General features: G+C 42.7%; 2 protein-coding genes across 2 annotated transcripts; one reads left to right on the forward strand and one right to left on the reverse strand.

The window, feature by feature from the left end:
- Positions 1 to 1,294: 1,294 nt before the first annotated feature.
- On the forward strand, positions 1,295 to 4,190 carry LOC117491026 (tubulin beta-1 chain). Its single transcript, XM_034140843.1, has 4 exons — positions 1,295 to 1,446; positions 2,561 to 2,669; positions 2,778 to 2,888; positions 2,979 to 4,190. The coding sequence occupies exons 1-4, from the start codon at positions 1,390 to 1,392 to the stop codon at positions 4,037 to 4,039; spliced, it is 1,338 nt and encodes a 445-aa protein (XP_033996734.1). The 5' UTR covers positions 1,295 to 1,389; the 3' UTR covers positions 4,040 to 4,190.
- Positions 4,191 to 11,876: 7,686 nt separating this feature from the next.
- On the reverse strand, positions 11,877 to 40,439 carry b4galt6 (UDP-Gal:betaGlcNAc beta 1,4- galactosyltransferase, polypeptide 6). The gene is made up of 9 exons (XM_034140844.1): positions 39,676 to 40,439; positions 36,048 to 36,164; positions 34,904 to 35,017; positions 34,015 to 34,139; positions 33,743 to 33,859; positions 33,466 to 33,653; positions 33,176 to 33,298; positions 19,732 to 19,833; positions 11,877 to 16,582 (listed from the first exon to the last, which is right to left on the reverse strand). The coding sequence occupies exons 1-9, from the start codon at positions 39,788 to 39,790 to the stop codon at positions 16,435 to 16,437; spliced, it is 1,149 nt and encodes a 382-aa protein (XP_033996735.1). The 5' UTR covers positions 39,791 to 40,439; the 3' UTR covers positions 11,877 to 16,434.
- Between the last annotated feature and the right edge of the window lie 25,404 nt (positions 40,440 to 65,843).

The following is a 65,843-nucleotide window of genomic DNA, read 5'->3' on the forward strand; positions in this document are numbered from 1 at the left end:
CTGCTGAATACACATGCTTGACAGAGATGCTGTATGCGAAACCAATGTGAGTTTGGAAAATTGCACAGTATAAATCTATTTTAGTATACCTCAACAATGTAATTATGATCAGTGGAAATGGCCATGACATGGGCCCTTTAATTTTGCTCTCAAAGTAGGGCTGTGCGATTATGGCAAAAATCATAATCACGATTATTTGGGTCAATAATTGATATCACGATTATTAAATACGATTATTCATTGACTTTGAAAAAATCCATTTATTGAACTTTAAAACAAATACAAATAATAATTTGAACAGTATATTTTTAACTGTTGATTACCCTGAACGTATAATTCAACTGAAAAACCAATACAAAAATAAATAAAATAAATTATACATTTAAATAAATAATATCAAAATAATAAATACCAATAAACAAGATCAACAAATATTTTGGAGCGCACTTCCACAAGCTACTAAACATATATAAATATGATAAATACAAATAAATGAGACCAAAATTAATTAGATCAAATATGTTGCAGTGCACTGTCACAACCTAGCAAAGCAAAATAATTGTTTTTTTCGATTATGTTGTTTTCGTAATTGTGGCAGGCCAAAATCGTAATTGCGATTAAAATACGATTAATTGCACAGCCCGATCTCAAAGTGCACCAGATTGATGCTTTTAACTTCAATATTTAAAAAAAAATCTTCCCGGGGGAGCATGCCCTGGGGGCATGATAATAATCAAAATTATCCCCTAAATCTTCAAAATCGAATTAAAATAAATATAGGGAAGTAAAAAGATGTTGACTCTTAAATGTAGTTGAGCAGAAGTGATAATGAGCAATACAATGAAAATACCCCCAAAAAGTACAAATATCAAAAAGTACTTAAGATACAATAGTTGATTACATATACTCAGTTACTTTCTATAATGACCTCAGTTCGATATTATATTATTTTTGGTATATGAAACCGTTTTTGAAAAACTTCGACACGTTTATATCAACGCCGTGAATCGATATTTGCGCATGTGTGCATAACCGATCTGATTTCTGGTACATCCATGGTAGTAGTGAGTGACTGTGACAATGCCATCGTCTGCAGGTTACACGTTTATATTATACATCCATGGATTACACGTTATTCACACGTTTGAGGTGAATGTGATTGACAGGTGGATCCGACCAATCGCGGAGACGCATTGGTAGCTTTGATTGGTTTACATTTCGGTCTGTTAATGACACGTTCGTAATCAGCCAATAGATATTCGAGTTGAGGAGAGAATGGGCGGGCCTAGTTGTTGTATAAATCCGAGGTAGGAGCCGATGAGCTGCACATTCACATAGAGAAAGGCGCAGTCGTACATTGAGACTTTTACCCCACATCGAGAAAGAAAAATGAGGGAAATTGTGCATCTTCAAGCCGGCCAGTGCGGCAACCAGATCGGTGCTAAGGTAAGTCCAGTTGTATTCGCCCTGAGTGAGTAATTTTCATTCAGAAATATCGTGTTCTCTCCTCTGGGAGCCGGTGCTTTGTGCTCTTTCGGGGCTCCATAATGGGGTGAAAAGTTAGGACGATTCGAAGGGCCTGTGGCTGACAGGGGCCCAAACAATTTTAGAACATTAAGAAAAAAATGTTACCAATGTGATATCTTTTCATGGGGCCCAAAATCCCTGGCGGCGCGCCATGACCACGCCCTTGCAACATCAAATTGGGCCTGCTTGTGAAAATTGCAATTAGATTTTTAGCAAACACTTACAATTGTCAAGGGTTACCGTTATAATTACAATTGTTCGTTCAGCAGCGGTTACTGTAGGCCTACATCAAATGGAGCGTACTTGTGAACATTGCAATTAAATGTTTAATAGAACGAATCAAGGGCGGTAAAATTTCAGCTTTTTGACTAATAATATGATTTTCGCCATTTGATAAACAATGTTTTGACACAAATATTGATTCTGTCCGTCCGCTTGTTGCTTGCAAACACCGCTTTATCACTATTGTTCCTTCGGCAGCCGTTACTGCAATGCGTAAAAAGGAGGTGAGTGTCGTTGAAAAAGAGAAAAGCACTACAAACGAGTAACTTTGTATTAAAACTACAATGACGTTGATAGTTAAAACGTTATTTTCTTTTCTTTTTCTTTTTTACAACAGGTACGTCTAAATCAGGCTTACTGGGTTATGCCATACCGAGCTGCGCCGTGCTTTTGCATGAAGCAGGCTTGGTGGTACAGTGTCGAGTGGAATTTTTCCAATTCATATTTTGAGTTGCAGCCAATAAGGGATTAGGGCGCGCGTGTCGAAGTCGGCACAGGCGGGACAAATAGGTTAATCCCCGACAATTTATCAACGTTTAGAACAGGCTGATAAATACACAGGTAACTGTAAATAAAATGGACGAATCAGAAACCGGTTTATTGCCAAGTGGGTTAACACATACGAGGAATTTGTCTTGATGTTATGGTGCATACATATACATGCATGAAAATAAAACAAACATTGGAACTGGGTGTTGAAAGTCATTTTGGTTGGAAGAAATAGCTAACTGTATTTGTTTGTGTCCTATAGTTTTGGGAGGTGATCAGTGATGAACACGGTATTGACCCAACTGGTACATACCACGGTGACAGTGACCTGCAGCTGGACAGGATCAATGTCTACTACAATGAGGCCTCGGGTAAGTTCTAAACAGCCATGCTTTCTTATTGGCTATTATGTAAAAAAACACACGTGAAAGAATCTTAATTTTAGCCATGTTCCCTTACTTCTAACCTGTGGTGTCTAGGTGGTAAATATGTGCCCCGTGCTGTGCTGGTTGATCTTGAGCCAGGCACCATGGACTCAGTAAGGTCTGGACCTTTTGGCCAGATCTTCAGACCAGACAACTTTGTGTTTGGTAAGTGATATTTATTAGGATTGTTCAGAGCATGGCAACTGATTGTTCACACGGAATGCAGCATCTTCATTTATTATTCTTATCTTGCAGGCCAGAGTGGTGCTGGCAACAACTGGGCCAAAGGTCACTACACAGAGGGTGCAGAGCTGGTGGACTCTGTCCTGGATGTTGTGAGGAAGGAGGCAGAGAGCTGTGACTGCCTTCAGGGCTTCCAGCTTACACACTCCCTGGGTGGTGGTACGGGCTCTGGTATGGGAACCCTGATGATCAGCAAGATCCGTGAAGAGTACCCTGACCGCATCATGAACACTTTCAGCGTGGTGCCTTCCCCCAAAGTATCAGACACTGTTGTTGAGCCCTACAACGCCACACTATCAGTCCACCAGCTTGTAGAAAACACAGATGAGACCTTCTGCATTGACAACGAGGCCCTGTATGACATCTGTTTCCGCACACTCAAGCTCACAACCCCCTCTTATGGTGACCTGAATCACTTGGTCTCTGCAACCATGAGCGGGGTCACCACATGCCTCAGGTTCCCTGGACAGCTCAACGCTGACCTGCGTAAGCTTGCTGTAAACATGGTGCCATTCCCCCGTCTGCACTTCTTCATGCCAGGCTTCGCCCCCCTCACAAGCAGAGGCAGCCAGCAGTACAGATCCCTTACTGTGCCCGAGCTCACCCAGCAAATGTTTGACTCCAAGAACATGATGGCTGCCTGCGATCCACGTCACGGCCGCTACCTGACAGTGGCTGCCATCTTCCGTGGCCGCATGTCAATGAAGGAGGTTGACGAGCAGATGCTGAACGTGCAGAACAAGAACAGCAGCTACTTCGTTGAATGGATCCCCAACAACGTGAAGACCGCTGTCTGCGACATTCCTCCCCGTGGCCTCAAGATGGCTGCTACCTTTATTGGAAACAGCACTGCCATCCAGGAGCTGTTCAAGCGCATCTCTGAGCAGTTCACAGCTATGTTCAGGAGGAAGGCCTTCCTCCACTGGTACACCGGTGAGGGTATGGATGAGATGGAGTTCACTGAGGCTGAGAGCAACATGAATGACTTGGTGTCAGAGTACCAGCAGTACCAGGATGCCACTGCTGAGGAGGAGGGAGAGTTTGAAGAGGAGGGGGAAGAAGTTCTGGCCTAAAATCCCTTTTCAAAAATCTAAATGTAAGATTTGAAGTTCTTGCCACATTCAGTGTTCTGTCTGATAATGTTGGCTTAAAATGGAATGTTGTCTCAGTGTTCTGTCTGCCTTTATGTTTGAATAAAATGTAATGTTCCAAGATCTTTCAGTGTTCTGGCTGCTGTTCCAGTTAATATATTAATCTGCAAGTGTAGCTGCTTACCATTTTCTCCCGAAATTAACAAATGCACTCAAATGTAGGTTCAAAGATATCAACTGACATGAGCTCATTTTTGTTGTCACAAATATGTTTAATAAAGGAAATACACAAGCAGAACATGACATGAGAATGATGCCGGATCACATGCTGCAGCATAAACAATGGTTTCCTCGTGACCATTCCAAAGGCTGAAATTATCCTTGCACAACGTATCATAGTTGTCAGTAGTCAAGTGAATAATACAGATTTCTATAGTTAATTACTGATCCAACACGTTTCGACACACTTTTAAAAGATATATGAAGTCATTTACATATTGCAGGCAGCTCACTCCTGCAGTTAGTGGCAAAGGTCACTAGATGGCAGTGTTGGCTAAGTAGTTTGATGCTGAGGGCCAGCGCCAGCAGAGTCCAGCCGCATCCTTTCTTCACCTGGCCCACCAAGCCCTGCTTGTCTCCAAAGCGTGATATAAAACCATTCTGTCAGAAGCAAAAGAGTAGATGAAAGTTTACAATTAAAAGTTTAAATTTCACTACAATCTTTACTGTGATATTTAGATTTCCTGTTCAAAGGATACACCATTAGGATCCCATCAAAAACAGTATTTAGGGAGGATTTGCTTCATGGAGTAAGAGAGCATTCACATAACGTTCAGCGTTGCCGTTGGGCGTGAACTTATTTGGATCAGTGGTTCTGTAAAAGTGCAAATGGTGGCTCATTACAAACCACACACAGTCCAACCATCGAACACTATGGAAGTACAGTGGAGGAAATAAGTATTTGATCCCTTGCAGATTTTGTAAGTTTGCCCACTTACAAATAAATTAACAGTCTATCATTTAAATGGTAGGTTTATTTTAACAGCGAGAGTAAGAATATCAAAAAGAAAATCCAGAAATTGACATTATATAAAAGATACAAATTGATTTGCATTTAACTGTGGGAAATAAGTATTTGATGCCCTTGCAAAACATGTCTTAGTACTTTGTGGAGAAACCCTTGTTGGACAGCACAGAGGTCAGACGCTTCTTGTAGTTGGTCACCAGGTCTGTGAACATCTCGGGAAGGATTTTTGTCCACTCCTCTGAAGATCCTCTCCAAACCCTGAAGGTTTTGAGGCTGATGCTTGGCATCTGGAAGCTTCAGCTCCCTCCACAGACTTTCTATGGGATTAAGGTCCGGAGACTGGCAGGCCACTCCATCACCTAAATGTGCTTCTTCTTTAGCCACTCCTGTGTTGCCTTGGCCGTATGTTAAGGTTTATTGTCCTGCTGGAAGACCCGTCCATGACCCATTTGCAGTGTCCTGGCTGGGGGAAGGAGGTTATTGGCCAAGATGTTCACGGTACATGGCCCCGTGCATCCTCTCCTCGATGCAGTGAAGTCGTCCTGTCCCCTTAGCAGAGAAACACCCCCAAAGCATATTGTTTCCACCTCCATGCCTGACGGTGGGGATGGTGTTCTTGGGGTTATAGTCAGCATCTCTCTTCTTTCAAACACGGCTTGTCGGGTTGATACCAAAGATCTTGATTTTGGTCTCATCTGACCACATGACCTTCTCCCAAGCCTTCTCTGAGTCATTCAGATGTTCATTGTCAAACTTCAGACGGGCCTTTCATGTTCTTCTTGAGCAGGGGACCTTGCGGGCGCTGCAGGATTTGATTCATTATGGTGTAGTGTGTTACCAATAGTTTTCTTGTTGACTGTGGTCCCAGCTGACTTGAGATCATTAACAAGTTCCTCCTGTGTAGTTCTTGGCTGATACCTCACCTTTCTCATGATCATCAATACCCCACAGGGCCAGATCTTGTGTGGGGCTCCAGACAGAGGGCGATTGATGCTCATTTTCTTTTTCTTCCATTTCTGAATAATCGCACCAACAGTTATCTCCATCTCACCAAGCTGCTTTCTGATGGCCTTGTAGCCGATCCCAGCCTTGTGCAGGTCTAAATGATGTCCCTGAGGTCCTCAGACAGCTCTTTAGTCTGGCCCATGGTCGAGAGGTTGGAATCTGATTTATTGATTCTGTTGACCGGTGTCTTTTATACAGGTAACAACGTTGATATTAGCAGTACTTTTTTAAAGGAAGAGAACTTATGTAACCGGTCTGTGGGAGCCAGAATTCTTGTTGGTTGCAAGGGGATCAAATACTTATTTCCCACAGTTAAATGCAAATCAATTTTGATCTTTTATATAATGTCAATTTCTGGATTTTCTTTTTGATATTATATAAAATAAACCTACCATTACAATGATAGACTGTTCATTTCTTTGTAAGTGGGTAAAGTTACAAAATCGGCAAGGGATCAAATACTTATTTCCTCCACTGTATGTCTTTTTTCACATAAGGGTGTGCCTGTAGAAATTGGGATGTTTTTGTGTGCTAAATTAGTTGCACGTTTATCCATACAGTTACGATAAAGATGCCCAGTTCACCGCCCTTTAAATGAAAACCTTACTTGTCACAAGCATGTAGGATCGTACAATTTAAAGACTCTGTCTTACAAATAGAACAATAGAGTTTAAAAGAAGTAGGTTTTTGAGTCTGATAAAATACTCTACCAAGTAGCGTTTTAGGGAGATTCAGTGTTTTGGAGCTTGGTCAACACTATGCACTAAAAGGATATCCCTGCCTTGATTGAAAGTTAACCATTAAATATGTCTATCACATGTTCCTGATATAAATAGAGGTTCAATACTTAATCATTGCAGTGATCCTTAAAGGAATACTTACGATTGTCTGAAGTGGATGCCTGTCAAGCCACCACTGCATGGAAGCTATGTGATGGGAACAGGTGCAGCGAAATGTAGTTGAGCCACCAAAACAACTTGGTATGGATGGAGGCAGTGGTAGACCAGCGATATAGAAAAGTACCAGAAATGTAGTGTACCCGCAAATGGATATGATACGTTTTGCTGCTGCCCCCATCAACAGCAGTATGTAAGTACCTCATACAACCCTACAAGACGTTAAAAGAGTATGCTTGTTTGATCTTACCCATCCTCCGCCATCTCCTATCTCAGGGCAGACGTCTCTCTCCAAATACGCCCCCACACACTCCTGCAGCTGAGGCAGGACCACCACCATGTCCCTTTCATGGCAATGTAGAGCCATCTGGCCAGCCAGCACATACACTGACAGCACTGCGCTCCTGGCCCGCTACCTGCGCCTCCCCCAAGGCACCGGGGCGAAGAAGTGCTCGTCCAGGAAGCTCAAGAGCGTGGGGCAGGCTGTGTTCTCCGTCTCATCCTGGAAGACTCGAGGCCAGCGCCTGAAGAAGGTGGGGAAGTGGGTGAGGAGCTCGTCTCCAGCGTGGTGCAGAGCTCTGGTGCAAGATGTTGGGAGGACCCATGGTGCCATCTGGCCCCCCTGTGGTTACAGTGTGTAGTCATGTTTTAAAGTTTATCTTATCTTATTTTACCTAGTTAAACATTTTTTATTTATATAATCTTACGAATCACTCCCCTTTTAGACTGTATTTTTATTTTACTGTCCTATAGTATAAATTGAAATTGTGCCAGAACGTTATTAATGATTTTTTATAGCTATAATAATTATAAAGGTGAGCCTTGGAAATACTTGTTCACATAAATGGTGACCAAAATGTTTTAGAACCACTGAGATAACTTAGACTAAAGTGAACCATCGAAACCCTCAGAGTCCTTTACCTCACTGAGCTGTAGTTATCTGAGCCTCTCAGTCTGACAGGAGAGGACTCTCCTCCACCTTCCTGTAGAAACAGTTTCTCATATCCATTAGCATAGCTAGCTAGCACCAGAAGCTGGGGATACTTAGCCTAATAACTTGTGATCAGGAAGCTCCATTTACTCGACTGGCAGTTTTTTTAAAGACACAGCAGATTTACAGTTGTGTTTTCAGGAAAGACAGACAATGTGGGAAACGTTTACCTAGGACTGCAGCTATTGAGAATTTTACTAATTGATTATTCCATTCATTCATTTTACCATTATTAAACTAAAACCTTATTGGTTTTAATTTTTAGAAAAATCTAAATTTGTATTCCTTTATTTGCATACAGTCATATCATTTGACTTTAGTGTACTCATATTTCCAATGTGCGAATCAAAGTTATATGTCTGTGGTGAGACTGTTTGTGAATACTCGTAATGTGAAGCCCACACCCAGCAACTGTCCTCAAGTCGCCTATTTCCCCACTGTATTATGCTGTCCACACTGTATGCTATTTTACTGTAAACTATGACTCTTTGAAATGATTTTTATATTTCATACTTAATTGAAATAAATAGTTAAGAAATGGTTTTAGATTTAAATATGATTTCTACATAATACATAATACCAGTATAAAGTATTGCGTGATGAAAGTATCAGAAAGTGTCATAGTATTTTGAAAAATATTACATCTAGTATGTTGACAATTTCAGAAAACCTTTATGGTATAATATGTCAAGATGAATGGTGAAAAAACCTGACATTGCATATAAAATAAAAATGCAATACCAATATGCAATATAATATGTCGAAGTAATGCAATAAAAATATATAGTTTAGTATGTCGAAAATCTCTGAAAAACAACCTATGTTGTATAGTATGTTGAAAAAATCCAAAAGTAAGTTGTATTATAGTATGTCGATTTAAAAAAACAAAACGTCATAGTATTATTATGTCAAAAATATGCAAAAAAACCCACATAGGATAGTAGCCTACATCGAAAATAACAGAAAAAACGACAAAGTTCAGTACATCAACAATATGCACAAAAAAAACTTGGTTGGCGAAAAAACGACAGTTGAAAATATGAAAAGAAGACAGAATAGTATTTCGACATAAAACAGAAAAAACGACATGGTATAGTATGTCTAAATATAGTATGTTAAAAAAGGTCATAGTACAGTATGTCGAATAGATCATAAAAAACTGTGTGGTGGCTTGAAAATATCAAGTAAAAGGTCATAGTAAAACATTTTTTATTATAAACTTAACACAAAAAGTTAGGCAATTTGTGTTTGGTAGGTGATTTGACTATGTTGTAACAATGCTTCTTGGCAATACATCTTATACTGTTGGAAAGCCTGTTTTCTTACCTTTCAAATGGTGTCACATTTGTGAGGAACAAGCATTTGTGGGATGAGCAGCAGAACTGAGTATGTGGGGTGCGCCCATGAAAAATGTGACAAATCTCCTCTGTCAATGCCAAACAGCAGCCACTCTCTGGTCTCGTACGGCTGCCAGGTGGCCTGCCATGACTGGAACCTCAACATGTGGAGGAACATTATGTTCAGAGCACTGGAACCTCAACATGTGGAGGAACATTATGTTCAGAGCACTGGAACCTCAACATGTGGAGGAACATTATGTTCAGAGCACTGGAACCTCAACATGTGGAGGAACATTATGTTCAGCAATGAGTCCAGATTCTGCCTACAGCACATGGATGGTAGGGTCACAGTGTGGAGAAGACGCAGAGAAGGCTTTGCTCATTGCTGCACCGACAGAGTAGGAGTGGAGAGGATGGCCTGCCTGCAGTCTTGACCTCAACCCCATTGAACCCCATTTTGGGATCAGCTTGGGCGAGCTGTCCGTGCCAGAGTGACCAACACAACCACGTTGGCTGACTTGGGACAAATGAAGAATGGGATGCCATCCCACAGCAGAGTTTGAGCAGGCAGGTGACAGCATGAGGAGGAGAGGCTGTTGTGGCTGTGTTTGGTTCTTCCACACGTACAAATACCCCAAAATAGACAAGTAAACAGAGGTGGGAGAAGTACTCAGATCCTGTACTTAAGTAAAAGTAGAAGTTTCAGAGTGTAGGAATACTCTGTTACAGTAAAAGTCCTGCATTCAAAAGGTTACTCAAGTAAAAGTACAAAAGGATTGGCATCAAAACATACTTAAAGTACCAAAAGTAGAAGTAGTCGTTATGCAGATTGGACCATTTCAGAATACTATATATGATATGTTTTATAATGATTGATCATGAAAGTGTTCTCAAAGCTGGTAAAGGTGCAGCTAGTTTGAATGACTTTGTATACTGCAGGGTAGCTTGTGAATTTACTCCAGGTGGAACTAAAGTCTGATTTAACACTTGATTATATTTCACATCATTCATCCACATCTGTAAAGTAACTAAAGGTATTGTTAGAGCCAGTATTTTTGATTTGATAAGAAAGGCCACCTAATTGTGATGTCTGTAGTCAACGCACTATAAAGGACTACAATTCCCACGACGCCTGCGCTAAAGCCACAGTGATGGGCAACCTGTTGAGAGACGCCGTCGAGGAACAGTTTTTAACCGTACTACACGTACACATACACATCGTACAAGTACCCTTTAAGTTATGAAGTTATATAAGCATTATTAAGAAAGAAAGAATACCTAAGTTGTTTATTATTTTATTTGAGTTTTTGCTCATTTCTTTTGAATATTGTAAAGGCCTATTTTCTTTGTTGCATGTGCAAAAGTTTGTTATTTTATTTTGAGCAAACACATCGCAACATCATCTAAACCATCGGAGGCCAAGCAACTCTTCAAACTGTGAGTCATTTAAAGGAAAGAAACGAGTTAGAACTGTCTGTTTAAGGCAGGGGTGTCAAACTAAATTTCATTGCGGGCCACATTCGCATAAAGGTTGCACTCAAAGGGCCGGTTGTAACTATATAAATATATAATATATATATAAAATAATGTATTATATTACATTATTGCCTCTGAATTGGATTATTATCGGATAGGATAATAACTTAGTAATTAACTACGTCTGAAAGCAGAAGTCCAGGGCAAATAATTGCAAGTCTCTTCAGTGTGCATGTCACAAAACAAGATGCATTGTGGGACATGTAGTTTATGGGCAACCTGCTTCTGTAAATCGGCATGTAACCGTATAATAAACGTATTATATTCTTTGCAAGCTCTTGCGGGGCCACATAAAATGAAGTCACGGGCCGGATTTGGCCCCCGGGCCTTGAGTTTGACACCCCTGGTTTAAGGCGTCTAGTGGCTTGATAGAAAGACAAGGAAGGAAGCCACGACAGGTATTAATCAAATGTAGTGGAGTAAAAGTACACCATTTACCTCTGAATTGTATAGTGCAGTAGAAGTATAAGGTAGCATTACATGGAAATACTCAAGTAAAGTACAAGTATCAAACATGTTTACTTAAAGGTGGGGTATGTCATTTATTTCAGTTATATTCCATGGAATGCTCTTAACATCCCGATAGCAATGAATATATTAAATGCTTTGACAATAAATACATAAAAAAATGTCATCTGTGGAAGCCGTAGCGCTGTAAAAAGCACGACCAATCATTTTAGCCGGCCCGGGTAAAATAACTGGATGGCCTACCTGCCTGTCAGCCTTCCATCTGTGCACAAACTTATCTCGTGCCCTCATTGGTCATGTGCGCGTTCGTGTGTGTTGGAGGGGGGGCTCTGTAAGGAAGTGGCAGATTTTTTCCGGTTGTGTATTTTCAAATTCTAGCGCACTCGAGCTGGTTTCTCCAAAATTACCTACCCCACCTTTAAGTACAGTACTTGAGTAAATATACTTCATACCACTGCAAGTAAATGTCATTTTTACATTACACCCCTGCTTTTAACACATGTAACATCATGGAAGCCTGGGATTATCACGTGAAAAGAAAGACAAATATCAGGTCTGTTTTCCAGAATATGGCAATGAAGTGTTTAATATGTCTTTTTTTTTGACAAAGAAAAAAACTTTACAAAGTAACAATTCAACACTAGACTCAAACTATTTGTATACTGTCTGTTACCAAAGACTGCAGAAATCTGACAATGGGGCGAACTTCAACATGTTAAGAAGTTCAGCGGTTTGGGGGGGGGTGCTACATTATCATGTTAACAGGCTCCCAAAGTATTCGGGAGGGGGTTGGGGCAATTACTACAGTTTCAGTTGTTTTTCCAACCATATGATTAAGTTTGAGGGTTCAATAAAGACAAAGCAGCAGTTTGACAAAACATTTCTCAGCACAAGGTCAACTTGAAATGTTCCGGGGCTTTCAGCCTCACCTTATGGTCTTCTTAGTTACTCAGAGCAAGGCTAATACTGGAATTAGAAGGAAATACTGATATCTATACAATAACTCATCGACCAATATTCATTTTACACCAACATTATGGATCCCTTACATTTAGGTGACCAAATATGTAAAGAGTTTGACATGTTACAGTTAAACACCTGTCAGCACTTTCTAAATGATATAGAGAAATTCAACATTTCCTTTAAAATGTGTATATGAATCTCCTGTTATTAAGAATTCCAAATGTCAGGAATACATTTTGATTTTGCACATTTGGTGATATACAGTTGGGAAAGAAATACTGCAGAAGGATATTTGATGAATTCCAAAGATCCAATGTTTGGCCAATTCCTTTAAACATATGTTGATATTTCAAGAACACATTTGCTTGTTCCTGGTTTGCAGCCTCAAACAGAACACCAACATCAGATGATCATATGATATGAGCGATCTCCATTTGCAGATGGAGGCAACTGAAATGTGGACACTTTTTGATAAATATTTTATAGAGAACCTTGAATAATTGCAACCTGGATATGTGCAAGTAGGATATTTTGCAGCGCTATCTGGTGGACAAGGAGTGCAACAGCAGCCCTGTGTCCTAATGACTTTAAGATTATGCCTTTCTAGATTCACATTGTTCTCCATCTACCAGCCAATACTGATGTGTGAGTCAAAGAAAAACACATTTTGATACAATGTCATACTGCTGAAAGTAATGGCAAACATTGGTTTAAACCAGATTATTGAGCAGAGGAGTCAGCACCGTTGACATGTGACAACATCATGCTATTCAGTAAAGCGAAGCCGCTGTGTACCTGCTGTCAGCATGCGCATGGAAACTAGATGGGATCTACATCATTTTTGTCCACATACGTATTTGTAGGCAAGGCCATGCAGATTGAAGGCTAGAAAAGGTTTCAGGTGCAGTGGGTGGATTGGCCTCAGCATGTTGTGCCTTGATGACAAAGGACACGCTCATGTTCATTCTGCTGGAGAACAGGAAGTGAGATGAACCCTGCAGCTGCAGCTCGGTGCATGTGGCCCAAAGCTTTAGTTGAACACGTCCCACTGGCAGTCACAGTGGATTATTACACATCACATCCTATGACTCAACAGATTTCACACTCTTGATTTGATATGATTCAAATAAAAAGGGACAAAACATGTGTAATCTCAGAATGTAAAGTGAAAAGGAAAGAAAAAAAGGCACAAAGAAATACTGCAAAATGGAATACGGCTGTCTCGTGGTGAACACAGCATCTGCACGGTATACATACTTTTAGACAGTCATGTGATAAAAAGGGCTGCGGACACTTTTCAGAGCCAGGATAAACAGACTATTCAGTAAACTGATGTCACACAAATTATTTCCATGTCAGAAATTGTCATCTGGACCAGTTTTGGATTGCAGATCCATGAGGAGAATGGAACGCAGCGTGATGTAAAGCTACATGCTCACATTTACTCTTTGTGATGTAAAACACAGGTAGCCTGTGTACTTATCTACTGTCGCTTCTGGTGTTAAAGAGACCAAGAGCCATGAATATAATGTGTTCTCCATGATCTTCCTGCCATATTTAGAATGGCTAGTGACCATTAAGAGGGACTATACCTTCCCTCATGCAAGAGTGTGGTACTAAGATACGAAAGGAAAAGCACTCCTTTAGCACCACTTTAGACCGACGCTGACTGAGCGCTCTTCTGTAGTCCTGTCCACCTGCAATCAATACTATGGCCACAAATTGTTTACTGAGGTTCAACTGCGTCTGGTAACATGTAAAAGCTGCTGTGACCATCGCTGCTGCAAGGGCTTCTGGGAGATGGGTAGGATGCATGTGAAGTCACCATGGCTTAAATAATACCTTTCTCACAATTCCTTGCGTTGTTTGTGTAGAGGGTGGAAACGAAATGTTTGAAAACTATAAAAAGGGAACGAGAAACATTACTCTGGCCATTTCATACCTGGCACAACAGCCAAACAGTAAACTTAGTTCCTTCTTTTCATCCTTAACTAATCTGCTGATTATTTGCTCCATTCATTTATTTTATGTTTGACCTACAACAATTTAATTTAATTTCTATAACATCTAAAATATGCTTGTCCACAGTCCAGAACCATAAGATATTGAATTTAATATAATAATAATAATAATAATAATAAACAATTATATTTGAGAGAGTGGACTGTTTAAAAAGTGACTTAATCAAATTGATTTTGGTAAATAAGTTGTGATTAACTTTCTGCCAATCAAAAATGTATGTTGTCTTTATCAAATCTATCTCGGGACAAAAGCAATTAAGTTGCTTCTGGAGCTTCACATGATCTTCATCAGCAGCCATATTTAAAAATGTCCCAACAGATACATAAAGCACACAGCTAATGTTCATAATGTGTTTTTAATACTAATGGTTTGCTTTGTAGACGTGGCGGGGTCGCTGCAGCTATCTTTGCTCACTAAAGCTCTAAATCAGTCTCACAGTTAAATGCAGGACTGAGGGTGTTACAAACACCCGATGGCACAATAAGCGAGGCATCATAAAGAACATCAAACAGTCCCATGGGACAGGAAATGGCCAGAATTGTGTTTACACACCTCAGGACAAAATCCAAACATACAACTACTCATAGTCAAAACTTTAAGATGTGGAGAAGAATCTAACAGTGAACATCTGGGCAAAAATAATCTGCCGACTCCTTTTCTCTGCGTCTCCATAGTGCTCAAAGCTTTAAGAAGTTAAACTTTTCACAGCGTGTGCCATTCAAGAACAGCAGGAGGTTCAGCGGCGGCGCTGACTCTGAGGTTCTCTCATTCTGGCCCCTCTGCCTGACACCAGCATCCCGCCCACCCATGCTTCAGCATGGTACAGTACAGTGACAAGCTTTATCACATGGTCCAGCACTAAATCACTAAAGTACAAATCATAAAAAAAAGTCTAAAAAATAAGAACAAATCCGAGACAAAAAATATACACTCACATGAAACCAGGAAGTACCGTAAAGCACGTTGTGTGTCAGGACACACTCGTGCTGTTTGATGGACCCGGCCTCCAGTCTTTATTCACACAGTGCACCTCAAAGGAAAAAAAGCTCAACAAAGGCAAAATTAAGAATATACACATCTCTAACTGATGAAATAATTTATGTTTGAAAAGAACAAAATCTGGTAAACAAAATAAATGAAGGCATGCAAAAGGTATAAGGTCAAATCTTAAGATTTGGATACTTTTTTTTTTTTTTAAAGCCAAACATCCTATATTGTTAGAAGATCTTCCTGTTTGGAAGAAACCACTCACTCCTATTAAATCCTTAGAACAAAGGTAGCTGCCAAAATAAAATTCAAACCCACTGGAATATCACTGTTATATGCCCGAGCATTTAAAAGCCCATATTTACATATTTGTGTTCTGTGTTCGAGCTTCTAGAGGCCGATATTTACATACATGTTCATGCGGATTCAGCAGCAGTGCAGCAAAACAAACAGCGAACACTAGAGTGAGACAGACAGGAGTGCTTCTTCGAGCATCCTGAATTAGAGAAAATAAATACCACGTATCAAAATAAAAAAAATGTACATCACAAACATTAATGTCGACCTCGATCAGATCCCTCCTTTAAAAAAGGAAAACTGCGGCCGAAACAAAACGATATGTAGAAAAACAAAAGATAGTAGAAAGTGAGACGTAACTTGTCTGTTGGCTTGTAAGGTGACGGTGATCATGAGAAGTGAAGCAGTGCGGAGCAGAGGGAGCTGTGGGTCTGCCACAGTAAGGCTGTGCACTCAACACCGAGCTGAGATGCTGCTGCTCCCTCCAACGTACCAACTCATGTCCACTCCAGGAGAGAAGCCGGCACGGACACAGAGAAGACATGCAGCGACTCACCCATCACACACACACACGGACACAGGCACACACACTTACACACTGGCACAAACAATCAACAGTTCACTTTGAGAGACTTGCCACTGCCTCTTCGTTTTCTCCTCTTTTTTTGTCGATTTGGATCTTCATTTTTTTTTCGCTCACTAAGTTTTCTTGGCAGCATTACATGATGCGCCTCTTCATCCCTCCCGGGTCCGAGCCCCCTCCTCCCCTCCGCTGCTGAGCAGGAGGCCAGGCCGGAGGGGAGCTGGAGTGTGGTGGGGGGGAGCTGGGGGTTGGTTGGGGCAGGTCAGTAGTCTGAGATGGGGGCGAGCTCGGGGTCCAGGTCCACTGTGATGTTCTTGTAGAGGCTGCTGAGGGAGAAGTGGGGGCTGTAGTGGAGGTTGTTGAGGCCGTCCAGGTGTTGCCGCTCTTTGGAATACCTAAGCAGTTTATACCTACAGACAGACACACACACAGATCTCAATATGCATCCTGTCATGCATCTCCTGCTGCTTCCATCTGCAGACTATATGTGCAACACACAAGGTGTACATTAACAACTAAACCATGCCATGTAGCCTTCGGACTGACACTATGTACCCTTTGGTGTTTTCTGCCATTAGCTACAAGGCAAGGCAAGGCAAGTTTATTTATATAGCACTTTTCTGTACGCGACAATTCAAAGTGCTTTACAAAACAAATTAAAAGACTTTTTATGAATAAATACAGTAAAAACACATTATATAATGGCATTTTACAACAGGCATTACAAAGCAAAGATAATAAAATAATAAAAATAAACACCACAGGTATACAATACATGTTTAAAAGGCATACTGTAGTTCGAATATGAGCAGCTCAATTAAAAGCAGCGGCAAAGAGATATGTTTTTAGTCTCGATTTAAAAATGGTAAGCGTTTCTGCGGACGTGCATGATTTGGGTAGTTTGTTCCAGAGTGTCGGGGGGTATAATAGCTAAATGCTGCCTCTCCATGTTTTGTTGTTACTCTCGGAACCGATAGCAGACCCGTCCCAGAAGACCTGAGGCACCTTGATGGCTCGTAATTGTGTTAAACAATATAGTTCAACAATATACTTTGGTCCTAAACCATGTAATGATTTAAAAACTAGCAATAGTACTTTAAAATCAATTCTTTGGCCGACTGGAAGCCAATGTAAAGATTTCAGAACCGGACTGATGTGATCCACTCTTTTAGTGTTAGTGAGGACACGTGCAGCAGCGTTCTGAATCAGCTGCAGCTTTCTGATGGATTTTTTTGTCAGCCCTGTGAATACACTATTGCAGTAGTCGAGTCTACTGAAAATAAAAGCATCGACAAGCTTTTCTAAGTCCTGTTGTGACATTAGTTTTTTAATCCTCGATATATTCTTTAGGTGATAGTATGCAGTCCTAATGACTGTTGTAATGTGGCTGTTGAAATTCAGGTCTGAGTCCATCACTACACCTAGATTTCTGGTTTTATTAGTGGTTTTGTAGTCTGCCGACTGAAGCTCTGCGATTACTTTTAATCGGTCCTTCTTTGCTCCAAAAACAATGATCTCAGTTTGTTCAGTTGGAGAAAGTTCTGAGTCATCCAGTCAGTGATGTGCTCAATGCACTTGCTCAGTGTTCTAATCGGAGAATAGTCTCCAGGTGTGATTTTAAAATAAATCTGGGTGTCGTCTGCATAGATGTGATAGCTTAGATCGCTCTTTTTAATAATTTCAGCCAGAGGTAGCATATAAATATTAAAAAGCAAAGGTCCTAAGATGGAGCCTTGAGGAACCCCGCATGACATATTTGTCAAAGTTGATGTGTAGTTGCCTATTGAGACAACGTTTTTTCTGTCCTTTAAGTAGGTACTAAACCAATTTAGAGCTGTTCCTGAAACTCTCACCCAGTTTTCTAGACGGTCTAGCAATATGTTGTGGTCAACAGTGTCAAATACAGTTGGCCAAGTAGCTGCAGCTTTCATACAGAGGTAAACATTTGGAATATCTCAATTGTATATTTTATGAAACAGAATGGGAAAATATTCTGTTCTCTCTTTTTCTTAGATTTTCAGGAAATTAATAAATCAAATTCCATGTTTTTCCATGATGTGGCATCTCCATTACTAAAAAGTTATTTTCTTAAAAAAAGATGTTATTGTAATTTTTTGTCTAACTCAAAATGGACAGAACAGTGCACTGGTTGGGAACTAGTTTATTCTGTGGATGAATACACATTTCAGGGCTCGACATTATAAATGGCCCGCTGGCCCGGAAGCACTATTTAGACACGCCGGCCAGCATAACGTACTTTCCACTTACCCGCTCGGGCCACTAAAAATATTGCTTTAAAAAAAAAAATGGTCCTGTGGTATTGGTATTTTGACTAGCAATTTTGTTAAATTGTTTCGTTTATTAACGCTACAACATAGCGTTTCGTGAGGCGGTTGTCGTTGTTGGGTGAAAAGCAAACAGCTGTTTGCTGCAGAGCGCAAATAGACTTTCTCGCCACTTAACCATTCGCCAAAATGTTTTTAATACCAGCGGTAACCGGCCAAGCGCCAAAGTAATGTAGTTTGTGCATAAATTACTATTGCAACAATTGTGTTCATTTCCTTCAGTCGATTTTTTGGATGAATGCTCTTGGGCCAGTGGTTACAATGGTGGGGCCAGTGATGATAATACAATTCCACTGGCCCTTCCTTAATGTCTAACCCTGCATTTGGTGCTCTATTTGTGGCTGCAGGACTGACCTTCAATCCCACAAACAAAGTATGTAGGGATTATGTGTGTGCGTGTGTGTTCATGTTGATTAAGGAACATGTCAGACCGAGCAACAGGGACGCACTGATGAGTTTGATTACCCTGTATGCCAGGGCAAGTTTGCCTTCACTAACTGTACGGAGGCTCAGTCATTGGTACATGTTTATCTATAAAGCCATGTTGGGTAAACTACCAACTTATATATGCTCTTTGATCTCACAGAGAGAGGCAAGTAGCTATTGCCTGAGATCCCAGGATGTTTATTTTTATTTAACCTTTATTTAACCAGATGAAAGCATTGAGATAAAATCTCATTTTCAATGCTGACCTGGCCAAGTCAGTGTTTGTATTACATGTGCCAAGTGCTAGGACTGTTTTAGGTAGAAAAGCTTTTATGTGCGCTGCTCCTCTAGCTTGGAACACTATGCAATTTCTTTTTAAACTGAGCATTTTGGTTTCCCTGCATAATTTTAATGCTCGGATAGATGAAATGTTATTTGATACCTGTCATTGTGAATAGGTTGTAATTTGTACCCCTGTAATTATGTTGTATGATGTCCTTTTTGTTTTCTGTTGTTTTTCTGTGTAACCAATGTGCTGCAGGTCTCCCTTGAAAAAGAGATCGTTGATCTCAATGGGATTTTACCTAGTTAAATAAAGGCTACAAACAAACAAATATCAAGCTTTTAAATGATTTCATGCCAATAAGAAAAAGGGAAAAAAGGAATATCACAAGCCTAATTTTAGGTAGGCTTACAGTACGGAACTATACAAAGCTCATTTGCTTTAAACTAAGTATCCATTCATTCATTTAAAGTCAATTTGAGACTGAGACATAAATCTGTCTTACCTCCCGAGAAACTGCACCTCTCCTCTGTGGTGGTGATGAATGGACTTGTACTTGCCGATGTCTCCCTCTGGTCGTGTCACATTCAGTCCAGCATAGTGAACCCTGAGGAGAAACAACGCTGAATTACTGTACAGCAATAAACCAACATTTAGTTATTTGCTATATTTCAATATAGTGATAGAACAAATGTGAAACCAATGTATTGGTCTGTCTCTTGAAACTGACCATGGAGCTCATAATGTTCTTTCTTTTCTGACGTACAAAGAAAATGGCAGTAATATCATTGTTTAGAGCCTCCGGGCCGTATACGGACCGCGAGACCATTTAGTACGGCCATCGAGGTAATTTATAAACACACGCAAAAAAGAAAAAAATTTAAGAAATCTAGACCGCAAAAGAATTAAACAAGCGAGTGCCTGTTTATCCTGGCCAAGGTCAGGGTCCTTGAACACAACACGAGCCTAACGTGTCATCACGTGGTATATGTCTCATCTGACAGGGGTGTAGTGCTGAGTTGCAGCTTTTTGAACTGAACCCGGCCTCGCCTATACTCTGCGCAGTCGTGTATTGTCCGCCAAAGTGCAATAAGGATTTTATAAATGACTTTTCTGACTTTCTGTCCGGGATCATGGTGAAATATGATCGTGTTTTGATATCCGGAGACTTCAATGTCCATGTGTGTTGCGAGTCCAAACCTCTGGTTAGGGACTTTTTAAATCTCCTTGATTCTTTTGGTCTCGTTCAGTCCGTGGCTGGCCCAACACACGAAAAAGGACACACTTTGGACTTAGTGTTATCGTTTGGACTGTATCTGTGGATGAAATATGTGCAGCAACGCGTATCTCAGACCATTTACCGGTTCTGTTTACAACCTCGATCCCTTCCGCAGGAGTCGAATCACGTGCCCCTGCGCGTCGTCTGCGTTCGATTAACCCCTTGACTGCCTCACAGTTTTCTGATGTTTTTAATGCTTCTCCTATCTGTAAATTAGAGGTGAACTGTGTTTTTAGTGCTGATGAGCTTATCTCCATGTTTGACTCGACATGTACACTAATACTGGATTCTGTTGCTCCTTTTACGCTTAGACGCACCAAAGTTCTCTCAGAGCCGTGGCTCAATGACTGTACTCGCGCTCTTAGAAGCACCTGCAGGCGTGCAGAGAGAAAATGGAAAAAGGATAAACTCCATGTCTCCTTAGAAATCCTTCGTGCTTGCCTTTCTGACTACCAGACGGCAGTCAAAGCAGCCAAAACAGAGCACATTTCTCTGCTAATCTCCAAAAACAGCCATAAACCTCAAGTTCTTTTTAATGTCCTCAACTCGATCATTAATCCCTGTGATGTTCCTCCAATTGTGCCATCGACTACTCTCTGTGATAAGTTTCTTACATTTTTTATTGAAAAAGTATCTGCTCTTAGGCTAGCCCACACTAGTGCTACCCCAGATCCTACTCCTTTTCTGTGCCCTGCTGTCCTCGACCACTTTGAGCCTGTATCCCTCTCTTCTCTCTCGAATGTAGTCAAGCACCTGCGGCCGACAAACTGCACCTCAGACAGCATTCCCTCTCGCCTTCTCAGAGATGTTTTAGGATCAGTTGGTGCAAGTATTTTATTACTTATAAATACCTCTCTTAGCTCAGGATGTGTCCCAGCTGCCTTCAAACATGCCGTGGTTAAGCCACTACTTAAAAAGAAAAATCTCGACCCTTCCATTCTCGCAAATTTTAGGCCCATCTCCCAGCTACCTTTTTTATCAAAAGCCCTGGAGCGAGTAGTCTACGCCCAGCTGCAGTCTTTTTTAACCACGCATGGAATCCATGAAAAGTTTCAGTCTGGCTTCAAACCCATGCACAGCACTGAAACAGCCCTTTTAAGAGTTTTTAATGATCTGCTCCTAGCCGCCGACTCAGGTAGCCCAGCTGTCTTGGTGCTGTTAGACCTGACAGCTGCCTTCGACACTGTGGACCATAGCATCCTGTTGTCACGGCTTGAACAGTCCGCTGGCATCACAGGCTCTGCCCTTGCATGGTTCAGGTCCTACCTGACAGACCGTAGCTTCTCAGTGCAGCTAGGTGCCTTCTCCTCAGCCATAGCCCCTCTTACCTGTGGGGTTCCCCAAGGCTCGATTTTGGGCCCCATCCTTTTTCTACTGTACATACTGCCCCTAGGTTCAATTCTCACAAAACACAACATCCCCTTCCACTGCTACGCCGACGATGTACAGATCTATCTGCCACTCAATTCAAATGTTAACTCATTACAGCTATTGATGGACTGCTTAGCAGAGATCAAATCCTGGCTGAGCCAAAATTTCCTCAACCTCAATGAGAGCAAGACTGAGGTTATCTCTTTTGGACCCCAACCTCTAGCCTCCCAGGTTGATATTCTGGGCTCCCTCAAAAATAATATCCTCCCCTCTGTCACGAACCTTGGAGTGACCTTCAATAGCGCTTTTAAATTCGATAAGCAGGTCAGCAGCGTAGTCAAAACCTGCTTTTTTTTTTAAATACGACTATTGGCCAAGACTAAGTCGTTTTTATCATTTGAGGACCTGGAAAGGGTTATTAATGCTTTTGTTACCTCGAGGTTGGACTACTGCAACGCTCTGTACGTGGGTATGGACCAGGCGTCAATTAAACGCCTGCAGCTAGTCCAGAACGCAGCTGCACGTCTACTCACTGGCCACAAAAAGCGTGACCACATCACCCCAATTCTGGCCTCACTGCACTGGCTTCCAATTCGGTTCCGAATTGATTTTAAACTCCTTTTATTTGTTTTTAAAGCACTAAATGGGCTGGCTCCGGCCTATATAGCTGAACTCCTCCAGCGCTACACCCCAACAAGAGCTTTAAGGTCTGCTGACCAGCTGTTGCTGATAGTGCCCAAGACCAGGCTCAAAACCCGAGGGCACCGAGCCTTCGCAGCAGCTGGCCCGAGACTCTGGAACACTCTGCCCCTCCATGTGAGGTCGGCCCAGACCCTAGGGGTTTTTAAATCTACTCTTAAGACACACTTCTTCTCCCTGGCCTTCTAGTTAGAGCGGAGCACGACTCCTGACTTTTCCCTGTGTTTTCTTTTTAAATATCTGTTGTAATTTATTGTGCTTATAGAAATGTGTTTTTATGTGATTGTAGTTATTACATGTACAGCACTTTGGCCCGACCAAAAATCGCTTTTAAATGTGCTCTATAAATAAACCTTGATTTGATTTGATTTGATGGAGAGCACCAGAACGCCGCTCCGGCACTTCAAAAATGGCAGTACCCATAAGGAGCCGTACACATGCCGCAGTTTTTGCGTGGCTGTGTCTTTAGTTGAAAGCCCAGTGGCGATCTGTTCATCTGTCATACTGATCATACAGTCAATAACTTTGTTGTTATTAGCATCTGGTTAGCTAGCTATGCTAACGAATATAAGAAGCTTTTTCTACAACCAGTGAGGTAAAGGCACATCTTTATATGATCATTATAGTTATAAAAAAATAAGAGAATAAAGTAAACAGGTATAAAATACTATATGACAGCAAAATAAAGTTGTTATTAATAAACAAGAATACAGTTTAACCTGTTAAGCCCCGAGCCTGTTTTCCAGGTCTCAGGCTCGAAAATGACATTCCCAGAACAAATGACCATAACTTCACTTCTAAAAAGGGGTAAATTAATAATCTTTTTTCTTAAAGCAATGATAAACCCTAAATAAAAGAATGTAGAAGAGTCAGAATCAATATAGATTTTTTTTTATTTTAAAGTAAATTCAGATTGAAAAAAAAACATTACTTATAGTGAAAACCACCCTTGAATGATGGGATAGTAGACTAAAAGCTTTAGGAATCCAAACTATAACATATAATAAGTACCCTGTATCAAGATTGATGCAAAACAAGTGAAATGTGGCCTTTTTAGAGAGATTTAGCAAAAAAAAAAACACTTCTGGGGTCATTTGGGTCGATTTGACCTATCTCTGGCCCCCCTTGGTCGATTTTGATGATTGACATCTCTTTTTAACCGTTAGAGCCAATGGAATCGAGGGGAAGTTCCACATACACACACACGTTACCAAATAAGGAGTGAGAGTGACGCGTAGCCAGAATACCCTAAACAGGAAGCTGTCATACACTCTGGAAGCTATCATTAGCAGCTAATATGAAAAAGAAATTGACATAAAAATGGAATTATGGATTATCAATAATTTTTTCAAAGTGACAGACACATTGGATTAACCTATGGATTAACCTTCAGCCGAGTTTTTCTCGTTTAAATGCTATTGAACACAACTTTTGATCAGAATAACAGCAAAAGGTGAGCATATCTCAGTTTTTTGCTACCTAAAGCTACGTCGTGTGTTCTCTGCTTTTGCTTCCCCTGTCGCGAGTTCTGATGATACTTATATTTCTAGAATCTGTGGAATCTCAGCTTGCTAGCAAAGCTTGTTTGTGCAGATCCGATAAGTATATCGATCGATTTATACCTAGAGTTCTGTGCTAAGTGCGTTAGCATTTCTTCGCTCAGGGCTCATTTAGACCAGTGTTAATTTCGTCAACGAAAACTATGACGAAAAATGTTCGTCAACAACATTTTTTACATGACTAAGACGAGACGATGACTTTCTTGATAACGAAAACTATGACGAAATGTAAATTTAGTTTTCGTTGACGAGACGAGACGAAGGTGTTAAGGGTGGACTATCGGACATTAAAAATGCAGGATATTATTTTCCCCCAATTGTCCGTCTTGTCTTTCAAAATGCATCCCTGTCATTGGTTGAATTATTTGGGATTCTGGGAATCTGCACACGTCACTCACCCCCACCCCAGCTGCAGCAGGTGGTGATGATGTCCAAACAGTGAGAAAATAACAAGATGACGGATTCAGCGACAGTGCTTTTAGTTTTTGGTCGGAAAAAAAGACTAGATATATGGACACACTTTATTTATAATTCGGTAGAAAGTAAAACACACTGCACTGTTACTGCGGGAGAAGGAGAGACGCCATGTGGCTTCAAATTAGTTGGGAAGAATACGACCAACCTGAAGAGGCACTTGAAGGTGCACCATCCTGCTATTTATGCCACGGTAAGTTAGCTAACTGTAACGTTACATGATAAGTCGTAACTAACTCGTAAGTGGTAACGCTAACTAAGCATATCAATTTGCTAACGTTAAGTCTATGTTACTGGGCAGTCGGCATTGGCAACTAGTGGCATATGTTATCCATGTTGGCTTAGTCTTTCTTGCAAACAAGTTTTCAGTTTCCGGTAGCAAATTAATGAACCTGGCTTCCAGGCTAATATTGGCTGGGCTTGCATTGCAATAACTATCTAGTCACTGCAATTGTGTTTTTTTTTTAAGATGACGCAGCAATTTATTTGGAAAATATTTGTGTATGGTTTCTTATCTCTAAGGCCAGGTAGGCATATATAATAGGCTAGTTGTATTGTATTATCACATAATTAGAATCTTCAAAATCTAAACTTGATATTATTGATATACTATATTTTAATGATAATACTATTACCAAAGGCATATTTTAAAGGGATTAGCCTACATTTAATTAATTGGAATTAATCTGTAGGCCTTGTAGGTCTGTATAGGGAGTAATTATGCAATCTTATTTTTCCTCACCTAGATCCCAGAGACGAGTACTCAAAAACAGCAACCTGGTGCAAAGAATCAGAGGAAACAGTCAACTATCCCAGCAGCGTTCTCCTCCTCAGGACCAAAATACAAAGCAGACTCGCTGGAACAAGGCACTAAAGAAAAGGTAATTGCCCAGTGGATTTGACGCACCGGTCTACCTGCCCGTACAGTTGAGGATGAGGATTTCATCCTTATGATGGAGACCTTCGATAAGAGGCTGAACATACCCAAAAAAACCAAAATAAACAACTTAGTTGACAAGCTTTACATTGACGAAAAAACAAATATTCAAAGAAAGACTCGCCACAGAAATTGGGCTGGACATATGGACAAAAAAAGGATTTACAGCATCATTCCTGGCAATTAGTGCATGTTACTTTTGCACTCAGAAGAATAAAGGGAAGCACATATTGTTGAGACGTGACCAGTTCTCCCACCCACACACTGCAGAGTCTATAAAGACTTGTGTGGAACGATGCACAGAGGACTGGGGAATACCAAAACACAAAATTCTGACAGTCATAACTGATAACGGAAGCAACATGGTTGCAGCATTCAAAAATGTTTTACATGATGAGCCCAGCAGCTCTGAGGAAGAATCCCAGGAGAGTGATGAGGAAGACTGTGAGGTTGTCGAAGACCGAAGGTACATTCTTTTAGTTTGTAGCTGTTAATATTTTCAGTATTTTCAGTAGCAGGCTCAATGACATAGATCATGTCATTGAGCTGTGCTTGGTTATATTCTCTTTTAGCATTTAAGATTAGATATTACTTTATTTACCCAGAAGGAAATTATTTTGCAGCAGTTGTGGTAAAAAGTAAGATAGTGCAAATATATAGACTTCAAGTATAAACTAAATATTAGAGTATAAAAGATCAACAGTAACTTGGTACAAAACCAAATGTACAGCCAGAAATGTGACAGGTTAACGGTATGGATCATAATAAGTATAGATGTAAAGATGTGTGTTAATACGTTGTATATTGTATTGCATTGTGTTGCTCATGGCAATTACATTTCCTAGAGGATTAATAAAGTATTTGTCTTTTTCTCTGTGTTTGTCTATCTAGGTACGGAGCCATAGAGAGGACCCCCTGCGTTGTACATACACTGCAACTCGTGGTGAACATGATCCAGAAAGATGTAAGTGTCAAACCACTCCTTGACAGAATAAGAGTACTTGTCCGGCTCTTCCGCAAGTCGTCTGTGGCAATTCAGCGACTGCTAAAGCCATGTGGACTCACTCTGGTCAAAGACTGCCCTACTAGATGGTCCAGCACATACCTGATGATATCACGCCTTCTCCAAGTGAAGGACTCCCTTGTTCAGGTAGCTGATGGAATGGGCTGGGACTGTCTACTGCCAAGTGAGTGGCAGAAGCTCACTGCTCTCAGATATCTGCTCCTCCCCTTTGCTGAGCACACCCAGATGCTCCAGAGTGACACAATGTCCTTATCCCTGGTGTTGCCCGCCCTCCTGGACCTGAATGCTCACCTCTCTGAGTTCCCCGAGGCCCAGGGTTCTTGCTACAGGGACCTAGCTTCCCTGTCACAGAGGATGAAGGAAAACATGGGCCAACGCTTCAGCTGCTTTCTTGATCCCAGTGATACAAAATTCTCACCCCTCATTGCTGCAGCATGCTTCCTCGACCCAACAGTCTCACCCGAAGCACTCATTGAAAATGAGCATGACGACGTACAAATTCAGGAGCTTCTGAGAAAAGCAGAAGATTACATTGCTCAGATGGTGTCACCAGTAATACGGGAGGAGGAGACTGATGACCACTGGTACCACTACCAGAGACAAAGCGGCCGAGATTTAGATTCCTGTCAAAAGCAAGTGCAAGCCGACCATCTAGATCTAGCCTCTCAAAGCCCTGTGTCAGGCAGGAAATGCTGAAATTCAAGGAGCAGCTGTCACAGCCCATGGACAAAGAGACTGCTCTTGACTTTTGGGCTGCACAGGGTTCTGTTTATCAGAGCCTAAAACCTCTTGCCTTAGATCTTCTGGCAATGCCAGCATCTCAAGCATTTGCTGAGCGAGTTTTTAGTATCACAGGTGACCTCACTCGTGGCCGTCGAAATAGAGCAAGAGTCATTTTAGAGAGAAGTGCTTTCCTCAAACTGAATAGAGATCAGTAGGCTAAAAGGTTGTTAATGCTACTACGGATGTCTGTACTTTGTCTGTTACTTGATATGAGAGTGCACTACAGAGGTGGTTCCCTCTGATTGTTTATAAGGCCAAGTTTAATCTTATTCTATAGGTATGTATGCACTTTCAACATTTTTATTTTATTTGTAGGTACAGAAACATATCATGTTAAGGTGAGGGATAGTTTTATACAACAATTTATACAAGTTACTGCTTTGCACTGCATCTTGTGAGTGATGACCCTCTGTTGACAAGTTACTGACACACTATTGATAAATGTAGAGAGTCTACAATGGACTAAGGTTTGAGTCACTGAGCTAACTCAAGTCTGTAATTTTCGTGTTCCAAAACTTCAGGTGTCATGTCATTGTTCATCATTTATTGCTCTGTTTTGGGCATACGTGTCTTCACTTTTATTTGAGGTTTCGGAAAATAAATATAAGGCTAAAAAAAATAATGTTTTGGTTCTTGACTTGGAGTAAAGAACATTCCACTATGTTACCAGTACCACTTGTATCTATGTGTATGCACTATCCTTACCTTAGAGGATCAGCAAGGGCAACACAGCAGTATTGCATCAATGTGAGAGTCTAGGCTAGAGATATCCAACTAACTAAGTAAAGTGTTAAGAGAGTGAAATGTTGCTTTACAAATGTCAACACTTGATACTGTCACCTTCATTCCAATTTCAGATACCTGTATTTGCCTAACTGAATTGGTTTAAAGAGAGAAAACATTTTGACTAAAATGTAATTTTTCATCGACTAAAACTGGACTAAAACGTTTTGAGTTTTCGTCGACTAAAACTAGACTAAAACTATGAAGGATAGAAATGACTAAAATGTGACTAAAACTAATAACCATTTTGGTCTAAAGACTAAGACTAACTCAAAAATAGCTAAACTAACTCAAAATTAACACCGATTTAGACGCTTCTTGTGAGACTTGTGTTTTGTTTCGGTAAAATGGTTCATATCGTCAGTTAGCTTATGGCGCGTTTCCACTACAGCCTGCAGCCCGGTTTAAGAGGGCTGTGACGTCAGCGGCCCGTCTTTGGTTGCGTTTCCACTTGGCCTAGTACCGGCCGGCGGGTCCTAATTCACAGTTTTTCTGGCCTCATAAAATCGTGGGGCCAGGGCCAGAGGCAACGAGGCTGAGTCGGGCTGAGTATGCTAAACTAGAGAGAGCGTCGCTGGCAAGGGGGCAACAACTACAACAAGATGGACATATTTGACCGTGATTTAATTGTAATACACGTTTCAAAATGATGCCGAAGTAACAACATACTGATACCGGTTAGTAAAAACCATGAATTAATGCTTTGTCAAGTCTGCAGACAGACGGCAGGGGAAAAACCTTTTAAAATGCTTGTTTTCTAAATGGAGATTGGCTAAGCTAACGCAGTATATGCCCCGACCGTCCACACTCACAACAACGGCGTATACAGACATAAATAAAGCAGCGACTGTATTCACCATGACACAGGCAGTCTGTGGTTTGTACTTGTTTAACTTTTGTCTAGTTTCTGAACATATATGAGGAGCTGTGAGCTCTGAGTGCTAACAGCTAACGGCTGTGTTGTTTTTCTGGGGTCCTCTGAAGATCACGTCACGGCTCCGCCTACACTGCGTTACTATAGATACTGCCCCAGTTCCTAAACTGTAATGGAAATGCGCCATAAAGTGAGCCAGTCCTAACGAGGCCCAGCCATACCGAGCGGGGCCGAGCGGGGCCGTGTAGTGGAAACGCGACATTAGTTTCTTCCCGTTAAGTGAGTATGACACATTAATAATAATAATAATGCATCACATTTTTTATTAGAGCGCTTTTGCAGGTGCTCAAAGCGCTTTACAATTACACATTACACATATTAGACATGTAAGAGTCATTACTGTGGACATTACCCACAGGAGCAAATTCGGGTGAAGTGTCTTGCCCAAGGACGCAACGGCCTGACGCAACGGCCTGACGCAACGGCCTGACGCAGTGGCGGCCGAGGCGGGTTTTGAACTGGAGTTCACCAACGCCCCTTGATCTGATGATCAACGCTCTAACCCACTGCACCAAAATCGCCCCATTCATAGTTTATTTAATTTTAAGAAGCCCTGAGACAGTTTCGTGAAAAAAAAGCCCGATAAACCCCATAGTCCCCGCCGGCAGGGGCTACGGGGCTTATCGGGCTTTTTTTTTCACGGTTAAAAGGGGAGTGATTTGTAAAATATCCATAAAGAAAAATAAAATCTGCTTACAGTTCTGTTTCAAATGGGTGTTGAGAGATGTATCCATAGATCTCTTCATTTTGCTCTCAAAGTGCACCAGATTGATGCTTTTAACTTCAACATTGAGAGGAAAAAGGTTCCCCACCCCTGGTTTAGAGAGTCACCACTCTAGCACTTCCTGTTCTGCTGTCTGGAAGTCAATATGCTCTTTGAAAAGGTTTTTGGTTAGTTGCCTGAAATTAGATCTGTGGTTAACACAATGGTAAGAGATTTTCAAGTTTGGTTCTACGATATAAAATATGTCATTAACCCTTTGGAGTCCTGGGCTAATTTGGCCGTTTTCGCATACTTTTGATTTGTCTTACTAAACCCCATTAAGAAATGTTTGGCATGTCAATGTTTGGTATCTTTTTTTTAAGGACAACCTCACCTATATAACCTGATAGTTATTTTTTTCATTTTGAGATACTATATGAACATTTTGGACGGATTTTGAAAATGATATTATTTTTTATATAGGTAACACAAACATGCACAACGAAACAATTTGAAAGCTGGAAATATATACATGGGATGTCACTATGATAATGTGAAAGTTTGATTGAGGTAGCATGAACCTATATACACATTTTATGAACAAATAACAGGTGTATCCATAGGCGTTTTTTTCCTAATTTCTCAAGTTCTGTCAACAGTGACACAGTAGGCACAACAAAACATTTAAAAGCTTAAATAATGTACATTGGATTTCATTCTGATAAGGCAAAAGTGTTATTATAAATATAATACAAATATATATATATATATATATATATATATACACATTATGTACAAAAATCAGTTTTTTCTGTCTTTATCTGTGCCACGAGGGCAACATCACAGGCTCCTCCTCCTCCATGTCAAAAAACAAGCTTATAGCTTGACTCACGTTCAGAGTTCTCTTCATCATAGTTGAATCTTCAAAACTCTAAATCTATCTAACTATATCTAAATTCTCAATGTTTGTCTGTCACTTTACTTCAATCGCCGTCTCTCTTCGTCTCCCGCCGCCCGTCTTCGTATATCTTCGTCTCTCTCCATTCCCTGCCGTCTCTCTTTGGTTCCCGCCGTCCCTCTTCGTCTCGTTACGTATCACTCTGTTTACCTGATTACCTCACCTCCTCCCTGGTAAATACATCCTGTTGAGCAGGATCTACAGTTTCCAGTATTTTCCGTTTTGTAAAATGATAAAATACGGCGAAGATATTAAAATATGTGCTTCCATTTTTCATACTTTTGAAATATAGTTGTATTAACTTTATGTCATCGTATCTCCGTGTTTACTGGGTCTTTTTGCATGAAACAAAGACTGGCATATAGTTTCAAGCCAGTACTTTCGACAGAAACACACGGCAATGTTGTGCGGACTGTTGTTTTTATGCGGCACCGGCTTGAACAGGTCATGTGATCTGATCACGCCGGCGTGACGGTCGACTCCAAAGGGTTAAAGACCCTGATGGTGAATGTCGGAAGTTTCATGAAAAGAGCGGTTGATAACAAGTGATTATATGAGACTACTAAACGTGTACTCCTTACACACCAAACTGACACCAAAGAACACCAAAGAACACCAAAGAACACGTCCCGACGGAACGTCGCCTCACGTGTCCTGCGTTTTGGCCATGTTTCGCACTGGAACACACCGCAAAGACTTCAGCCGACGGCCAAGTTGCACGTACGAACTGCGCATGCGTGATTGGCAATAAATCTCCTTACCAGCAGGTGTCGGTAGTGTGTATTCGTCATTCAAAAGAGGCAACCGGAAGACAGACTGTGTGATATATACAAACAACAAATAGCGTGTGCGTTCCATTTTCACTCTACAGCGAGAAGCTCATGGGGCTTTCCCGAACCTGTGTCGAGAGCTGGAGTTAAATTAAATCTCAGATTTGCCTTCTTAGTTTGTTTGGGTCCCTCACTTCCGTTTCGCTTCTCATGCACTGATTCGCTAAGCTGAACAGCCAATCAACATGTCGAATCGGCGGCGGAAGGTGTCGGCACGGCAGAAAAGACACAACGGTGCAGTACACACCAAGACACACCAATCTGAGTAGGGAGACACGACGCTCACTTCCGGGTCAACCTACAAAAACACATCATTACTGCACCATTCTATGGGGCAATGGTATATGAGAACAGTGGTAATGACCACAACCATAGCACATCCAACAATATCAGACCAGGACATAAAACTACTCAGTATCAGACATTACTGAAGTGGTAAAAACATCAAAATTCAAACTGGAAGGTTTGGGGAGCAGATGAATATCATAGCAGCAGCTCCAACCCCTCTCAGCTGTCAGAAGTCCCAGCTGAACTCTCAGCAGGATTACTGGGAAGAGAGACACTTGATAAACACAGGTCCAGGTCTTTTACCACAAAGACATTCATGCTGCCTATATGGGTGAATAAATTACAACTGGTATCTAAAAAGGTATCATCTACTCCTCTGGAGATATCTACACAAGGTTAACTATGGTACTGTGCAGATACCTTCAGTAGTAACCATGGACACCACAGGGAGCCTTTGTCAGGGTCTGCTGTTGTACTTTCAAAAGAAAAGAAGAACACCAGAAGTGTATCATAAAGTGAACCACATTTCTGCTATGGTCCTGCACCAAAGATGCTGCACACACACTGCTGCAAACATCTTTCTCCTAATATTATTTAGAAAAGAGAGGATTGATGAAGCTGCATCACAAGACTTCCAATTGTCTCAACCATGGCAAAACAGCTTACAGCTCTTTTCTTGGCTTAAGGTTGATTAATGCTTAAAATGGCAACCATAATTACGGAGTAAATACGTTACCTTTAAAGTATTTTCTCGGAAACATGGTGCCACTTTCTAAGGCAAGAGAACATATTCAGCTCATTTTCAGGTTCATATTTGTATTTTGGGGGGAAGATCCTTTGCAGATCATTTCGTTTGATAAATGTAGATGGAAGATGCTAAAACAATTAGCCTCTTGGTCCGCAAGGTATTTGTCATCCTACGACGATGGTTGCCTGTGTGTGTAATGTGAGCGATACCGAGTTTCGATTATCTATCAAACCTCTGGACGGAAAGACTTAACATCTAAGCTTTCCTGAGGACCGAGGGGAGTGTTTTAGTGCCACGCATCATGTCATAATAGATTTGTGGTTCCAACAAAAACTGTATGCTTGGCCGGACTTTGGTTAGCGCATCAAAATCCACACTAACGGACTTAAGGTAGGTCTCTGCATGCTGTATGTTTTCTGTCTCAATACACCCCTTATTACAGATCACCGTTGTGTTTCTCTTTATGTGAAAAGCACAGAAGAGAAAAGCAGTCCGATGACAAAACAAGAACACAAGCACTGCTGTGTAACTAAATTAAGGGGTCTGATTACTTTGTAAAAACCTTGTTTGTAGACTAACCTGTTCCACAAGTCGTCATCCTCTCCTCCCCAGCCCCAGAATGCATTGGGAAAGCCATTAATCTTCCGAAACTGCTCCACAGTGAGTCCACTGACACCACCAAAGAACTCGCTATATGGAAGACTGGAAACAAAAACAAACAAAGTGTTAAAATCAACATGATCTGGATAGTTCATAGCCTGTCCAAACACTTTAAAATCTATTGGTCATTGCCACCGAAGGAAATCAATACTTAACTTAAGCAGGACAAACAGTTTATGTTCTTAAAAGATATCTGATGACACACTCACATGTACATGTATTTGTCCAGCTTGGCAGCAAAGTGGCGTGGCATCTGACCGCAGCCGTAGTAGTTTCGGTCATTCTCGGGGATGTGGTCGACGTCATGGAAGATCAAGCAGTCCCAGTCCAAGTCCTTCATGGCCTCCAGGAATCCCACGTTAAACAGCATGGCTCTGTTGAAGGGCTGGCTGCCACTCTACAAGCCATGAGTTGAGTACACGTTAATAAAGCTGTCTTGTAATGCACAACGTGTTCACACAGCAGCATGCAGTGCGGGCCACACACCTGTTCGATGACGTAGAAGGCAAACTGCAGCCGCTGTCTCTGCAGCATGGGGATAAGATGTTGGAAGAGGATGGGGAGATGCTCATGACGGTTTCTAAACGGAATCAGGATGGCCACCTAAAAGGCAAATATTAGAGTAAGAAATAAGAGCCAACCTTCGACTAAATTCATCTGCTTTCTTGTTGTTTTTCCCCTAGAGGAATTCATTTGCATCACTGCTTTAAAAAAAGTTTGAAGGATATATATTATTTATACACTTCTAAAATGCCTACCTTCCAGCGAGGTCTGCAGTCTTTTGGTTTCCAGTGGCCTCCAAACTCAATGTCAAAATACTTGGAGGACCTCAGTTCTATCTCCTCCATGGGGATCTCTGTCATGTTTACTTCAATAAGGCCCTCTGTGGAGAGAGTTGTGTGTGTGTGTGTGTGTGTGTGTGTGTGTGGGGGGGGTACATAAATCAGCTTCACATTAAAACAAATAAGAACTTTCTACAGAGTAAAACATAGGGCTTTGTTTTTCTCTCGTTCCTGTGCTACTTAGCTCATTGGTCTGACCGCTATTAGCTAATTCTCATTTCTTTTATATTTGTGTTGTATTTTAACAGAACAATTAAGCAGCAAAGCTTGAAGTGCAGTAGATTTTAAATTATGGCTTTCCTGAAACGACATGTTAGAGCCCGTCTTTCGATTTGTAAAAAAGGTCAAATATTGTCACCGAATCGTGACCTCAGTAGTCATGGAAGTATAAAAGACTACATTTCCCACGGCGCAAGCCTCTTAAGAGACACAGAGATAGGCAACCTGTGCGAAAGACACAGTTGAGAAACAGTTTTATACCGTTTAGTAATATTATCCTACACAAAGTAAAGGAAGAAAGACGATCTAAGTTGTTTATTATTTTATGGGAGTTTTGCCTCTTTTGTTTTGATTTGTTTGACTATTTTAAAAGGCCAATTTTCTTTGTTGAACATGTGAAAAGTTTATCATTTTCTTTTGACTACATGCAGGTCGCAAAATATCAATCGGAAGTCAAACAAGTCAAAACAAATAAATGAAAGATAACGCATTAAAACTGTCTGTTTAAAGCGTCTACTTGCTTAATGGAAACAAAGGGAGGAAGCTGCGACAACCCTTTCCTGTCAGGTAAAACGTCTGTACTCACTCATAGAAGGTAATCGCTCTGGACATGGCAGGTTCTGGGCGTAGGTGAAGTTCTCTGGGAGGTACGTGGTCGGCTGCACCAGGTATTCACTGGAGTTGCTGCCATCAGGATAGTCTGCAGCAAAATCAACCAACATCTAGTATAACAGCAGAATACTCCAAACCACATCATTGACATCAAATGACTGATGATAGGGCTTCAATATGGACCCTATTTCTCATGATTGTGTCAAATGAAAAACATTTTTAGGAAATTGTTACAGCCTGGAGCAGAAGCGCTTAACAGCCTGCAAGGAAATCCTATATAAAAGGCCCTGCCCTGCCAATGACTTTTCACCTAAAGTGCCCGTTCTTTCCACTGACAATCTCAGATTGTTATTTTAAACCTACAAAATGATGGAAAGGAACCTACAGACAATTCAAGAGTTGTTTTCTTCATCCTTAACTTGATCCCCAGCCTGTTTGCATGTGACTTGTCGTTGAAAACAGAAGGTGGAAACATGAGTGACACTTATAGAGAGGAATGGCTGTTTTCACGGTTTGGAGTACAGATAGCATTGAGTAGTCTTGTCTTAAAAAAATATTAACCAATGGCAATTGGCTAATGTATTAGCCAATACTGATGTTTAGAATAACAATATGACCAATGCATTTTTGTTTAATTTTTGTTGTCTGGTTGCCCACAAGCATCTTTCGAGCAGGCGCTGAACTTGAACACATTAACAAAGCCATAATGATCAAAAAGATTTAAACTTAAAAAAGCCAAAAATGTCCCTAGTGAGGCACAAGGTTGAACTAATTTGAGTATCTAGGAAGTGTGCTCTATAAATACAACATTAACATGGTCACTGTAAATGTGCCAACTTATAAGTCATACCATTGGACGATGGTTGTTGTGATGACATATTTGAAGTATTAACAGCAGCTTTTCCATAGGCTGTTAATCTCATGTACAATGCATACATGTAGGCAGTGTGGCCATTCTCTTCGGTACATTTCACTTAAATGGATACAGACTCCACCATCTGGTCAGCCACCTACTTGAAATGTTAATTCAATTAATATACTGCATGCAGACTCCTTAAATGTAGCGATGATAGACTGCTAAACAATCAGCCGTATGGTGAAATGTATGCTTTACTTACCTGTCCCGTTGAGTGTACTGTTCTTGTTAGTGTACAATCGAATCATCTGGCCAATGGTCCTCACATTGTCCCTCAACATGATGCCCTGGGCCTGCACCATGAAGAAATATGTGTTGGCTGAAGGACAGACAAAAACAAAAAAGTGGGAATTACTTTGGCTTATAATATTTGTCTACGTTTGCTTTGTGTAGCAATATTGCAACAACTTTTATATGACAAAACTTGTTTTACAACATAACTTGTGAACCATGTGAAGGTTAAAACACTTACCTATCACAACACAGCAGCAACCCACAAGTTATAGAATCCACTCTATCTTTTTTTGTTTGTCTTGCCTACTTATTTACTGAAATGAATGCCTACACTGACTCAAGGCAGTATAAACACATTCACTATTAAGGTTCTGAAATGTGTCCATTTGGTTTACATCAATGTTACCACAATGATCTTTCTACAATATTTTACTGGCGATTATTTTATTATACCATTTTGTCAAAAGGTTTGCACTTAGTGAAAAGAAAAGATGGTAAGAAGGCAGCTATTATTTAAATTATATTCATTTTAAGTTTGGTAAAGTATGATAATGATAATATTCCAATAATTCCATTGAGAAAATAACATGAAAGTCGCTACAGTGCTGTCATCAGGGCTGCACCGTTTGGAAAAATAACTAATTGCAATTATTTTAACCCATATTGCGGTTATTCAGATGGAATGGTAATTTTTGAAACTTTATTCATGTTATATGAAAAACATATTAAAATGATCATGTAGTATTTCTTTAAGAGGATCTTTTTACAGGCTGGGATTTCTCTGCAGCACCTAAATACTTACTTCAGATATTTGAGCATAACTTGACTACACTAGTCCATATTGTGATTTCTGTAAAATATCAGTAGTGCAGCCGTAGCTGTCATAACATTTTAAGATTACCATAAATCTGCCGGTTGATTTATAATATTAACTACAATGTTCTTATAGAGGCACAGCATTTAAAAGAACAGCTACCATGGTAAACTTATTTTAACACATTAACAACATCATTCTATACCGTCGTCACATTAGATCACCTAGTGTCAGTCTTCCTATTGGCCAGAACACTAAGTTCAGTTTGTGTGTGAGCGGTAAACAGCACAGTGTTCGGGGATGATAAGAGTCTTATCACATAATCCAGGCCCCATTGGTTGATGAGCAGGTGACGGGGTTAAAATAACACGCCGTACAAAGACGGACATTTAGCTGCTGGATACAGAAACAAAGTTTGCCACAATACCAAAAAAAGTATCATCCTCTGTTTAGGGTTTAAAAATGCTTTTAAAGCGAAACACTCCCTCTATATCTGGTGCCAAGCGTAACTCAAATCAATATGTTCTGCGCTTCCCGTGCTTGAAAATTGGTCACAGGGAAGGCAGAAGAAGCAAAGCATGAAATGACTGTCCTGCATGACTGGGCTGCACAATATTGAAAAAATAACTACTTGCAATTATATTGACTGATATTGCCTTTGCGATATGATTTGTTAGATCTAACGGTATGATAATTATGTAATTTATTTTAGAGGATTCAACTATTTTTGTATTAAATCTGTATAATACCATTTGTAGGCTAGGATTTCTCTGCAGCACCACAATACTTCAGATATTTTTACATATATTTGCAATTTTGAATCTTGCACTAGTCATTTTTGCAATTTTGATAACATGTCGGTAAACTAAGCAGCCCTAGTCCTGAGTTCTCTAATGTAATCTCAGCTGGATGTTGAGTAGAGGGTGGAATCTAAACAGCATTACCGGATGACCCAGGAAGAGCCCAAGCACATTAACTTTATCAGAAACATACAGTAGGCGACATCACATTCTGTAAAAAGCAAACATTCACACCACTGCTGCTTCACACATAGCTCAAGCCAGATACTATAGGATCATATTCTCCTCTTAACTTGGTGAATTGCAAACATTACTTAGACCGTAACTATCTACAGCAATGAACTGCAGATGTATGAGAAAAAAAACACACCACAAGTACTGTGCCAGGGCCAGCCTGCAGCTTCAGTACTCTTCGTCATTGATTTACAACATGCGTTATGCTCAGTCTCAACATTACACAGAGGAGCAGTAAATTATTTATATTTGTGAAGAGATGCGTTTGTCTCACAGTTACTTCACTCAAGTTTTTCTGTTGTACAGTAATACATCTAAGGCTAAATATATAGTGATAGAAATTCTTCTCAAAACACCAGTAAACATTGTGCTTTTCGTATTTGGAACGAGATGCAGCCTGTGGCCTCTAAAGCAATAACTAAAGTGTAAAATCTTAAAACCCAATGGATCCTACTATTAGTGTAGATGTGTAAGAGTTAAAACACATCAGGGATTGTGTATTTGTGGGAACAGTACTTCAGTAGCATGTTGAATATATTTCCAATATGGTGTAATTGGCAATGAACAATATAGCTTTATTAAAGCTAAGAGAAGATGTGTTTTGTTGCATCCACCTTGGTCAATAAACACCAATACAAAACTGGGGAAATCCCTCTCACACATGATATTTGCCTTGCTTGATTCATGGAAATCACAATACCCAGTTCCCACAGAAGCTAATACCCACCGCCTAAATTTAGTATTGTGATTTTACGTTGCTACAGAACACAACACCACCCGGTCTTGTCTTGTTATCTCTTCACATCGACAATCATGACATATGTCTTCAGTTCAATTTCCAAGAACTGCCTCTCTTTCAAAGCATGACTGACGGTGACTGCCAGTAAAAGTCTGCACTATAATTATATAATTCCTGTCAACAGAATCAGGCAAAACAACCAAACCGCTAACCACACCAAATGTTAAAACTGAAACCTGCCAAGCCCACAAAGTATTACAAGCATCATCTAGCATCTGCATCCATGTAAAGATTCATAAAACAGAAAGTTATCCTTACTTTTCTTTTTAATGCAGTGGGATAGGTCAGGAGACCACCTGATTGGATAAACATCAAGAGTGCATTGTATTACTATATTGTCAATACATTGCTAATGGGGTGGTCTTACATAAAACTAGTGCAACGTAAAAAGAGCAGATTGAGCAGAGATTAGTGCCCAATAAGTGTAATTAACCATTAAATCAATACTCTGTGGTAAACGCTGTCATTTGAACGGGATAGTCAACACAACTACAGACATGTGGAGATGGGAAATACTGACACATGTCATTCAGCGGACAGGCGGTGTGGATGCTGGGTTCACAACCTGAGTGTAACACCGACGTTGGCAGTGTTGCCAAAGGTTCATTAATTCAAAAGGCAACACTGCAACGCTAGCTAAAGCTCAAATCATCCATATATCAAACACAAGGGGACACTATATAGAGAATATTTCTACCGCTTGCCGTTGAAAGAGGAAATTTGCTCTTTGACATCGCAAAATAGCGAGGGCCAGCTGGGCATCATGGCCTGGGGTGGATGTTTAAGCAGCTGGATAGTTAGCCCGTTAGCTAGCATCCATCCAGTGGTGTTAGCATGGGCTGAGACAGCAGCTGGAGCGTGTTAGGCTGCGGAGGATAACGATAATCCAGACATAATCACATTAACTGATGCCCTGTAAAGCGTTTAGTGTAAACCTCTGTGTACTGACCTATTCCCGGCGCCACATAAATAAAGTAGAGACAAGTGGTGGACATGGAGAAGAAGAATATGAAGGCCAGAAATGATCGGTTGGACATTCGCAGCAGCCGCCTCCAGTTCACCATTTTGGCTTAGGCCCGCTTCCCGTTCGCCGATATGAATCCCATAAAAAATGTTTTGGAGTTAAAAAGTCTTCGAATTGATAGACAACAATGTCAATGGTGTGGTCATGGAAAATTCTGCACCGTCGAAGCCCAGAGCTGCAGCGCGGAGAAGGCAAACGTTAGCGATGCTAGCCGGCCTGCTTTCCCCTGCCAAGAAATTTCCAGATGGAAAAAGCAGGCCTGTATCGTTAATATCAGGCCACTGAGAGCCGCATGGAGCACCGCCGGTCGGGCATGTTGAAACCGTTAACTACGGGCTGAGACAGTAAAACTACTTAAGGGTACTTGTGGTAGCCTTCCATGGTTGCAGTGTCGGCAGCGAAGCTTTTATCGCTAGCGCTGCAGGTTGGTCATTGAAGGGGGCAGGACCGCTGAGCCTTCACCCACAGTCTACTCTCGGCCGGCACTGTGTGTCCAACACAGTCGGCGCACTACTTCATCAAACCGCGCGCACGGGAGTCCTGTCATGCCACCGGGTGCATCCACACTGTTTCTGCACGACCGTGGCATTCATTAAAAACCCGTAAATGCAGAATATTGTATGAAAAAGGCAATCAAAGAGATATTAGGTCGGACTCCTTTTCATTTTCTGCTGGCACTGCAGAGACCGTTTCCGGTGGGTGTAACAACACGTCCCCCTCCTCCTTGTCGCCATGGAAACGTGTGTGCGGTGCGGCAGTGTCTTCCTGTAGCGCACATTTTTCTTCACGTTGCGCCCATATTCAATCATACATATTAAAAAATGATTTAGCTTTTACAATTCTTGCAGTATATTCCATGTCCTATTTATCCAGTTGTATGCACACTATTTACCAAGCACATGCATGTTTGCTAAAACTTTTTAATTAAAAAAGTGTTTTAGTGGGCAGCTTCCGCTGGAAAAGGGGCAGATAAATATCCCTGCACACCAGCTGATCAGCTGGTGTCCTACAAAGTTGGAATCCGGAGTGTGTTGTGAAAGCACTTTGGTTGAAAGGTGCTAAATAAATAAAGGGACATTTTTCAAACACCTTGTTGTTTGGCAGTTAAGACAGGGGAAGAAGCTTGGGTCTCCAAAATGTTAATGCGCACAAGCCCTCTCTACGTTCTGGGCATATGGTGCATTGATGCATGTTAGCAGACTGGCTGTGAGGGCAGGGCAGAATATGGTTTTCCTGTTGGGTCTGTTTGACATAGGTCAAGCTGTGCCCGCCTTGGGGATGTTTGTGGCAGCAATTGAGAGTTGCTAACTCTTTACCGTCAGGAGACACCTGCTTGTGAAACACTTCCAACAGGGGTTTCCTGACTCCACGCGTCGCCATGTTCCCTAGTCGCTGTCAAGTTCTGATTGGGTTTGGTTGATTGACTCCTGCCTAAACTTGAAAATGGCCTGTTCACTCCAAAAGGACACACGGGACAACTCAAATCTTGACTCTTTTCTTTTTATTTGAGATCATGTAGAGTTCTTTTAGCTTCATATTGCATCATTTAGACGTTTTAGGTTGAAAACCTTTAAAAAACACAAAACACACTTTCATTAAAGTAGAGTAGGTAAGTTTGAGAAACCGGCCCGAGATCGCTAGAATTTGAAAATACACAACCGGAGAAAATCTGCCACTTCCTTATAGAGCCCCTCCTCCAACACACACACGAATGCGCACATGACCAATGAGGGCACGAGATAAGTTTGTGCACAGATGGAAGGCTGACAGGCAGGTAGCCATCCAGTTATTTTAGCCGGGCCGGCTAAAATGATTGGTCGTGCTTTTTACAGTACTACGGCTTCCACAGATGACATTTTTTTATGGATTTTTTGTCAAAGCACTTAAGATATTCATTGCTATCGGGATGTTAAGAGCATTCCATGGAATATAACAAAAAGTGTATATCGAGCCGGTTTCTCAAACTTACCTACCCTACCTTTAACTTAGGCAAATACATTTTTTAAATGAAAATCATGCCATACTTAAACATGCACTTTAATTTCTGCTCTATGGTTTTAAATGTAAATCAAGTGATAATTAAACTTAACATTTCATGTCAAAAGTAAATTCATCTCAACAAAGTAAATTCATTCCAGTTTCTTATATTTTATAAGACACCTCCCACTTGAGCTCCTGGTTACTAACCCAAGAAGCTCACACCAGTCCTTCAAATCACGCCTGTTCTTCAACAGGAAATAAGCCTGACATCCCTATGAAGAATTGTGGCAGGGATCTTGCTTGGCTGTCCTTTGTACCCTCCAAAGACTTCATGCTTCATAACTTTGACAGGGTAGCTGGGAAAGGTTCTCACATTTACATCCCTTACGGTGCCTTTTCCATCAGTATTTACACTGACCACTCTTGCCAGTTTGTAATGTCCTCTCAGGGCATTTTGGTCAGCCAGCCACACCACATCTCCCACTGCGACATTTCGATTCCTGGTATGCCACTTGCTTCTCACAAAGAGATTTGGACCGGCCAACTGGCCCCATTTCCTCCAGAACCTGCTGATCTCTGTTTGGATAGTTTTGAGCTTCTTGTATGCCTTCAAACTCGAAATCCCTTGTGTCCCCCGAATGACTTGCTCTTCCTAGCAAGAGGGAATTTGGGCTGATGTACTCCACAAGGCCCTCTCGGCTCTGAGTCCTGGCATCTATGGGTCTCTCATTTGCTAGGTTAGCGGCCATGAAGAGAAAGGTCTGGAACTCACCCCATGTGAAGACTCCTTCTCCTCCAAGGTTGTTCAGGGCCTGCTTTACAATCTTGACTGCAGCCTCTGCAGCTCCATTTCTATGTGGAGAATCTGCAGGATCTGCATCTTTCACTTCATACGGGCCAAACAGGTCCAATGATGTGCATTCAAAGGGCTTAGCCGGGCCCGCTCTCTCAGGTGGAAGGTCACTCATGATCTGTTGGCACCGTTTTGCTCTGATCTTCCTGCATGTAACACAGCTGTCGACCGCCTTCTTTGCAAGTATTCAACCTTTTATCACCCAGGCCTTTTTCCTCATCCTGAGAAGGGTTCCTGCCACTCCCTCATGATTTGCTTTGTGGGCTTCTAGTGCCAGTAATGTGGACACCCATGCTTCAAATGGTAACAGTGCCATTGCAGTCTTGTCCTCATTAAACATCTGGATCCGGCCTCCACAAACCAGAAGTCCTGACTCCACATGTCTGTAAACCGCCAGCCTTCTTATGGTAGTGTGGGGGAATGCAACACACTCTCACTCCATAAACGTCCAGGAGTGACGCTTGGTCAGGGTCCCGAGGCGTGCAGTTGGGACGCTCCTAGGCTCCTTCAGCTTCATAAAGGGACGCAAATAGCTTTCAACTGATTGCAATGTATTCCCATCTGCGGCGGGATTTGACGCTCATGGAAGCACGGCATTCGTTTGTGTTGGCGGAATTTAAAGGCAATGTGAGCGTCCATTCCCATTGGATAACGGAGAATTGTACACCCGGAAGTAAGTATTCCCCTTACTGTCGATTGATTTGACAGTGATATCTGCACTACTCATCAACTAAAAAACACCAGATTATCCTTGTTAATTACACAACATTGATTGGTTTAAATTGTGTGCAATGGTTTTGTGTTTTTCCCCTTCGATTCGGAGAAACAAATATTTTTTCGGAGTTTAGGATGGCAGAAGACACTACACTACCCAGAATCCCCAGCTATCGTTTAGGACTACACCATGTGCTCTGTTTGACAAGCCCCGTGATTAGTTCTCAAGCTCTGTGATTGGTTGACCTCCAACTGCATTCCATATGAAAAAAAACGTTTCGTAAAAGATAAAATCATACTTTATTCAGCAGTGCTTGCTTTACTCTTTGAAAGTCATCACATGAATGCATTGTAATAAATGGTTCGGCTGCATTAAATATTACAAATCTGTCGTAGTTCTTTATTTATCTACAGAGATCGGGCTCAGAATAGACCGGAAACTATTCTTTTACCGTTCGGTTTTAATTTCACAATAAAGTTAGTAGTAATATTTTGTTTTGATATTATTGTTTTTTATTAACTACTAGACCGCTGGGTCATGTTAAGACCATATTTTCCGTGTTGCTGTGCGTTTTTTACATCGCTTTTGTGTTACAAATATCAAAACAATAACTAAATATATCCGTCGTAAACTAAACCAGAAACAGCAGTATATTTTATTTAGTTAAAGCTCCCATGTCATGCTTTTCCGGTTATTACCCGTCCCTGAAGAAACACACTCCTCAATGTCAGTTTCAGTGTTTTAATGACAAAGATGACGACACCCTGAAACAGAGTAATACAGCGAGGTAAGCTGACAAAGTATTACATACATGCATGTCATCATTAACACAACACAAATATATGCTACGACACCACGTATATATACACCAACAATAGTGGGAACAGTCTTACATGTGTGAGTGGATGAACGTCTCGACACGAGGCGGAGTGAATGAACAATGTTTGAACTAAAATGGCTGCTCAGTTCTACTGGGTCAGAGCACGGCATATCCTGTGCGACAGCAGTGACACGCTGCCCTCTAGTGGCCGGCGATAAACTCTTCATCCCCCCCAGACCGGAAAGCTATAGGCTGGAATAGATTAACGGTCTAAATCCCGTATCCAGCTGCCGGACTCGGGCTCGTATCGTGCCGGCGGCTTCCTCACACGGCCCGGCCGAGTGGGCTGGGGCCGAGTGGGCTGGGGCAGCGCCGGTGGCGACTGCGGCACCAGGAGCGGTGCGCCCAGGAAGGCACCCGTAGGAACGGCGAGGTCAGAGGACGCCTCATCAGCAAGCGCCGGTGGGGAAGCGCCCATAGCCGAGTCGCGGGGACCATCAGCCGGCCGCTGAGCAAGCCCCTGGGGCGTCGCCCAGCCCGGGCGGATAGGTGGGGGCTGATGTCCCAGGGCAGCGGGCGGCGGCGACGGCGTGGCCGACTGCTCATGGGCGCAGGGTGTGGCCGGCGTGTAGGCACGGAGGAACCGCCGGTTGCGCAGTGTCAGACGTCCCGAACCGTCAACCCTGATCCGATACTGGTCATGGTCCAGCGACTCCACCACGATCCCTGACCTGTCCCATTTGCGGGGGCTCGGGCCTTGCTGGTTCTGGAGGAATACCCTTTCGCCGAGTGCCAATGGGCGGAGCGGTCTTGAGTGAGTCCCCAGAGACTCGGTGGTACGGGACATACGGGTCCGAAGGGCGTCCTCCTTCGCCGCCCATGCCTCGCGCCATAGCGGGCGGATATGCGGGTTCGAGAACTTCTCGAGGCGGTTCACGAAGGAGAGCGAGCCACGAAGGAGAGCGAGCCACGAAGGGGGCGGCCGAAGATGATCTGCGCCGGCGAGAGGTTGCAGTCGGGGTCAGGCGTGTTCCGCAACTGCAGCATAGCACGCAGGAAGCGGTCCTGATCAAGGCTGCCCGACGGGCCGGTGTTGGACATCAGGAGGCGCTTAGCAGTCTTAACCGCAACTTCCGCCCTCCCATTCGACTGCGGAAAGCTAACGGAGGACACACGGTGTTTGACGTGCCATAAGCGGAGGAAGTCCTCAGTGTGGCTCGCCTTGAATTCCGGACCACCGTCGCTCGAGAGCTCCTCCGGTACGCCGAAGGTAGCGAAGAACGAGCGGAGGTGTTGGACCAGGCCAGCTGAGCCCGCCAGGGCAGTACCCGCCGTAGAACTCAGGACCTCTACCCAGCCCGAAAGCCGATCCCCGACAACTAGGTAGTGGCGGCCCCCATAGTCGAAGAAGTCAGCAAACACCGCCTCGAATGGCGTGGACGGGGGTGGTGACGGAAGGGGGGGTGTAGCCGCCTGTGACGGAGCATTGCGGTTGCAGTCTGCACACCCGTCCCTGGTGGCCTGAATGTCCCCGGACATCCCGGGCCAGTAAACTATGGCTCGGGCATGCTGCCCCATCGCTGAGGTCCCCTGGTGAGCGGCATGGAGATGCCGAAGGACTCTCCCACGGAGGGATGGGGGGACCACGACGCGGTCCCGATAGAGCAGGACGCCGTCCTGTGCGTAGACGGACTCACAGACCGATGACAGACTCGCCAGGGCAGGGTCGTTAACGTCAATCCCACCCTCCTGCTCGATGAGTTGGAGGAGGTGGCCGAGGCATCCGTCAGCCGCTGTCTCCCGTGCGAGGAGGGGCCAAGAGACGGCTCCGAGCTCCCGTGCGTCGTCGCGGATGGAGGCCATGAGTGCTGACTCCACGGCGTCAGGCCCGCTCGGCAGCCCCAGTGAGAGGCCGTTCGCTGAGCCCGAGGGGGAAGGATGCCTTGACGTGGCATCAGCGGCATAGTTGCTCTTGCCAGGCAGATGCACAATGTCGAAGCGCCATGGGAGGGTGCGCTGCTTGAGTCTAAACAGACGCGAGTTTGTTATCTCATCCAGCGTACGGTCACCAAAGATCTTCACCAATGGCTTATGGTCGGTGACCACGACGAGGTTGTCGGACCCCTGCGTGAAGTACCGTGTCTGTTCCAGACCCCAGGCCACAGCTAGGGCCTCTCCCTCGACGGCCGCATAGCGCTGCTCCGCAGGGGACAGGAAACGCGAACCCGCGAGGGTGATCCTCCATCCTCCTGGACAGCAGTCCGGTATGCCCGAGGCACAGTGACAATGTTGCTGGAGCAGGAAGTAGCCAATGCCACGCATGGACCAGTCAGGGCGGAGGCAGGTACGCTTCTGCATGTCGTAGATCTCCACGCCCTCGCGGATGGCCTCCATTATGGCTTGCTTGGACGTCTGGAAGGCCTCCTCCAGAACGGGGGACCATAGGAACACACAGCGCGGGCTGAGGAACGGCTTAAATGGGGCCATCGTGTCACGCAGCTGGGCGTAGTTAGCCACCTGGTTGACGAGGCCAAACCAACTCCTGATGTCCGTCGTGGAGCCTGGGGTGGGGAAGTCCCGGATGGCGTCCAAGTATTTCGGGAGCGGTTCGATGGTAGATTCCGACACCCTGAAGCCGGCGAAGTCGACGCACCTCTCCGCGAACTGAAGCTTGTCCGGGTTCAACACGATGCCCGACCGGCCGACACGCGTCAGGAAGTCGATGGTCCTCCACCAGTGTTGCTCCAGGTCGGTGTCATAGTGGATGGTGTCATCCACACAACGTTCCTTGCGTTCATAGTCCGAGAGGACGGCGTCAAACCGACGGTTGTAGCCATCCCCTGATGACAGGAAACCCTGTGGTGCCCTGGTGTAGCGCCAACGGCCGAAGGGCGTGATGAAGGTAGTGAGGTGGCGATCCGACTCACGCAGGGGGACGCTGTGGTAGCCGTTCCAGGCATCCGTGACGGTCTTCCAGGTGCCCTTCGGGACGCGGCGTGCAAGGTGGAACGGGGACTCAGTGGCGAAGGTCTCACGTTGGCAGAACTTGTTGAGGGGGGAGAGGTCCACGGTCCTGCGGGGGGAACCGTCGTGCTTCCGAGTGACTACCATGCGATGGCACCACGCCACTGGCTCGCCGTATGGTACGCGTTCAATGACCCCGAGGGCTTCGTCCCGCAGGAGGTCATCGTGGACCCTCCGCTGCCAGTGTAGAGGCACTGTAGCCGCGGTGTGGCATGCCTTAGGTGTAGCTGCGGGGTCCACGTGCATCTCGATAGGTGGCCCCTCCATGCATGGTAGTGCCCGATGGGGGCAAGTATTGAATGTCGACGAGGCATATCTCCCGAGCAGCCAACTTTTCATCCGGCTGTTGTTCTCTGGCGTACAAGGGAACGGCAGAGCTGCGGGGCGCGCCGGGGGGACCGTGCGCTGAGGACATGAGCACTGGGCGTCCTGGGGGTCACCTGGCCCCACGCAGCCGCCGTTGGTTGACCTCGTCGCATTGACGGATAAGGGCTGGTCTGGCGTGTCAGCCGTGTCAGGGCCACACCCGTCCTGGGGCCCCCCTGCAATGTCGTCCGACGGGAAGCCCACGGGCAAGAGGCCGAGGTTGAGCAACGACTCGTATGATAGGTGCCGGCGCGGAATACATTCCAACGGCGGATGAACACGTTCCATTCCTCTATCGATACGCCCACATCAACTTTGGGCCGATCGAGTCTCGGGCCGTGAGGGGCTGGGGCCTGGGCTGGCGCGGCCATGACAGGCGCTGCGTGCTGGTGGCTAAATCCATGAATCGTCAATAGGGCAATGACGAGTGCTTCAGATACGTCTTCGGATTTGAACTCGCAGCCGGGGGCAGGGCATCCAACAACGACCATGGTGTCGTCATGAAGAAACACACTCCTCAATGTCAGTTTCAGTGTTTTAATGACAAAGATGACGACACCCTGAAACAGAGTAATACATCGAGGTAAGCTGACAAAGTATTACATACATGCATGTCATCATTAACACAACACAAATATATGCTACGACACCACGTATATATACACCAACAATAGTGGGAACAGTCTTACATGTGTGAGTGGATGAACGTCTCGACACGAGGCGGAGTGAGTGAACAATGTTTGAACTAAAATGGCTGCTCAGTTCTACTGGGTCAGAGCACGGCATATCCTGTGCGACAGCAGTGACACGCTGCCCTCTAGTGGCCGGCGATAAACTCTTCAGTCCCCTTGTGTGTTATGAAGGTTTTTATGCATGTAAACGGTGTGCAGAGTCAAAACCCTCAAAGTACACCCTGTAGCGAGTAAAACTCTAACACAGAAAATACCTCCCCAAAACGCCTCGTTGGAGATACGTCACTGCCCATTTGATTCTTCCGGGTACCGCATGATGTCATGCGGTACCCGGAACGAAATGGACCAATCCCGAAGAGCTATGGCCACACCCAGCGGCGCTGGCCGCACCCTCTGCCAGCCTAACATTTACTGTTGGAAGCTCTGGTTCAGTTCACAATCGATCCAGTCATGCCACTGCCAAGGACCTGTTTCCTGAAATGTGAGGAGAAATCTGAGCTGTTTGTCCTACCGACGGAAGAACCACGACGAAGTCAGTGGTTGAAATGTCTTTTTAACACTGTTCCTTCAGAGGTTCGAAGAACCGGCATTTCACAGACGAAAGCTTCCAAAACATTGCCCAGTTTGAGGCCGGATATGCACAGCATATGTAACTGAAGGACGATGCTATTCCTAGTTTGTTTGGACCGTTTGGAGCAGGGGAAGATTCGGGTACACAACCTGTAAGTTTGCATTGTTATTTGTGTATTTATCAAACAAGACTGTTTAAATGTGTAAACTGTGTGGGACTGCTAAGCCATTGACACAGTGCTAACTGTGCTAACTAAGTTGCTAGCGTTTCCATATATCAACTCTAATATCAGCAGATGGCCTTGCATACATGTATCTCATAGCAGGAGAATGTCTGCATTCACACACAAAATACCTATTGACAGTATACTCCGGGTGATTTGCCGTGCGGTCAGTCGCGAAACGTAATTACATTATAGCTGGCGTAGCGTGTATGCTACCGATCTAACCAACGGAGCTAGACATGGGTTTGCTTCGTTGCTAGCGTTTAAATATATCAACTACAATGTCAGCAGATGGCCTTACATGTTTGTCATGGCAGGAGAATGTCTGCAGTCACACACACCGGGTGATTTACCGTACATTGTGACAGTACATGTACATACTGCATGTATAGCTAACGAGGCTAGCTATACATGCTACCGCAAAACAATGTATTCATGCAAGTTACAATGTATGACCGAACGTAGCAGAATACCCGTATAAGATTGCAATTATAAACACGTTATTGCTAGCCTAATATGAACCACTAGCTTTTGTTCATAGTAGTTTTATTACACTACATTATAGTTGCCGTTCCTCCGAGCTAGCGTTCATATCGTGTTAGCTACCAAAGTAAACAAGAAAGCTAGGTTAGCATATTAGCTGGCAAGCTGTTCATTAGATGGATTAGGTCCACACTCCTACCACAACTACTACTAACGAATCTAAAACAACTAAGTTTCTCTAATATTTTGTGATTTGCATTTGATTTCGTCCAGCCAGATCCTGGCGGACAATACATGACGGGGACCGGACTACCACACTGAGGCCTCGTCCTAAAAAGCACCGGCTGCGCCCAGGCAAGATGCGGGGAGGAATGGATGATATACCGTGTGTATATATATGTATATTTATGTTCATTTTATGTTCATTTTGTACATTTCTAAAAATAAAGTTTAATGGAAATACTTAGTAGGCCTATCCTTTCTTCCCTGAATTATTTGCTCCTATAACATATATAGCAAACCATGATTTGATTTCTCATCAAACAGTAGTAGTTTATTACAGGTAAAAATAACTTACTCTTTGTTATGACCGGCTCGTAGGCCACAACGGAAAGACAAGGAGACATACACGAGTTTACAAAACCACGGCACATTTATTGTGGTAAATGCAGAGATAGGTGGTCGAGAGGATCGCCGAGCCGCTTTGGAGAGAGACGGGCCGCCGCGTGACTCTGGGCAGCTGGGCTTAATAGCACCTCGGCTCCGGAGGTGTCCGTGATCGCGCTGATTAGCCTCTTCAGCTCCACCCCATCGTAAGACCTGCAACACACCTGCACAAAGGCCCTGGGGCCGTCACACTCTTCTATAACAACAGTTGTAGGTACAGTTCGGTTAGTTAGCGTATAAAATATACGGCTGTACCGACGCCATTATAAGACTGATGTTCCACTGAGAGCAGCCGAAAAAAGCGGGCGGAGCCTCTCTGGTGGTTGACTAATCAGAACAGAGTGGCCGAGCTGACCAATCGGAGCACACTAGGCTCACAGGGAGGGGGGGGGCAAGAGCTCCAACGAGTCGTTTAGTGGAGAGAGTGAATACTGCTGAATACACATACTTGACAGAGATGCTGTATGTGAAACCAATGTGAGTTTGGAAAATTGCACAGTATAAATCTATTTTAGTATACCTCAACAATGTAATTATGATCAGTGGAAATGGCCATGACATGGGCCCTTTAACACTGTAAACTTGACAGCTTTTTAACCCAAACCACCTACTGGTTAAAGCACGTTATTACACGTTTAGAGTAATGCAATGCGGGTAGATTGTGTTGCTTTTTAATGACTGTTTAAAATGCCTTTTTCTTAATGTATTTCATTTTTGTAAAGCACTTTTGAATGTGTTAAATAATATACAAAATAGGAGGAAAGTAGAAGGTCAATGATAGAAATATAGAATAGAAAATATCAAGAAGATACTGTAAATGGTATCTAGAATAAAACAGTTTAGTGCCGGATGTACAAAGATATTAATAGGAGGATGTGCAAAACAGACAAACTAATTAGGCTTTATTTAAACATTAAATAATACTTTAGGTTAAGGTCTTCTTTTAAATACATGTAAGCAAAAAGCTTTGGGGGTATCTATATTTAGCCTGACAAAGTACTTAACGTTTAATATATTGCATGGTTTTGGTAGATGAAGGAGACGGGAGGAGAGCTGACTGCTTACCACTGCATTATTCATCAGGAGGCCCTGCGTGGAAAAGTGCTAGGTACAGTATGGAACATGTCATGACAGTGGTTACAAAAACGGTACATTTCATCCGAGCACGGGGCTTGAACCACCACCAGGTCAGGGCACTTTTGGAGGAGGGAAATTCGGAGTATGAAGATGTGCCATACCACACAGAAGTACGCTGGTTAAGCAGTGGCAAGGTGTTGCACAGATTTTATGAGCTGCGCGAGGATATTGCTAGTTGCATGGCTATGAAGGGGAAAGCTGTCCCCGAGCTGGCAGATGAAAAGTGGATACATGACTTGGCTTTTATGTATGACATAACGCACCATCTCAACGCACTTAATGTGAAACTGCAGGGACGCAAACATGCTGATCACGGAGATGCGTGACGCAGTGAAAGCCTTTCGGACAAAACTGCGCTTGTGGGAGAACCAAATGCAGCAGGGAAACTATTTTCACTTCCCGACCATAGACTGTATATATAAATGGACGTAGGGTCCGTGACGTCACCCATAGGATTCTGCAGAGTTGCCGAGAAGCCCTTAGTAGGCGGAGTCGGCCACTAACGGCTCGACAGTGACGTCTGTCTTACGTCTGTCTTACTCCCGCCTGCTCCAAATAAGGGCAAAGAGGCGGAGCCGAGGCGGGACCTTCTGCCTCGCTGGGAAGTAACAGAGCTAGCTCAAGCTAAGAAGCTAAGCTAACATGCTTCCCCATCAGCACACTGCCGTCACATTTTACGTTTCTAAGGTAAGCGGACATGAAACTATTCAGCAAAACTATAAATAATAAACTAAGTTATTGAGTTTTTAGCATAATACTTCAGAATCTTAAAATCCCTTAACGTTTGTATGCAATGTGCTAAATGCAACACTGGAATCAAGCAAATATTAATATGTTTGCATGACATTAGTTATTTATATTTTGCTATCACTTAATTATACGTTTAATACATTTAAGTTAAGCTAAGGTGCATGTGATGATAGCTAGTTAGTGCTCTTACCTGTGAGGCCTCCTCCAAACAGCATTATAACCAGACTATCATTAAAACTATAAGTACCAGTTCTAGATCCTTGACTTTAGACAAACAATTCAAAAGACAAAATGTATTTAAAGACCAATCTTTATTTGAAGGTGCCTCTTAACCTGGGATATTAGTTATACAGTAATAGTATTGACAATCTAAAAAAACTGAGCAACTCAACAGTCAACTTTATATTTCTTATTGTCTAAAGCATTTATTATTTTCATTTTCCCCTCTCATATTCAGTGTGGACGGATTGAGACAGCGTGGTGTCCAGAGAGCTGCAGAGACTTCAGGGAGAAACCTCCGTGTGATGGAGGTCCAGTCTGTTGGTTTGGAGAGGACTGAGGGTCGTTCCTCTGCGAGAAGGACCAGGCCTGATGGAGGAGCCCATGCTGGGCATAGCTGATACCAACTGCACAGGCCTTGTCTGTCACTTTATTTGACTAAATGTGTTTACTTATACATTTAATAGGTTTACACCTTCTGTCCATATGTGCTTTTTTATTTAAAACATGTTTGATTAACTTTTGGTTCAGATTTCAATAAATTGAATTTGTATTTGCACTCCTTTTGTCCATTATTCTTACTGAAAATGTTAGATTACACATTCACATCCGACTGAAGATTGGCCCCATTTATTTGCGTTGCAAACTCTGCGGTACAAGGTACATGTTGTGAAGCTCATAAAGTGAGGCAAATAGAAATAATCAGCTGATGGAGTGTAGATGTGGAAATAGGTGCATTCGATCAGCTGACTTCACAATAAAAGTAGTTTCTTAGTGAATGTCCTGTACTGGTCTTAACATCTCATAACATCAGCTTTTAATTTTCCTATTGGATGTTTTTCTTGACCCTCAGAGAAGGAGAAAATGTTGAGTCGTGTCTTTCAGGCATGTCCTTTCCTATCAAAAATTACAGGAAACATAAAACATATTATTGCAGAACAAGTGTGTTATTTATGAAAGAGGTGTGTTTGTGTTTAGGGGCTGTAGATATAATTATTTTGTAATTGTAATGTTTTATTTTATTTCAACAGTGAGCTACAAAGACAATCAGATTATGAATGAACAGTATGAAATTCATCAACATTGAAATGTATTTTATTATCAAAATAATATTTAACTGTTATCAAAACTTAGTGCAACTGTAGAAGCTTGCTCTGTTCTCTCACTGAAATCATAACTTTTACCACGTTTTTTACAGACAATATTGAGAGATAAATAGCAGTTGTCACTATGCGTTAAATAGCTTTGCCTTCAATACCTTAAATTAGAAAGCTGACAGTCATATTGCTTGTTAACATCTAAATGTAACCCTTTGCATGGAAAAAACCCTCAACTTCACTGATGTGTAGGTGATCTAGTATTTAGTATTGTTTAATGGAATGTATATCAGTGTATTAAAGTCAATACTTCATTTATTTAAACCAATATCTTTCTTGATTCTTTGTACAGTATGAAAAAAGAGTATTTGTACCTGTGCTGAAGTTCACTGCTGTGAGGAGTCCAGTTCTGTCTCTCACTCTCTGGTCCAGCCTGTCTGCATCACCTGGACACTTTAAACAAACAGATATATATGTAAAGAACCATGTGTACAAACAATATAACTTATTCTCTTCTGTTGAACATGTTGGATTGTGTATTGTCCGAGTCAGGGTTCTTTTTATTTTACTGTAACTTTGGAAGTTGTGTTACCAATGCTGTTGTGTTACTGTTTATTTGATACCAATTTGGTAATGCAATTAATAAAAACAACAACGTTTGGGTTCGTTCTTCAGATGACTGTGACGTTAACGTGTAAGCTCAATAATGAACTCCAGCTCAACCAACCATATTGTAATATCTAAGTAATCATCTTGAAATATGACATTAATAATTGTAATATACACACATCTTATTGTGAGGTTGATTTCACATACACTACTTCGACGTTAGCTTGTCTACATACTTGAGCATAGCCAATTTAAATTAACCTTAGCGATGCATACAGTTCCTACCTACATAATAAAATATCTCTCTAAGTTACAAGGATGACCTTATTTTATCAACCTCAAACAGAAGCCTTTTGTTCTACAGTACTATCTCACTTAACGCTTAACACTTGTCTATTTCATTGTAACCTTTATATATACAGTCTATGGTTTTAAGTTAACTTGGAGGATACGATTAGCATCGTTAGCACCGATGTAGCTACCACTCGCTTACACGCTAACCCAAGCCTTAACATTCATTACGTAGCTGATTAAAATCATAAACACATAAATAAAGTACTCGAATTTCACTTACCGCAAAACGGCATTCATGCACCGTCTGTTTTAACCGCAGAGCGAGTCACAATAGTCCGATATATAAGCATGAAGAACAAACAAACACGGCCGGGATCAAGTTGTGTTCCCTGGATGAACTGACCAGGCAGAGTCCCTGTAGCTTCACGGACGGAGCAGCTAGCAGAGAGACAAAAAGCTAACAGCAGCAGTCACCTGACAGAGCTGTCACTCAATGTGACCACGCCCTAATTTATGCAAAAACTTTAAGACCTAATATAAATAAAAGGGTCGTGTTAGAAAACAATTCACTCACAGATCCATAATCATGAAGGTGGAATCTAACTATATTCATAATAATATTTATTGGATCCATAGGTAGAAACATGTTTTTTTAGGCTGTGAAATTGGGCATTTTAACATGGGGCTCTATGGAAATTGCTCCTTTCTGCAGTCAGCGCCTATCGGCCAATATATGAACTGCAGTTTGTGGCACTTCCGCATTGGCGTCCCGGCTCTTCCCCAGAGTTTGCCGCTTGTTCCCGACCTGTGTTAGAAATTAAAATCAATGTTGATGTGGCGTATTTCATTTAAATCTGTTTTATTCTGAAAACCGAAGATTCACAAGTGACTTCCGGTTTTCCGCTGGTGAATTTCGTCATTTCCGGTTAGCATTAGCATGTGGTGAAATGCTACGTTTTCAAACCGTGAATTGAAGGTGAAATAACGTGATGTTGTACACTAAACACCCTGGGTTTAACACTCATTTATTGACGCTGGAATGAGGTTTATTAGGGAATGTTTAGATGACCACAGACATCAGAGTGATGTAATTCAGCAGCAGAAACCGACAGGATTTGCATTGGACACGCCCCCGTCGACGCCGGCCAATAGGAGAAGACTACAGTTGTTACCCAGGAGACACAAGAAGGATCTCGCTCTCTCCTTGCCCCCAGCTGACCCAGCGCGGACGGGACCAAACCAGCTGGCAGGGGGGAACCACCAACGCGCACATTCATTTGTATACCACCGCATCTTTTGTGTAATTAAATGCTGTTAACTTTTATAAGCTTGCCTTGACTCTTTTCAGTCTCTCCTGCTTTCGGGGTTCAAGAACCACTAACACCTGTCAGTCTGTTGCAGACAACCTCAACACTGCTTTCCCAAATGAGAGATGCGCAGAAAAACTGAAAACACTCAAAGCCGAATTCGACAGGCGATTTTCCGACTTTGAGACCCAGAAATTCAGGTTTGACCTTTTTACAAATCCATTTTCAGTTGATGTGGACAGCGCCCCAGATAACTTACAGTTATAACTAATAGAACGACACTGCAATGGGCCACTAAAGGCCAAGTTTGACACTGTTGGGGCAGGTGAGTTTGCTACGTACATCCCGAGCACAATGCCACAGCTCCGCCTTCTGTGTGCTCGTGTCCTGAGCATGTTCGGGAGCACATATTTGTGTGAGCAGATGTTCTCTCTGATGAAGATCAACAAATCTTCTCACAGATCCCGACTCACAGACAAACACCTTGGCTCCATTCTGAAAGTGGGTACAGCTCAGGACTTTCAGCCAGGAATAGATGAACTTGCATCAAAGAAAAGATGTCAGGTGTCTGGTGGCTTAAAATAGCATGCCAATATTGATGTGTCTGGGAAAATCTGGGAAATTAGCTGCATGTGAGTTTTCCTTGACTGAAAAGTTTATTTGTACGTTTGTTGACATTTATGTGCACCTGGTTGCAAATCAGAAGGCTACAGTTTATATGGGACGTGTTAACAATATGATCAAAGATCTGTTACTGTTACTTTTTTGCTTACTATTTAATGTAAAACAAGCCTTTTGAGAGTTGTAGAATGTGGGCAAGAACATTCACTATTAATTATTTAGCTTTTACATCAGGTCATACGGTTTAATTTAATGTCTCAAAGAACCTTCTTTAAATAGCCCTATTCAGGCCTGTGAAAGAGGTTGCTCTGAGTTGGCTGCCTACCCGTTCAAATGTATTCAGAACGCATTGTTTTGCTTGACTAAATGCTATGATATGACTTAGTTTGAGCTTTATGTTGACCAACTAATGTGAAAAAGATATATATATTTCTATATATAAATGTACATATGGTACTGGTCTGTGAATTAGGTTAAATGTGTGTTTTGCTTGACAGTGAGGTTAGTATATGTAAATGTCGGGGGGTTTATGTGCAGCTGATTTTATGCCAAACTGCAAGGGACAACATGTTCAGATGTGTTTTACTTTTATACAATGTTCCACACAACCATTTAATTGTTGTATCAAGGCTTCTGATATCTGTTGAAATGTGGGACAATGTTCAATATTTGTCCTTTTATATCAGTTTGATTTGTGTTTGTTTATTATTCAACACAACCATTCTTTCATGTTGCACAGGCCTGAATATGATACATACAACAATACATTGAAAGATATGTTTTTATGTTGTTTATTGAATAAAAAAGGTATGTCAGTAAAGCATATGTCCGGCCCTTAATGTGATTCCAATTTCCCAGAATGGCCCTTTGTGAAAATGAGTTTGACACCCCCTGAGGCCTGTACTACGAAGCCAAATTTTCGCTTAGCCGGCTAACTTCAGGGAAAACTCGGGCTTTCCGGTCCTACGACGCTGGTTCTCTTTTTAGCGGGCTAGATCTCCATGGTAACTTATGCTGAGCGGCTAACCTCCTCGGGAGAAGGTTAGGTTGCAGGCTAAGAGATCAACTCAGTGAAAGCACCGCCTGCTGACCAATCAGAGCTCCGTGTGCGGAGTTTAAAGCTATCAAGTCATATTACAGGATAGAGGAAATACAGAAAAACTGCAGTTGAAAAAAATTAATAGAATATCCCCTCCCATCTTCAGAGCAATCTGACTATTATAACATTAGCGTTAAGAAAGCTTACTTAAATATCTGCCACAACATAAGTAACCGGATCAGAGTAACATTAAGTACAGTCCGCGGCACTGTGAGTGCAGACGTCGATGTGTCCCATTATCATTCATATCATATCACATCATAATGTATCATATATTTCCTTATTTGAGTCAGCTTCTTGAGCCGTATCTGGCCGTGCAACACTCACAGTGTCACATACTGTATGCAGAAGTATTATTTTAAGCAACACATTAAGTTGACGAAACACTCGAGTCAAATGTAATTAAAGTCAGATCCACTCGTGTCTTGGACGGGGCAGTGATTTCATAAACCTGTTAATGTACGCATTCAAACACTTTTTCTGTTACCAGCTGTATTCACCTTGCAGGTGCAGCTATGTGGCTTTTATCCTGGATAAAGTGTTTAAGTCATGGATGTTTAAAGTTTAACTTCTTCATATTTGACTAATATTAAAGTTCACTTTTCATTCAGGAAGTATGACGCTGCGCTGTCAGTACACTTGTCCATGTTTGTGATTGGTCGAATGCTCCAAATACCACCCCTTTCATGTGAACACGCACCTAACTAGATAGGACACGGCTGGCTTGAGCGATCCACTTGATAACCAGCGTCGTAGTACAGCTTAGCGAGAGCGCGTATGTTTTGGATTGGGCCAACCGGCTAACTCAAACATATCCAGGTTATGTTGAACCAGCTTCGTAGTACAGGCCTCTGGTCTAGACTCCTGAACAACAACAAAAAGCCCGCGTTTTATCCAGTTTGTACACAACGATGGAGAAACTTAACAAGCAGCAGTGGTCCACTGAAGAGACCAGCTACCTACAGTACTGGGAATCTGGTCTTCCGAAGAGGTACAGAGGAAGCTGGAGGGGAGCACGCGGTCCAAAGCAATTCTCCAACAATTGCAGAAAACCAAAACGAGTAGCGCTTCAACACAATCGGCCATTGTTGTTGTTGTCGGTGTGAGCTGTGAGGGGTTTCCGCGCGGTTTGGCTTTATGAAGCAGGCACGCAAACGGTCACGTCATGACGCAAACGATGACGCAGCACCAGTCAGACTCTGGGCGGTGTGAAAAGAGCCGGAGCTAAACCGAAGAACCGGTTCTGAACCTGAAAAGCTCTAGCACGGAGCTTGAACCGGAGTTGCGTTGGTGTGAATGAGGTATAGAAGGGTCAGGAGCACCTCCGTAGCCTTCCAGGTTGGTTCCTTCCAAAGGCACATTCCCAGTTTGTTCACTGGCTTCTTCTGCTTCCTCGATTGCAGTGATGAGCTCATATTGGCCATATTTGGACCACAGGTTATCTTGAATAAGGCCTCTCACCTCTTCTAGTCTGGCTTCAGCCTCATCTGCAGTCCTTTCAACGTCGGCCTCTTCCCGCTTTGCAAGGGCTTCTTCTTCTTTTCCTCCGGCCTTTTGAGCGTCTGCCTGCAAACCAGCATATAGTCATCATTGGCTTCAAGAACCCTCCTTAACCACTCTTTAAGCTTGGTGAATTCCTCCCTTAGCTCTGCCTCGACCATGCTGCTTGCTTCTCTGTTGAGGTAGTTGGCCTGCCTGGTGAAGTTGCTTTTTGCAGTGGTTCTTGCTTTCTTAAGCTCTTTAACCGTTTTCCCCAGGATATCTTCTGCCATCTTGAGCTAATGGAAATCCACAGCTTCCCTTCTCTGTGTCAACAGCTTTCTCTGGACGTCTGAAGCCTTTTATCCTCTGGCCCAGGCTGCTCCGCTGGTTTTCAACTGTCAAGTTCTGATTGGGTTTGGTTGTTTGACTCCTGCCTAAACTTGAAAATGGCCTGTTCACTTCAAAAGGACACACGGGACAACTCAAATCTTGACTCTTTTCTTTTTATTAGAGATCATGTAGAGTTCTTTTAGCTTCATGCAGCTTCATTTAGCTTCCATGTTGCATCATTTAGACGTTTTAGGTTGAAAACCTTTAAAAAACACAAAACACACTTTCATTAACTTAGGCAAATAAAACATTTAAATTAAAATCATGCCATACTTAAACATGCACTTTAATTTCTGCTCTATGGTTTTAAACAGTGGCGTCGCTTGTAACCCCGGACAATTCTCCCTCAATAATATAATACATTAACCTTGCTTTACCTGAACCTCATCATGACACTAGAGAGGACGGCAGGATTGTAATTTCCCGTGTTCAATGAATGCAATTATTATGTAAAAGATTATTTCCAAGGCACACCTTCATATGATCATTATAGTTATAAAAAATAAAAGAGAATAAACGAAAAACAGGTATGAAATACTATATGACAGTAAAACAAGAATACAGTTTAAAAGGAGAGTGATTTGTAAAATAACCATAAAGAAAAAGTACATCTGTTTACAGTTCTGTTTCATATGGGTGTTGAGAGATGTATCCATATCTCTTAATTTTGCTCTCAAAGTGCACCAGATTGATGCATTTAACTTCAATATTTAAAAATAATTCTTCCCGGGGGAGCATGCCCCTGGACCCCCCTAGAGGAGGTTAGGTCCACTCCCCACTTATAAAAATAGCACTTTACCCCTGCTTACACCTATATGCCCTGAGCTGATTATCGAGCCTTCATTGTAACAGTCACGGGTGTACTGTGTATGTGCGTGTGGGGAGTGTTGCAGTAGAAAATTCCGGTACCTTAATGGGAAACCCTACATGTTTGAGCACCCTCTATGAAACGTCAAGCTACCCCACAGCACCCCCAAAAGAAAAACTCTGGCGCCGCCACTGTGGGCTAAGCCCCTAATGTTTCCAGGTCCAGGAAACGCCCCTGGTTTTAAATGTAAATCAAGTGACAATTAAACTTAACATTTCATGTCAAAAGTAAATTCATCTCAACAAAGTAAATTAATTCCAGTTTCTTATAATTTAAGATTAATACTTTGTAAGACTAACTAGAAATAATAATTCAATTCAATGTTTTCCATCAAACATATCTTCAAACCAGATAAATATATTTATAAATATTACCAGCAGTCTCTTTTGGTGAATCCTTGAGTCAATGCTCTCCTCTCTGCCACTCACAGTGAAGTGTTTCTGTCTTTTGTCCTCTGCTGAGAGTGTGCAGAGGACCCAGGTGCTTTGCATCAGGCTCATTATATATGTGACTCAAGGGTTGCGGTCGAATAGTCCAAATATCAGCTCCTATCGTCTATCCCTATCGTCTATTCCTTGACCTCTGTGTGAAACGTCACGGGGTTAAGGGATAGTGGATAGGAGAATTCAAAAGGATTTAGGAGAAGAGACTGCGGTGCTTTGAGAATGCGACTGCACTTTCAGACAACAGATTAAGACCGAGAAATGATATCATGAAAGTTACGGTGCTTATTAAGATTTTTAAAACGTATGTGGTAACTTGCCAAAGTGCTTTGTTTTGAACGTTCATCAGTATTATAATCAAAAAGAGAAATATGAACGTTAGTTTTTACTGAAATGATCAAATAAAGTCAACATTTCACAGTGTTTTCTGAGCTGTGTGGGGTTTGTTAAACTTTTAAAAGATGTTTGAATGGTGATATACACAGTGATAGATGTTAAGGACTAACGTTTATAATAAATACATTTGTATTGATTTTAAGATCTTTTCATACAATCATACGTATTGGGATCATTTGTATTAATGTGGACCGGAGGGAGAGGGTGACGAGCATAAGTTTCACTTTCCTTTTTTATTTCAATTCCAACTTTGGTCATGAAGAATATGTTTCTCTGTTGTCCACGTTCATAAAGCATAAAGCAACAGCATCAGAGCACGGTGCAGAGTCTCTAGATGAGTTTACAGTAGTCCCTCGTTCTTATTAAACATGTTGTAGTCCGCTGTATAGAAAACGATAGTTTCCCCACAGCAGCAGACGCACATTTATGACGTCCGCTGGCGCATCATAAACACGTCGGATAGTGAAAGTGCAGTCTGTGGCCGTTTCTCAATCTCGAGGAAACTGGCTTCCAAGCCAATATTTCAAGGATGCTACGTCATCGAGTGCCGCCGAAGGACTGTTCCAATCTCCAGCATACTTGGAATTCCACCGAGGCCGCGTCCTTGGTTTGGGGGAAATTTCGACGCTGCACATGGGTAGACTTCGCGTCCTTAAAATCCCCACAATGCTTTGCGCACGGACCAATTTCCCCAAATCTGTGGCGGAAAATGTAAGGCGGGGCCTCTCATATGACGCACACCTGCACACTTGCTAGCCTGTTCCACTCTTCGTTTTCCGAATGCCAGGAAGGATTCTTGCCTAGCTTCTGAAGGAAGTGACTCGGAAGACATGTGCTACCAAGCAAGTGTACTCGCGATTGAGAAACACCCGGATTCTCAAAGCACCGCATGTCTCTTCTCCTAAATCCTTTTGAATTCTCCTATCCACTATCCCTTAACCCTGTGACGTTTCACACAGAGGTCAAGGGATAGACGTTAGGAGCTGATTTTTGGACTATTCGACAACCCAGCTCTTCTTTGAGCCACATCTCTAGTGGAACCACAGATTTTAGGCTCCCTGTCACCACCTGCTGGACTGGAGCCAGATTTTTGAATTTGCCCTTCACTGGTGCCCCTCACTGTTTTTATCAGATATTATTGTCTTTATTTTAATATTGACTTTCGTCTCGACAGTCACTATGTCTATTTCTGTTGATAAATGAAAGAGCAGTGACCAAAACCTCTTACACCAAGATCATGACTCCTGCCTTCTGGTCATTGCCTCTTTCACTAATTTACTCAAATTATATCATTAGCTTTTGCTCAGTAATTTGGCCAATATATACATTATACAACATGCTTTGTTTAAAACTTCATCAGCTGCTGGTTGTATGAGGAACTTTACAAAAGCCAGACTACAGTAGATGGCAGTTTGGAGAAGTGACAGGAGTAACAGAAGGAAACTGCAATGAAGCAATGTACTGCTGTTGGGGAGCAGTAGAACCTTTTTTGGAAACCTCAGAAACTGGTTTATTGCCAGGTAGGTTCACACATACGAGGAATTTAACTTGATGTCATGGTGCAGACATAAAATATAAAACAAGAAATCTAATATAAAACAAAAAATCTTTAAGGACACTGTAATAAAATATAGTTAAATAGCAATAAAATAAAGCAGTAATTTACAGTGAAATAGAGTGCAGTGAATTATAGAATATAGAATATGAAATATGAAATAAGAATATGTGCAGTAAGCAGTATTTGAGCATTGTGTGCATTAATGTAATGCATATAGAGTCTATGATGTGGCTGAGGTAAACTGTCAGTGGGGGGCCCGGGCCTTGTTTAAGAGGCCGGTAGCGGGGGGGAAGAAACTGTTCAGGTGGCGAGAGGTTTTGGTCCTGATGGAGCGCAGCCTCCTGCCAGAGGGGAGGGGGGTGAACAGTTTGTGTCCAGGGTGGGAGGGGTCGGCCACTATCTTCCCTGCCCGCCTCAGGGTTCTGGAGGCGTGCAGGTGGTGGAGGGATGACACGCTGCAGCCTGCCCTTATCCTTGGCTGTGGCTGCGGTGTACCAGATGGTGATGGAGGAGGTGAGGATGGACTCGATGATGGAAGTGTAGAAGTTCACCATCATTGTCTTTGGCAGGTTGAATTTCTTCCGCTGCCTCAAGAAGAACATCCTCTGCTGTGCTTTTTTGATGAGGGAGCAGATGTTCTGCTCCCATTTGAGGTCCTGGGCGATGATGGTGCCCAGGAAGCGGAAAGACTCCACAGCAGTGACTGGGGAGTCACACAGAGTGATGGGGGCGGGTGGGGCTGCATTCTTCCTGAAGTCCACGACCATCTCCACTGTCTTGAGAGCGTTGAGCTCCAGGTGGTTGTCCCTGCACCAGGTCACCAGATGGTCCATCTCCCACCTGTAGGCAGACTCGTCCCCACCAGAGATGAGTCCGATGAGGGTGGTGTCATCTGCGAACTTCAGGAGCTTGACAGACTGGTGACTGGAGGTGCAGCTGTTGGTGTACAGGGAGAAGAGCAGAGGGGAAAGAACGCAGCCTTGAAGGGGAACCGGTGCTGATGGTCCAGGGGTCAGATACGTGTTTCCCCAGCCTCACGTGCTGCTTCCTGTCAGACAGGAAGTCTGTGATCCACCTGCAGGTGGAGTCGGGCACGTGCAGCTGGGAGAGCTTGTCTTGCAGCAGAGCCGGGATGATCGCGTTGAAGGCGGAGCTGAAGTCCACAAACAGGATCCTGGCGTAGGTTCCTGCTGTGTCCAGGTGCTGGAGGAGGAAGTGAAGGGCCAGCGCCGTCCACAGACCTGTTGGCTCTGTAGGCGAACTGCAGGTCCAGGAGGGGGTCTGTGATGGATTTTAGGTGGGACAGGACAAGGCGCTCAAAGGACTTAATAACCACAGAGGTCAGGGCGACGGGTCTGTAGTTATTTAATCCTGTGATCCTTGTTTTCTTGGGAACCGGGATGATGGTGGAGGTTTTTAAGCATGTCTCCAGTGAGGTGTTGAAGATGTCTGTAAACACCGGAGACAGCTGATCAGCACAGAGCTTCAGGGTGGAGGGGGAGACATTAGCCGCTTTCACACCAAGTACTTTGCCGAGTATGCTAAACTAGAGAGAGAATCGCTGGCAAGGGGGCTACTGTACAACTACAACAAAATGAACATATTTGACCGTGATTTAATTGTAATACACGTTTCAAAATGATGCCGAAGTAACAACATACTGATACCGGTTAGTAAAAACCATGAATTAATGCTTTGACAAGTCTGCAGACAAGACGGCAGGCGAAGAACCTTTTAAAATGCTTGTTTTCTAAATGGAGATCGGCTAAGCTAACGCAGTATATGCTCCGACCGTCCACACTCACAACAACGGCCTATACAGACATAAATAAACCAGCGACTGTATTCGCCATGACACAGTCTGTGGTTTTTACTTGTTTAACTTTTGTCTAGTTTCTAAACAGATATGAGGAGCTGTGAGCTCTGAGGGCTAACAGCTAACGGCTGATGTCGTTTTTCTGTGGTTCGCATTGAAGATGACGTCACGGCTCCGCCTACACTACGTTACTATAGTTACTGCCCCAGCTACTAAACTGTAATGGAAACGCAGCATAAAGTGGCCTAACGAGGCCGAGCGAGGCCGAGCGAGGCCCTGTAGTGGAAATGCGCCATTAGTTCCCACCACCCGAAGTTGGGGACTGGCTTCTGACTGATTCTATAATTTAGGGTGCATTTCACATCAACAAAACAGTACAAAGAAAGTGTTCTTTCTCAACAGAACAATCAGTGGTTCAAGTTAGTATATTCCTCAGTGTAACATATCCACTAGTTGCAAAGCTTAAATTTTTTTTTATTTTATTTTATTTTAAGGGAAAGGATGTTTTCACTACTCAGTTTGTCAACTATGTTACGGACAAACTTGATGTCATTACAATAATTTGATTAAGTCCTGCACTTCAAGTAAAATCAAATTTGAAAGGCTCTTGAGTCTATTCTACCATATATCCAAAGATTTTTTAAAGTTTAAAAAATAATTGTATTAAAGTTTTGTTTTTTCATGTGATATGTTCAGCACTGTCATTAAGTTTAGGGATATTTTGTATTATAAAACTACCATACAGGTCATTTTGATAGTTTTAAGAGATGTCATGTAAAACTCCAACCTGTGTAGATATACATTATACTATTGTCACAAACGAGCTGAGGACCAAAATGCAGAACACGGGGAAACCAGGGATAGTCAGTAACCAGCTTTATTGAAGGCAATAACTGGTAGGAGACGAAAAGGCAGGTAGTAGGCAAAGGGCTGGTCGGGGACAGGCGAGGGTTCCAGGAGAAGGCAAGACGGGAGTCGCAGGTAGGTGCAGGGTCAGGAATCAGGCGAGGCAGGCAGGTCAGGGACAGGCAGGGTCGGAACCGGGAGAGCAATCTGGGAAGTAATGCTGGAAAGACTGGCATGCTGCAAAGTACGATCTGGCACTGAGGTGAGAGTGAAGTGGGCCTATATACTACTGGAGCTGATGGGTGTAACAGAGTGAGAGAGAGAGACAGGGTGTGGCTACCAGGTGACTAAGGAATGTTAATGCAGAAACTAGGTGAGTGAGAAAGCAGACTGTGACAGAACCCCCCCCTTAATGGACGGCTCCCGACGTCCAAGACAAACCTACGGGAAAAAAAAAAAAAAAATCAACAAAAAACCTACAGACACCGGGTGGAAGGTGGGGATATGGGAAAGGTTAATACTCATCTGAGAATGCTCTCTCGGCCTCCCCCTCCTGGAAATCCTCGTCCTCCTCGACCGAAGACGCCTCCCCCTCCTCCTCGACGAAGCCCCCGGTCCGTAGCCGACGAGTACCCCCCGGCTTAACGCCTGGCTGAGCGTGGGTCCTAGAAGGCTGCTCCGGGTAGCGCAGGTGGAAGTCTCGGATGAGTTGAGGGTTGAGGATGTGACGAGCAGGAATCCACTGCCTCTCCTCAGGACCATAGCCCT

The sequence above is a fragment of the Trematomus bernacchii genome, unplaced genomic scaffold (genome assembly GCF_902827165.1).
Source record: "Trematomus bernacchii unplaced genomic scaffold, fTreBer1.1, whole genome shotgun sequence".
NCBI classification, from domain to species: domain Eukaryota; kingdom Metazoa; phylum Chordata; class Actinopteri; order Perciformes; family Nototheniidae; genus Trematomus; species Trematomus bernacchii.

Coding starts and splice junctions, on each gene's coding strand:
- b4galt6 (XM_034140844.1), bottom strand. CDS start 39,790: ATGGTGAACTGGAGGCGGCTGCTGCGAATGTCCAACCGATCATTTCTG. Junction 35,018..36,047: donor CAGTACACTCAACGGGACAG/GTAAGTAAAGCA, acceptor ATTTTGCTGCAG/ACTATCCTGATGGCAGCAAC. Junction 33,860..34,014: donor ACTGCAGACCTCGCTGGAAG/GTAGGCATTTTA, acceptor TTTGCCTTTTAG/GTGGCCATCCTGATTCCGTT.
- LOC117491026 (XM_034140843.1), top strand. CDS start 1,390: ATGAGGGAAATTGTGCATCTTCAAGCCGGCCAGTGCGGCAACCAGATC. Junction 2,670..2,777: donor CTACTACAATGAGGCCTCGG/GTAAGTTCTAAA, acceptor TGTGGTGTCTAG/GTGGTAAATATGTGCCCCGT. Junction 2,889..2,978: donor ACCAGACAACTTTGTGTTTG/GTAAGTGATATT, acceptor CTTATCTTGCAG/GCCAGAGTGGTGCTGGCAAC.